Raw genomic sequence first — 63994 nt, 5'->3', positions numbered from 1 at the left:
GTTAAAAATGGGAAATAAACCAAGGAATTAGCAAATAATTTCCTGTGAATTAGATTTACTGTAAGAAAGAGAAAATTTTGGAATCTTTACCATTTGTAGTTAAAATCTTGAACAAGGAGAGAGAATTACTCATTAAGGATGTAAATCTGGTTTTTTTTACAATCCTTTAAAAAGCCAAATTCTTCTGCTAACTCTAAAAAGAAACAAAAGACATGCTACTTCAGACATTTGGCCTGCCTAGGTTTGTGTCCAATCTTAACATGCAAAAGCTAACTTGTCCTTCCAACAATACCCGCTACTTCCCCAATCTCCCCAGTTTCAATAAACACTGTCTCCATTTGCCCTATCGCTCAAGTCAGAAGCATGAGAATCATCCTTGGTCTTCTCTGTCACCAGCTCTTTGGGTTTGCCTGGGACAGAGGGGGCTCCCAGAGAGGAGAAGCTTTCAATGCTGAAATAGGAAAGTTCCAGGCAAACCAGGAGCAGTTTGTCACCTTACATGTCCCTCACAGTGTGTATACAAATCATCACCAGGTCTCGTCGACTCTGTTTCCAAAATATTTCTTGGATCTATCCACCCCTCCTTTCCTGTCGCCACTCTTCTAGGTCAAGCCACCACCATCTCTCATGCTGACTCCTGCCAGCGCTTTCCAATGGATCTGCTCATCCGTTCTCTCCAGAGCAGCCAGAATGACCTTTCAAAAATATTAAACAGGGCCAACCTGGTAGCGCAGCGGTTAAGTTCTCTCCTTCGGCTTCGGCGGGCGGGCCTTACCGGGCTTGGCCGGTTTGGATGCCGGGTGCGGACATATGCACCACTTACCAAAACATGCTGTGGCAGGCGTCCCACGTAAAATAGAGGAAGATGAGTACGGATGTTAGCTCAGGACCAGTCTTCCTCAGCAAGAAGAAGGTGGATTGAGGAGGATTGGCGGCAGATGTTAGCTTAGGGCTAATCTTCCTCGGAAAAAAAGAATATTAAACAGATCACATTCCTCCTCTATTTATGAAGCTTCAGTAGGTTCCCATTGCAATTTGGATAACATTTCAGATCCTAAAAATGGTGTGTGTTCAACGCCTGTGTGATTTGGCCAACCTCTCCAGGTGCCATTTCCCCACTGTCTCCCTTGCTCACTTCTGTTTGGGTCATGCTGACATTCTCTTAATTTTTCTAACTGCTCTGGTTCTTCCTGCTTTGGGAATTTCACACACTCTTTTCACTCTGCCTGAAATACCCTTTGCTTCACTCTTCCCCTGCCTATTCCCTACACTTCAAGTTTCATCCTAAATGCCACCTACTCACCCAAAGGATATCTATTCAGAGACACGTTTCCTAATCTCCCAGTTAAGGTTAATTCTCTCCTGTGGTTTTTCTCATGATGCTCTACCTTTTTCATATCTCTTAACAAAACTTGTGATTATGTACTTATTTGTGTTCTTTTTTTGTTTAAATGTCTGTCTCACCCACTAGACAGTGAACACTGTTCATAACACAGTGCCCAGAATAGGAAAGATGTTTGTTAAATAATTATTGAGAGAACAGATTTGTGGATGGTGGATGGTGTGATTTCATCATGCTTAAAGTGCAAATATTGTTTCCTAGTAGATTTGCTGCAGTCTTTCCTTTTTCTCAAACCACAGAACATTAAAAATGATCTAAACAAAGACGTTCCAAGCTTGAACAGTAAATCCCAGATCCAATCTGTACATTTAAAGAAGGAGAGAAAAGCTGGAATAATGGGCACAGAGGATGAGACCATCTGAAGAGCCTCAGAGTTGAAGGATCAGGAAGATGAGCAGATTATAAAGGAAAGAGGCAGAAACACAGGGGACTAATGCAGGGCACCTAATGAGAATTTTGCTCAGATTCTGCTTCAGATGGGTTTGTAATCAAGTTTTGATTTCTGGACATTATATGCCCTCCCTGTGGAAATGGAAAGTGTAACCCAGATCACCACTGAGAAAAGGTGGAGAAGTACAGCCCTGATCCTCTGTAGTTTGGTGAGATGTAAGAAGCGAGGTTGGGAAGCTTTGGTAGGAAGAAAGCCCATGCAGGAGTTTGAGGTGCAAAACAGTGATTACAATCCCCGTGCTATGGAACACAATTACAAGGATGCTTTCCACTGTCCTGAAGTAGTTTGTGGAATCAGACCTCTTGCAGGTAATGCCTGTCAGCTTGATCTATAAGATGTCAAGATGAAACTCTATCCTATCATGTATAAAAATTGTTGTTAAACCTAGTGGTCATTTCATAATTAATATCTTCATTTCTGAGCAGCCTTTGGCTCTGTCCACCACTTTTCTGCCTTTAAATAATTTCTTTAAATTTATCTTTACTTTTTAAAATTAAATTACCAAGTGGTACATACTCATGGTAAAGAAAAAAATTAAATCTTGGAAAAATGTTTAATATAGAAAATTTAAAACCTTCAGATAATAGCTGTTAACAACTGGCATACATCTTCAGGATGCTTATTTTTATATCAATCAAAGGCTTCCAGAAATAGCAAAAGGTTCACGTCATCTTCTTCCCAACACGTAAAAAATAAAGAAATGCCAAATAAGATTTGAACATATTGGGATATATTTAAAATTCTTCATCCATACACAATGGTGGTATGTATAATACATACATAGACTTATACATACATAGTACTCCTTTGAGGATAACTTAAAAAGTCTAAGTTTGGGGCCTTCATAAAATTGAGGCTGAGGGGCCTGCCCATTGGCTAGTGGTTAAGTTTGTATCTTTGCTTTGGCAGCCCAGGGTTCAGGAGTTTGGATCCCAGGCATGGACCTACACACCACTCATCAAGCCGTGCCGTGGCAGCATCCCACATACATGATAGAGGAAGATTAGCAATGGATGTTAGCTTAGGGCCAATCTCCTCACACACACACAAAAATAAAAATAAAAAGGAAAAGGAAAAATTGGGGCTGAAGCTAAATGGCTCTCACTAATATTAAATATCTAACCTCTCAGTCTATCACTTAAACAAAAATACTATATATACTGTTCTGCAACTTGCCTTTTTTTAAACTAAGTGGGAAAATATTTGTAAGTTACTACATGTAGATTTGTATTATTGTTATTAATGGTAACATACTACTCTAATGTTTTGTTTAATCATAAGTTATTTAACTAAGTATTCCATTTTGGTGGGCATCAGGTGGTTTCTAATGTTTAACTATTATAAGTAGTGCTCCAATGAACTATGCATAATATGTGTGTGTGTGTATTTTTTTCACACTAGTGGTGGCATTTCTCTAGCATAATTCTCTACTAGTAGGTTGACTATTGGGCTTAAGGAAAGGACGAAGGAAGCATATAAACTTTACACATTTTAATAGGTCTTACGCTATTGTTCTTCAGTTTGATTGGGCCAATTTACACCTGCACGGACAGTATTTCAGAAATCTGGAGTGGGAGCAGGGGAAGGAGAATGGTATGTTATTGTTTTAAATGGCACACCCTACAGATAAATTAGGTAGAGTATCTTCAAATACATTCATCAACCATTTGATTTTCTTCTGTGCATTGACCATATGTGTTTTTTGGTTATTTTTTTCCAACTGGGTTTTCTTTTCTTATTGAATATAATTTCATGTAATTAATTAGCTTATTATTTATTTTATTAGTAATAAAAACAACTACAATAATGTCAAGTGGCTTACACAGTGATTACTATTTGCAAGGCAATTTTCTAAGCATTTTACTGATATTAACTAATTTAATACTCACCACAAACTCAGGATTTAAAAAAAAAAAAACTACTAGGATTATTAACCCAAGAGATTTAATTGAACATATTCATTCTAGTTACCTTTATTCTGATGCTTAGATTTTGTGTTAAATCTAGAAGATTTCATCCATTCATTTAGTTATGTTGTTGGCGTACTCTTGCACTGGTGTAATAATATTACCAAAACAAGTATATATTTCCTGCCCTCTAGTTGGAGGGAGAATGGTCTAAACCAAACTTCAGTGAAACTCTTTCTGTGTTAGTGGCAGAAATTCTCCCCTCAAAGCTTCCTCTAGGACCAATTCTGAAGTTACTGGCGTGAAATGAGGTTGCCCTTGAGTCTCTGAAGAGCGAGTGTGAGTGGCACTGGATGATGAGAAGTGTAACAATATGCTCGCCCCATTCAAAGGAATAAATAAGACTGTTTAGTTTAGCATTGTGGACGAAGTACCCCTAATGGTTGTTTTGTGCTAACCGAAGACATTTTGAAATTCGGTGAATATGGGTGAGAGAGAAAAGAGTCCCTCCCAACAAAGTTGAGAACAGAGCTAAGAGGTTTGATAGGGAGCGAAAAAGCACCAACATTTTGGTAGAAAAGAAAGTTCCCCCTTCCAAAATTCTGCACTAAATATAAAAAAGCACACAAACTCTCACGAGCGAAGAGGCTTCCTGAGGGTCACATTACCACTGAGGTTCTCGGAGCCGGAAGGGACGTTAGGGGTTACCCAGTTCGGCTCCCAAAGTCAGGGTTGGAGTTAGTGATGTGGCTCGGGAAAGAGCCACAACCAGAATCCTGCACTCTGACTCCTGCATCGGGCCTTACCCACCCCACCCGCCCTGCCCAGTGCTGCCGATCTTGAGTTATGATACAAACGACTCCCCCTAAGGGCTTTTGCACTTCTCTACTTTTTTCCGAAACACATTCTCGCCCGTTGCTGATTTATCATAGACTGATCAATGCCAAGTCCTAGAGAGGGTAGCGAAAGAGAAATGAGAGCGTCTTCTGGCCGTCGGGCATATTACAAACGCAAACAGAAGGAATCGCAGAGTCAGGTTTCTGGTACCGCTCAGAAAGCAGGAATCCCAGACCTTTTGATCAAGAGGCAAGAAAATGAATTCCTCGAATGCGAACGCAGCTGCTGAGGGACTCTGTGGAGGTCGGAGAGTTTGTCTCCGAGGCACGCAGGGCTGCGGGCTGGAGCTGAGTCGGCGAGTCAGGGTTGACTGGCGTCTAATAATGTGTGCCAGGCCTGGTTCTACCTGTTATTAGGTATGAGCCAAATACTGCACCACTCTAAGCGTCGTCCATCAGTTTTGTGGTGGTGGTGAAATGCACTTTAAGACACCTGACTCAGACTGTGGTTGTGAAGATTAAGCCAGGGAAAAGGCAACGAGATACATTGCTACAAACTGTGTGGGAGTACTGCAGGGAGGAGGAAATTGAACGGCCGGTGCTTCTGCATGACGAGGTGGCCGAGTGGTTAAGGCGATGGACTGCTAATCCATTGTGCTCTGCACGCGTGGGTTCGAATCCCATCCTCGTCGGCTGGCTGAGCATTACAGTGGGAAAGCACCTCCTTTTGGTGAGTTAATTCCTTACTCACCACCCAGCTGAGTAATTTCCTCTAATCCTCCCTGTTCTCTGCTTTCTCAGTAGCGCTTTCCGTGGCTGTGAACTTAATTTATCAATTGATTTATTTGATTTATGTTTCATTCCCCTACCAAATTTTCATTCGAAGTTTTGCTTAGCAGAGACTCCCCATTGAGGACACAACTCACGAATTAATTGAGGACCATAAAGAAACATTGCCTAACAAATTTAAAGGAATTGATAAAGTTGTCCATAGAGTAATGCACATGAAATTATGTATACTGAACTATATGGTTATTTAAGCCGTTTTCAGGCTAATTTTATCTCTACTGCAATTTTTGTTATATCTTCAATGCTAACTTTAAAAGCAAACATTATTGTCTAAGGACCCCTGTCTTTGACAAGGAGGCATATGTGTCTCTTAGAGATACGACAAAACTAAAAAGTACATGCCATACAGTTCCAGTTAGGGCTAAGTATTTCTTCCTGAGAAAAGCAAAGAAAAATGTGGGTATTGTGTAGTTTCTACCTGTGACTTCCATCTTGGCAGACCTTTAGAAGGAAAAAAAAAGAATAACATATTTCTTCATTTTATTTATTTTATTATTTCCATTTCTTTGATATGTACTACATTGACATGATTCAAAAAGTATAAAAAGCTATACAGCAAAGTTTTGTCACCAATTATCCTTCCCACAGGTTGGGTCCTATTAGTGTCACGTATACCCTTTTGGATATGCCGTTTTGCATGTGTGTCTGTCTATATCTGAAATATAAATATCTAGAAGTAGATATGCTGTGTTCTATGATTTTTTTACTTTTAAGATAATGCCACATTTCCTCCATAGAGGTTGTATGATTTACACGCCCAATCAACAAGATGGAAAGGAGACCAGACCATAGCTGCTTAGGCAGCCCTATAATAGGGATTATTATTTCAACTAGCATTGTCACAGGCCATCTAAATGGAAGCACAAACACCCGCAGTGAAAAGGAAAAAATTAGGAATCCTGAGTTCTCATAAACTTGGTGGCCTTAATTTTACATATTGAATTACAAGTTTTCTATATAACCACCAGCAATTTATAAATTGGGCTGATTAAATATTTAAGATTTAATGGATTCTAGGGTTCGTGAGGTTGAGCCTTTGTGTGGTTTGAGGGTAGAACTCGTTTGTTTTATTAGAATGAAAATTTAAAATATCTAAATCAGAGGTCTGAAATTGGATCGCTGGATTCAAAGCATTAGCTCTTATGCAACAGATGAGATTACTCTAGTTTTCAAAAGTGGTTCTCAAAAGTGTGGTTCCCCCACACAATAGCATCATCATCGCCTGTAAACTTGATGGAAATACAGACTCCAAGGCGGGGGCCCAACAATTTATGCTTTAACAAGCTCTCCAGGTAATCCTGATTTGTGCTAAAGTTTGACACTGCTGCTCTAGTTTTGTTTTGTTTCAAAACACGGTTAACCTAGTTTCTGTCCATCTTAGTAACATCTTTTCTCCTTAAGACCGGCGTTTCTCCCATCTTTCCAACATCGGCATGAGTGTCTATGCTGAACTCTCTCAGCTCCTCCAGGATTACTCACTCTTACCCCTACTCTGTCCATGTCCCCAAAGCTAGAACCCACAGAGCAAACTAACGTGGTGTTAAAGACACCAGCCAAACACCGCCAGGAACAAACCTGTAGTCTGACAAAATCAGTTTATTGAATCAACGCAGGGACAGGATACTCCAGAGTAACCGGGAAGTGCCGCTCAACAAGAGGAATGAGAAGCGTCTTTGCTTAAGAATTGAGTTTCCGCTGAAGGGTTCTGAGGAGGCTCTAAGTGAAGCGGAGAGCTGGGTTGGCGGCTGTTGCAAAAGCAGGATGAGGAGAACCGGGGATTAACTAGGGATTGGGTATTGTCATGAAAAGAGGGCGGCTTTAGGTATCCCCAATAATAGGTGGGTGCATAAGGGCGCTTCTGGAGCGTTGTAAGGCGGTAATCATACTCTCAAGGAGGGGGCTGCTGTGGCGTTTTGCAGCCGCTGCGTGATCCGGGGCAAACTGTGTTCCTGTTAACTTTGCAGCTGCCTTTGCCGGTGTCTGTTTCCAGCCTGACAACAGCAGCGTTGCTTTTTTCTTTTTCAGTCAGAGCCAATTTCCTTCCTTTCCGTTTAGACAGATTTTTACTCTTCCAGTGGACATTTCCTGTCCGTGAGCCTCGGCTTCGGGGAATCATTCTCCGGTGCTGCGGCTGTGGGCGTTTGGGAGACTTTGGAGAGGACGCAGACTGAGGTTTCCTCCATTTTTCCCGGGTGCGGGGGCCCAGAAGCCCCGGCGCGGGAGCACGGACGACCGCAGGGGGCGTTCCACCTGTCTAGACGGGCCCCGCCCCTCCACCTCCCGGCCACGCCCCGCCTCCCGGCCCGGCCCGCCCCGCCGCCTACCGGCCCGGCCCGGTGAGGAGTTTTCCCGCCTCCGGGAGGATTGAGCGCTTGGACAGCCGGAACTTGATCTCCCCAATTCTCCGTCCTCTGCTGGTTTTCGAGGCGTTTCCAGCCTCGGGTTGGGGTTGGGGTGGGCGGTGAGGAAGGAAGAAGGCGGACTAGCGCGATTGCTGGGTGAATGAGGAGATCCCCTCCCCCAGAGGTGGGGAATGATCTGAACGCATGCCCCGCAGTGGAGAAAGCGCACCCGCCGCCGGCCGGAGGTCGGCGGTAAGGTTGACAGATAAAATACAGAACGCCCAGTTAAAATTGAATTTCAGATAAAGAACGAAGAATTTATGTACAAATCTGTCAAACCTAGCCGGTGGCTCCGCGCGTCGGTGAGCGGGCCTCGGGGCAGGGCGGGGGCGGGGAGAGGATCCTCCCTGGGAGGATCAGGAGGCCGGAGCCCTGCTCCCCGAGAAATGTTACCAACCCGCCCTTTCCGCCCGGCTCCCGGGGAGTCTGTAAACTTCCTAAGGGAAATGTCCATTTCTGAGTTCTCCAGCCCTCAGCCCGCTTTGGGTCACAGAAAAGAGGCATTAAATTTTGACTTGAGAACTCCTTCGCTGTGAAATACAACTTTCTCACCCCTTGAAGCTGAGCATATCATTAAGTCGGAAAGGAGTTTTACTCAAGAGAAGGGAGAAATGGGCTGCTCCAAGTCATTTACCAGAGAGGTAAATGCAAAACCGAACCCCAAGGCCGCAGGGAGATGTGAACTCGGATCGTGGGATTCAAAGTCCATAATGCTGACTGTTCCACAAGAGGACAGCTGCCTTGCGGTGTGTATCGTGATAAACTGAAATGAATCGGCAGCATCTTAAAGAGTTTCTGACGAAAACGGACGTTCTTATGACGTTTACCTCCAAGCTGTGCGGTGGCACCAGCTCCTGAGACTCTCAGAAGAGCTGGGTTTGGGTCAAGATAAAGGAAACTGGAGGGTAGGTCCCAAGTTCTGTTCCTGGCGGAGAAAACTGACCAAATGAACCGGGATTCGTCTGTAAAGTCGCTGTCGCACTCTTCTGGAGGGAGAGTAAAACGCCTTTCAGAGAGCAAATTGGCACATCATTTATCACCCTTTTAAAAGTAGACGTCAGACTTCAAAAACAGACTAGCACATTTACAGTCAACTGATTTTCATCAAAGGTGCCAAGGTAATTTAGTGAATCTAGAAGGAAAGGAGTCTTTTCAAGAAATGGTGCTGCAATAATTGGGCAGCAGCCATGGGAGGGAAAAGATGATGAATTTCCGTTCTTACTTCACACAATATTCAAAAATTACTCATAATGGCTAATAGACCTAAATAAAACCTAAAACTCTAAAATTTCTAAAAGAAAAGAGAAAATCTTTATGACTTTGAGTTAGGAAAATATTTTAAACTAGGACACAAAATGTAAAACATAAAAGAAAAATAGAAAAATTGGACTTTATCAAAATTTAAAACTTCTGTTCTTTGAAAAGCACTGTTAATAACAATGAAATGACAAGCCTCAGACTGGGAGAAAATTTTTGCAAAGCACATATCTGATAAAAAGACTTGTATCCAGATTATATAAAGAACTCTTACAACTTAACAATAGGAAAACAATCCCATCCCCCATTAAAATGGGGGAAAGATTTGAATTTAGACCTCAACAAAGAAAATATATAGACGGCAGATAAGCACATGAAAAGATCTCATTATCATTAGTCATGAAGGAAATTCAATTAAAACTGCAATAAAATACCATTACACAGGTATTAGAATGGCTAAAATTTAAAAAAATAATAAACCTAACAATGCTAAATGCTAACGAGGATGTGGAGCAGCTGGAACTCTCATACAGTGTCACTAGGAATACCAAATGGTACAACCACTTGGAAAGGCAGTTTGGCAGTTTCTTATGACATTAAACAAATACTCTATGACTCAACAATCCTGAGTATTTACTCAAGAGAAATGAAAACATATGTCCACCTGTGAGTGAATGTTTATAGCAGCGTTATTCATAATTGACAAAAACTGGAAACAACCCAAATGTCCATCACCTGGTGAATGGATAAGTGAATTGTGGTACATCAGTGCAATGGAATATTACTCAACAATGTAAAGAACAAACCACTGATACAGACAGCAACATAGCAGAATCTCAAAAGCAGTATGCTAAGTGAAAGAAACCAGAAACTAGACCCAAATCCTAATGTTATATGATTCCATCCCAGAGAAGGCAAAGAATATGAGTGAAAAATCAGATCAGTTGTTATCAGGGGCTGGGAGTGGAAGGGAAGACTGACTAAAAAGGAACAAGGGGAATATTGGAGGATGCTGGAAATGTACACCTTGATTGTAGCAGTCTTTACATGACAATAAGTGTTTGTCAAAATTCATCTAACTGTACACATAAAAAGGTGAATTTTACCATATGCAAGTTATGTCTTAATAAACCTAACTTTAAAAAAAATGGATATCACTCAGCAATTCCATTTCTAAAACTGTATCCTATAGAAATACTTGCATAAGTTCATCAAGGTATTTGTCACAGAATGATCAAAGTAGTAGTGTTGGTTACAAAGGATGGGACCTATAAAACAGATGGCAACTGACATAAAAAGTACCCTGCAGAACAGTAATGTATAGCAGTTTCTATTTTTGTAAATATAATTCTAGAAGTAGACATACAATTATATGTTCATTTATAAGTAGCTTGGAGGACTACACGTCGAACTGTTGGTGTGGATTTTTTTTTTAAGAATTGAATTGGGGGTCCAAGGGCTTTTCAATTACTATGGAATTTGCTGTTGCAATGTTTGAAGGGAGTGGTAGGTGGAGGAGCATATAAGCTTTTATCATTTTTCTTAAAGCACATCTGCATAAGACAATTAATGGCCAGTTACATAGGACTCAGGAGTCATTTTTATATTCGATGCTGACCCCCCACCGCGCTGAGCTCTGTGGTGGCAGTAGAGGGAAGAATATGAAAGCATTAAAAGGTAAAATCCCAGATTGCAAAAATGTGTTGTCTTTTCGGCTGGAGGAGATGGGGGGGGCGCTAAAACGCACAGGGGTGTGTGCATTTAATAGTGGCTGGGCAAGGAGAGGAGCCCCTCATCTTGGACCTACAGATTTTCAACCGTTTGGGGGTCACCCCTTTAAGAACCTTAGTAAAGACCCTCAAAATTCATGGCTTCGGGGATTTTCTGGCGACTATTCAGAAAACTCAAGGCAGGACCCTTACCTGGGGGGAGGGATAGGATGGAATCTCAGGGCAAAGAGCAATGGAGGAGTTGATCTCCAATCTTTGCTGGATGAGTTCCCAGGTCCTTCTAGGCTTAAAATGTTCTGAATCAGAAAGAACAAAATTTAGGAATCAGTGGAGTCCGAAGCAGCAAGAACGACACAGTGGGAAAGAAGAGCTGTTTAATAAACACTCCTCTGGCACCTCTTAGGCGTTGCGCGCTCTGAAGCAGGCGCTGGAGAGGGCTGGGAGCGCGAGGGAGGGGAACACTCGGGGCACAATCCTGAGGCCCCTGCTCTCCCACACCCCTCGAGAAATCCCGCGGCTGCGCCCTTTCACTCTGTCAGTCTCCTTTTTGCTCTAAGTCCAATTCCTTGGTTCCTTCCTTCTCTGGCACCTCCAGTTCCCGAGAACTTTCAAATGCCCTGGCTGAAACGGCTCGCGCTGCTGAAATGGTGTGAGTGAGGTGGCAGACGTGTGGCCCTCTCCGCTCCAGTTTCAACTCTGAGGTCCGCTTTTCTCTCAGGGACGAGTTCCTGCAACGCTCTCCGTCGCTGGTCACAGCCAGAAGTGTTTGTAACGGCAAATGCCGATGAAATTCTAAAACACCACTTTATTAAACGCTATGCAAAATAACTTAGAAACCTGGTTCAATGTATATATTTCCAGATAATATAACATACCAAAAGAACCTTAGAAGAAAGAAAATCCACACAGACCAGCTACAATTGAAGACATAAAAAGTTGTCAACAAACTACCTCCCTAAAAGCATCAGACATAGTTTCACAGGTGAATTCTAAGAAACCATTTACAGAACGGATAATTCCAATGCATTTAAAACTGTTCCAGAACAGAGAAAAAGAAAAGAATACTAGATTTTGGAGGGAAACAATCTGAATATTGATCTTGAAAGTCAAAATAGACTACCAACAAGAAAACCACATATTTTTATTCTCCTTATGCTGAATCTTAAGTAAAACAGTAGAAAACAGAATTCAGCAGCACATTAAAGGAACAAATAATTTACCATGACAAAATGGGGATGAGCAGAAAAATTGTTTAAGAAATCTTCAAACGTAATTCACCATATTAACATATCTAAGGAGAAACAGCATATAAACATTTAAACAGATGTTGGAAAGACATTTGCTTACATTAACATCCAGTTTTGACATTTAAAAAAATTTTAATAAAAAAGAACAGATGGTTCCTTACATAACATAATAAAACATACGTAACTTACATCAACCGTCATCATCCTGCTTTTCAGAGGAAACATTATATGCCTCCCCTTTGAAGTAAGCAACATGTTAGAAAGCTGTCCACTGTCATTACTATTGTTTTATATTATTCTGGAGGAACTAGACAATGTATTTAGCAAGGGAAATAAATACACTTGAAAGAAGGAGTAAAAATTATCATCATATTAGATATACAAAGGTACCCCAGGATTTGTTTATAAAATTAAATATATTTATAAAAATAAACAAGAGAAATCAATTGCCTTCCTACACACACACACACACACACACACACACAATGGACAAAAGACCCCATTTACAACAGCAGCAAAAGAGATAAAACATTGACAAACTAATTTGATGAAATTACAAGATCAATAATAAGAAAACTTTAAATGTTGTTGACTGACCCAAGATATGGAGAAAGAGACATATCAATTTTTTCTTACTAGTTACTCTAGGTATTTAATATAATGCCAATAAAAATTAAAATAGAATTTTGCTTTTGAACTGGGTAAATTGCTTCTAAAGTTTATGTGAAAAGTAAACAAGCATTAGCAGCCAGGAAAACTCAGAGAAGAATAATAACAAGGAAGACATAGGCCTTCCAGGTATTAAAACATCTTACAAGCCACTGTTAAGTTAATTAAATAAGGAGACCATTAGATTGAGGTGGCTCTAATGCCGTATGTAGCAGCCTATGTAAGCAAACCAAAATCTAAACCTGTAAATGCCTGAAGGTTATGAAATCAAAACCTAAGGACAGCCAGTCACAAACTAGGCTTTAAGCTATAGCCAATCAATAATTTCCTTGTTTTGTTTCCACCTTTTCTCTATAAAAGTTTTTCCAGAGCTCCTGCTGGTGGAGCACTCCTAACCACTTCTGGTTTGGCACTGCCCATTGGAATCAATTTTTGCTGAAATAAATTCTTAAAATTTGTACTATGCCTCAGTTTATCTTTTAGCATTACAGTGAATAAAACCTTGTAGTACAAACAAGATAGAAAATCTTGAAGTAGGCACAAATATTTAAGCACAAATATTATAAAGATGACATTTCAAGTCAGTGGAGAAAAGATGGATTATTCAATAAATGGTACTGGGCCATCTGGGTAGATATCTGAAAAAAAACAGAGTGTAATCCACACCTCACATCTTACAACTGGATAATTTCCAGGTGGTTCAAAAATTTAAATAGAAAAAAAATAAAACCATAAAAGTACTAGAAGAAATCATCTGAGAATTTTATTTTATAGTTTTAGCACAAGGGAGGCCTTTCTTAGTATCACAAAAACCATAAAATATTAGTAAATTTAACTACTTAAAAATTAAAAATTTCTTTGTAACTAAAACCACTACAAAGTAGAATAGAAAAATTCCAAATTATCACAAAAGGATAATTTCCTTAATATATGATGATCATACAAGTCAACAAGAGAAAGACCAAAAGGAAAAAGGGAAAGGATATGAACAGACTGTTCACAGAAAGAAAATGTACATGAATATTAATTTACTCAATCTTGTTCATATTTAAAGAAATGCTAATTAATGCTACAATGACTTACCATTTCTTATCTATCAGGTTGGCACAGATCAAAAAGTTTGGTGAGATTGGAGGCGATATCACTTTGGCAATTGTTAGAGAGCTGTAACTTTTTAAAACCACTTTGGAGGGCAATTTAGTAGCATATATCAATTTTACAAATGCATCTATTTTTTGACTCAGAATTTCTACTTCTAGGAATTTATCCTAGAGATAATCTCAGACATGTGTAAGATGATGTATGGATGAAACTATTTAGTTTAGCACTGTTTATAAATAGAAAACAATTGGAAATAGCCTCATTGCTCATCAACAGAGGACTGGCTAAATGAATCTGCATAATGGAATATTATGCAACTGTCAAAAATAGAGGTAGATCTATGTCTATGGCAATAGGAAAAACTCCAAGATTTATTATTCAATAAAACAAGCGAAATAGGGCACAATACGCATAATTTTCTACCATTTGTGCAAAATAATGCGGATGAATTATAAATAAATATTTGCTTCTACATGCATAAAATATCTCTGAAAAGCTACATAAGAAATCAATAGTTTTGGCTGTTTCCATAGAATGAAATCAGGTGAATGGGGGTAGGAGTAGGATAGAGATTTTTCTTTAAAAATGTTTTATTTTGAAAATGTTAGAGATCTAGTACATATCCAGAATTCCTTATCCACAGTTCTAAAATCCATAACATTCTGAAAATTATTTTTTTCCATAAATTTGGCACTAAAACTCACCTGGGACAAATCATGAAGTGAACTGAACTGAGATTCCTTATAATCAATCTGAATTCTGAAACACATCTTCTCCCAAAGGCTTATGTATAATGCATAATGAACATTCATATACTCACCTCGATTTCATAAGTGTTCACATTCTGCCACATTTGCTTTCTCTCTCTCTGCTGAAATATGTTAAACTATAGATGTCATGACATACCACCCTTGAATATTTCAGTAGCCATCTCTAAAAAATTAGGACATTTTCCTATGGAACTACAATATCATTCCCAAACCTAACAAAAGGAAAAATCAGAGAGAGATTTTTCAGTGTATGCCTTTTTGTGCATCTTGTATTTTGACTCTGTGGCTCTGTAACTTATTCGATAGACAATAAAATTTAAAATTAAAAATAAACTAAGGAACATTAATACTTAAAATTGATCAGAAAGCTATGGGATCTGCCCAAGGTATCATTAAGGAATAGGGAAGAAAGATTCACAAGAACCCAGCTGAAAGTAGACATTGAAAAAAACAAATCATCTCATTTTAACATCCAGCTAAACTGGGGCTGGTATGAGCAGGGCTTTTATCAAGTCAGTACTGACAGAAGCATGGTGGGTATGGAAAGCCAATCCAAATCCAAAACAAATACCTACTGCTTTCAAGAAAAGTTTTGCTCTCTCCATCAAGGAGAGAGTTCAGTGTAATCAACTTAGCACCAGATGACTGCCTGTCCCAGGATTGGCTGCGGCTCTTGCAAAGTGGACACTCAACAGTGATGGTATCTAGATTAGTCTTAGTGAAAGAAAGGCTTTTGAAAAAAATTTTTTGAGCCTATGCACATCCTCCATCCTGGCAGCCATGGTCGCTATGTTCAAAAGCTTCTTGAGCAAACAGAGTTGGCTGAACAAACAGCAGCTAACATCCATAGGGAAGATCAGCTTGCCCACTTGCTTATTGAAACCCTCTTACACAGCAGGTTAATGAAGATTCATATGGGCCACAAATATTTTTACACTTGGGTCTATCCACATACTAGCTAGTTCCCTCAATCTCTTTGTCACTAATCCTCCAAATCTTTTTTTTTCTTCTCCTCTCTCTCCCCCTTCCCTCCTCCTCCCTCTCTCTCTTCTTCTCCTCCCCTTCCCCCTCCTCCCCTGCTCCTTATGGTATAACCCACAGCAGAGTCAGTATCCCAATATGCATGCTTCCAGATTCAGATAACCCTCAATTCAGATAACTAATCTAGTTAGACTTGTAGTCAATATTTCTTCTTGTCTCTGAGCTGACTGGCAATTTAAATATTTTCAGTAAGAATTCCCAATTCTAAGTTAAAAATAATCCGTTCTGTCTCAGGATGCTTATCAAAGTACTGCTATAGGGAATCTTCTCCCAAACAGACAAGTAGGAGCCAGTCTTTCTCAGGGCCGTTTAACTACAGAGAAGTTCAATGCACTGTTCATTTGACCCTAGAGTGGAGGCTGCCTGAGTCTTATAGTTGACCTACTTAACAAACACACATAAACAAGTTAGCCTAACCAACTGTCAGTGAGACATTTGGGAGTTTCATACAAATACGAAAACTGTGATTACTTGTCACATATGGGCATCCATAACAGAAGAGAATAACATATTTAAACAACCTATTCAAGTCCAGGAGAAGGTGAGCATTTACTCATCATATGCTCTAAATCCAGTTAGTTAGGAAAGTTTGTACTGAGGGCTTTGCAAGTGAGGTACGATGTGGGAGAAAGTGATCAGGGTTTTGAACTGATTTTCTTCATGCTGGTGCTCTTAATGATTACACACTTTGGAAATCTGGAAGAAGCTGAAGTAAAGGATGAAGCTTGAGTTTATTTAATGCCCTCAGGTGGCTAGGTTGAGGAAAATAACTAAAGAAATTTACAGAGCTACAGTTTTGGAGTTTAAATGCATTACAAAACCTCCATTAACACACGAGATAGTTTCTGACTGCCGTGGTAAAATAATGAGGGTCTCTGAAAACAAAACAAAACATAGTTTAACCTAAGCTATACCAGCATTCTGGTTGACATAATAAAATTGATCACTGACTAACAGTACTTATAAACACGCTTGTTTGTTCCAGTAAAACTAATTTAATTGGTTTTGGACTGATTTTTTATTACTACTAAAATTCAGACAACTTTTGTAGCAAAAAAACAAAAGATAGGAAGGGAGGAAAGAAAGAGAGAGAGAGAAAGAGAGGGAAGTGGGACTAAGGGTGAGATCTCACCTTTTAATTTATTAATTTTGGCAGTCTGAGTTTTTTTTCTTTTTAAACCATAGGTAATGTATTACTTTTTAAATGTTTTAAAAATAAATTTTTCAATAGTCTATGCTTCATCTGTGTTTGCAGTTTAAACCTGTATGGGGCCCACACATGTATGAAATTCTGATCACGTGACTCACTGCTGAAAAAGAACTGGATACCCAGGAAATCGGGGGTTGATGCCCAGGTGAGGCAAGCGCCGGAGGTAGGAAACGAGACAGGGAATCCTAGACCGGCCGGAAGTGCCTCTGCTTGGTGGGCCCCGCGCGGTGGGCAGGCGTCTTCCGGGCGGGCCATTGTCCGGGCTGGGCGCTCGTTCCCACGCCCAGGCAATAGCGCCAGGCTCCCTTTTCGCCGTTTGCAGGTCTCGTGAGTCCGCCCCTGGAACCTACGGTCTGTTGGTGTGCCTGAGAAAGGGGTGTGGGCGGTGACCCTCAGCCCCGGGGAGGGCGGAGCAGAGGGAGGCTGTGGCCTGTGCTCGGCAGCTCCGGGCGCTCCCTGGACCAGGCTCCTCATCCCCGGCTGTGGGGACAGGGCACGGGAGAGGGCTGTGGGAGGCCTGCGAGGCTGAAGGGTCATGACCGTGAATAACCACAGCCGGATTAGGACTCAGAGTAGGAAACGCCTGGAGTCTGGGGACATACCTTCGGGGAGAGGAAGTCAAGAACAAATTAAAAATGACTGTGCAGCCTTCGCCATGGAGAGCCAGTATACCCTCTCAGACAGAACATTTTGGTTCTAAAAGCAGATGAAGGGGCGTTGAATGGACCGATTTTCATTGCAGAATGTGACACTTCCCGATTCCCTTTCCCATAGTTCATTGATTCTCAAACCGCAGAGTGCATGCAGATCCCTGGGGATCCTGTTAAAGATGCATATTCGGGGGCTCTCTTCCCCCGCCTCCCCTCCCTATCCCCGATTCTGATTCCTTAGATGTCTGTGGCAGGCCTGGTCAAGCTGGAATTCAGCTGCTGGGCTGCACTTCCTGAGGTTTTGGAGACACACGGGTCTCCTGGGTCTCAGGCACCGCCTGGGTATGAGCAGAAGACTTCCTTCCGGCTTCTGTGGATTCTTAGGATTGTCCTCACAAAGAATTTGATCTTAGGCTCCCTGCTAAACTTCCCCTGGCCTGCATTTCTTATGTAGTGACATAGTGATTGTGGTCATCAAACCTCAGAGGGTGATTGTGAGGATTAAATATGGTCCTGTGTAGAAAGCATGTTGTGACTGTTTGGCAGTGCTGACCATTACTCGCAGGCAGCAGCCGAGCAGGGCAGAAAGCTCACAGGACTTGGAATCTACCAAAATTTTCCTTTCTGTCAATTTAGTGAAAATGATACCAACTTTAAATGGTTGTTTTGAAGAGATTAATTTTAAAAACTCAAGATTTCAAAATAAAAGTGAGTTCACTCATTTAGTCAAAGACAGGAACAATATTTCCATTTATTTTTTCTCTGCTTTGGCTTTTATACAGTGGGGCTGAACTTTTTAACCATTCTGAGTGGTCTGTGTGGTCCCTAATTCTTCCATGAACTCCATAAGGTATTATTTGCTATTTCTTTTTCACATTAAGAAACTGGAGCGTGAAAGAAGCTAAGGAATTGGCACACAATTAGTAAATGTTAGAATCAGAATAAAACGTAGGTCTGGGTAGCTTGAAAGCCTGTGCTCATTATGCCTTATGTTTTCCATCATTCCCATCCTTTGGTCACCAAGTCACTTTACTTTCATTGAAGGGCTTTAGGGTCTAGGATAATTGCTTATATTATCAGTTGCTGTCTTCAGCTATTGCCTTTTTTCTATATAAATGATTTTTACTGCTTAGGAGGAAGCCTTCAGAGGTGGTTCTGAAACAAGCTCCAGGTGGAGGGTACTTTTTAAGTTATTCAAGGTCAAGATGAATACAGACTCAAAGGAGGTTTTATCCCTGGATGTTCAAGCTCCCGAAGTGAGGGAAGAACTTCTCAGAGTGAAAATGAAGACAGAAAGTCACCTCCAAATGCAGGAATCCAGACTGAAACGCAATAATCCACTGGCAAGGGAAATTTTCCGGAGGCGCTTTCGGCAGCTCTGCTACCTGGAGACCCCCGGACCCAGGGAGGCTCTTACCCGACTCCGGGAACTTTGCCACCAGTGGTTGAGGCCACATGTGAGCACTAAGGAGCAGATTTTGGAGCTGCTGGTGCTGGAGCAGTTCCTGTCCATCCTGCCGAAGGAGCTGCAGGGCTGGGTGAGGGAACACTGTCCGGAGAGTGGGGAAGAGGCTGTGACTTTGCTGGAGGATCTGGAGAGAGAGCTTGATGAACCACAGCATGAGGTAGGAAAAGTGATTTGCCAGGGAAGAAGTATGTGCTGGTTACCAAGGACCTTTGTATCCTCTGCTTTGTATCTCCTTGACTTTGGTGATAGAATTTCCCGCTTATTTTTGGGAAGCATTTCTATAGACAGTTGATTTCTTCAGAAGTCAAATCTTGTCTCTTTGTCCTCAGATGGTAGCCCACAGACGGGGACAAGAAGACCTCGTTAAAGAGACAGTGCCTCTTGGAGAGCAGACATCACTGAGCCTTGAGTCTGAGCCTAAGGAGCCCCAGCTCTTATGTGACCCTGCTCAGGAGCCCCGCTCTATTGGAGAGGCAGGTGAGGGACAGGGTTTATCTGATGTTGAACGTATCCCACCTGGTCAAGCAAAAACACAAAACCTAGAGCTGGGGAGACAGGCGATCAGAAGACTTTACCAGATGGCAACAGTGCTCAGTGCTTCTAAGCGTCTAGGGTGGTCATCTTTGTCCCCTCCCCCTGCATGCAGTCTTGCCCCTTGGTACCATCCTGGAAGCTCTCTGGTCTTCTGGCACGTGATACATTAGGAAGACTTTCAGAAATCGCTATGGAGAGCAGCTTTAGAGAATGGGCTTCGAGGCTTGACAGACATAGGTTACATCTTGGCTTGGCCTCTTGGAAGTTGCTTGTACTTGTGCAGGTTTCTTAACTACTTGATGTCAGTTCCCTCATCTGCCAAATGGGGTGGATAGTAGTATTGTCTTAGTCCGCCAAGGCTGCCGTAACAGAATACCACAGACTGGGGGGCTTAAACAACAGAAATGTATTTCCTCATAGTTCTGCGTGCTAGGGATCCAAGATCAAGTTGGTTTCTGGGGAGACCTCTCTTCCTAGCTTGTAGGAGGCCACCTTCTTGCTGTGTCTCACATGGACACTTCTCTGTGCACATGCGTGTGGAGAGAGAGAGCGCCAGCTTTTGTGTTTCTTCCTCTTCTTGTAAGGACATCAGTCCTACTGGATTAAGGCCCCACCCTTATGACCTCATTTAACCTTAATTACCTTCTTAAAGGCCCTGTGTGCAAAGAGAGTCTCTCAGAGGCTAGGCCTTCAACATATGAATTGGGGGCACACACAATTCAGACTGTAACAGGTATGTACCTCAGAAGGTTGTTGTGAGCGATGAATACAATTTATGAGGAGCACTTGGCATGCGTTATGCTTAGTACATAGTAGCTGTTCTTATCAGAAGTTGCCAGTGCCACCCTCGCTGACTGGGGTTTACACTCAGAGTAGAGAGGTGTGAGATATGCTCGGTAGGTGGCAGGTGGTTGGAGAATCTGGTGGAGTCAGACTTGCCATTTCCTTATATGTGATCTTAGTGGTGGCAGTACTGAGTACCAGTGGGGCAGAACTGGACACTTGGGTCTGAGTCAGCTGCCTTCCCTTTCTAGCCTTGCCTGCAGCCATTGGCTCCAGCTTCTGTCTAATTTCCCACACTTACCATCACAGCCTCTCACTGACTTTTTGTTACCTGACAATCAATCTACAGCAGAGTTCTGCTGTTTTCATTTTCACATTACCCCATATGTATCAGAGCCACACCTTCCGTTGCCTCTCTGTCTTCTGCTTCTATTTATTTCATCTACCCTAGCAATCATACTGTTATCACAGATTTCTGTCACTTGGAGCCCATCTCTTGATTTAAATTGAAATGTACTTGTTGAGTAAATTCTGTGCCCACTGTAGACTTTCCTTTGGCTCCCGTGATCTCATCAGATTAAAATTTCTTCTGGTTTTGTTTTCTTCCTTTAAGAGTATCTTTCCAGTCAGTTTCTTTGTTTCTTTCTTCTTCATCTCCTCATGAACTTGGACTTTTCGTTTTCTGGCCATCGTCTCCTTTCTTCTGCCTTCTAAACGGCATCCAGAATGTGGCTGAGAACCCCTCTTCCAAGAGGCACATCTAAGTAAGTTCATCCACACATCCATCCATCCATTTAGTCATTCATTCCTTCAGCAAATATTTATTAAGCATCTACTATGGCTACTGGAAAGTATCCAGAGGGCATCTACAGATGGGAGAGTTCTCCCTGTAGGACCATCAGTGCAGCTGTGTGTTATACTTTCAGGAAAAGCCAATTTTGTAAAGCAACATAGTGACAGAGGAAATGTTGGAGATTACAAGCACCAAATCCAAGTTCCAGCTCTTCTGTTTTTCAGCTAAGCAACATTTAAAGTTATTTCAGATCACTGAGTTTGAGTTTCTTTTTGAATTCATGCTGATTGTAAAAAATCCAAATAATAAAGGTTTATATAGTAAAAGTGGAGGTTGTCCTCCAAATTCACTCCCCAGGGATAACCACTCTTACCAAATTGCTGTGTATTTTCCAGACTTTTTTTCTAAATATATAGCTATATATGTCTACCTATATATTTATCTTTCTTTTTTTTCCCACTTCTTAAAGAGGTGGGATAATAACTTTAAAGGGTTTTGTGGTGAGTTAGTTTGATATGTCTGTGAAAGGACTTTGTAAGTCATGGAAGGCTGTGTAAATGGTAATTACCAAAAGGTGGGAAATGTCTTCGTTTTTATATTCTACCCAATTCCCTTGTACATTTCAGATATAAATGTGAAGTTTGGGCAAAAGGGTAGGACTGATCCCACTTGTGGCCCATTTCTTCTCTGCAGACACATTTCTGTTTTCCAAACCTGTTGTCATATCTCAGCTAAAAGAAGGAAGAGAGCCATGGTCTAACAACAGAGGAGTCCTAAGAGGTACCTATCCAGGAGCATGAGGGACAATGCAGTTTGATGTGAGAGGAAGAGCCAGATGTTTTGTAAAAAGAAGGGGTCGGGGGCTGTTTTCCTTGGGCTTTTCTGGGTTACAAGGTGGAGTCACACCCAGGGAACCTAAGACATCCTAAGGACACCACAGCAGCTGCACTCTAGTGTTTAGACAGTTTTTGTCTATTTATCTCCATTCTCACCTTCAACTCCTCCAAGTAAAGAGGGTCTGATTGAGTTGGTTGGACCCTGTCCAATATGGGCCAGTCCTATGGGGCCGCCTTTGGCTCAGGTGCCAGTCCCTGGGCCAGTCAGTTGAGGCCATAGTAATAAGGTTGATTTCAATACTTTCTTTTTCGTTCATGCAACAAATATTTATTGAGCAAGTACTATGTGCCAGGCATGATTCTCAGGGAATAAAACAGAAAGATACTGCTGTCATGGAGATTAGATTGTAGCAAGAGGAAGACAAAGAAAAAACATACAAATAAGGAGATGATATAGTATGTTAGAAGGTGGCACGTGCTTTGGAATAAAGCAGAAGTTAAACAGGATAAGGGAGATTATGAATGCTATGGATGGGGCAAACAGATTGCAGTATTAAATAAAAGAATTACGAAGGTGAGAGTTGAGCAAAACCTTGAAGGAAGTGAGAGAGTGAGCCTTGCTGTTATCTGAGGTGAGAGCTTTCCAGAAGAGAGAAATGCTAGAGCACACGCCTTGTACTGGGAATGCACCTAGGATGGCTGTGGATTTGAAAGTCATAAAGTACTTCCTGAAGCACCTAGAATAGTACAGGCTTAATACTTGTTCCATAAATGAATGAATGAATGAATGTATACATGAGGTAACTTTCCTTGGGAAGTTCAGGCTCCCTACTTCAAAATGAGGAGAGTGTTCTAAGGGAAAACTCCAGAGATGCCACCTGATTCTGACTCTTCTTTCCCTTGAGCAAGTATAAAAAATCTTTCCAGGCCCAGTCCACGTAAGGATGGACTGAGCTGCATTTTGCCAAAGAAGGCAGGCTTCTGTATTACCTGGAGGAAGGTGTTACCACCTGGCCCTTCTGTTTCTAACCTCCCTACTCTGATGTAGGGTTACATCAGGTTAGAAGCACCTTGTATTTCTGAGCACATAGTGACCCTCCCATAGACTCAGGGAACAAGTGATATTTACCTGGTCTTTTTTGTTTCAGATGAAATGACCAAGACTGAGGACAGAGAGTTGGTGCTAAGGAAAGACTGTCCTAAGGTAGTGGAGCCACATGGGAAAATATTTTATGGACGGATCTGGGAGGTATCACACCAGAATCCTCAACGTGGAGAAGTTGGTGAACACAAGGGTCGGATAGAAGGGCACTGGGGAAAGCCCTTAGGAGAAGGACAGCACAAATGTGATGAATGTGGGAAGAGCTTTGCTCAGAGCTCAGGTCTCATTCGACATCAGAGAGTTCACACTGGAGAAAGACCCTATGAATGTAATGAGTGTGGGAAAACCTTCAGTCGCAGTTCTGGCCTGTTTAATCACCGAGGAATCCACAATATACAGAAACGGTACCACTGTAAGGAGTGTGGGAAGGCCTTCAGTCAGAGTGCAGGTCTTATCCAGCACCAGAGAATCCACAAGGGAGAAAAGCCCCATCAGTGCAGCCAGTGCGGTAAGAGCTACAGTCGGCGTTCATTTCTCATCGAGCATCAGCGAAGCCACACCGGGGAGCGACCTCACCAGTGCAACGAATGTGGGAAAAGCTTTAATCGCCACTGCAATCTCATCCGCCATCAAAAGATCCACATGGTGGCTGAGCTGGTCTAAACCTTGCTATGTGCAAGTTTTCTGGATCGTTGGCCAAGTCATGTGGGGGTAGGTTAAGACTAGAAAATGCCTTTCTTCCTGTCTCCACTAAATGTGTTTTAGAACAAATGCTGACCTGTGGTCCAGGGGCATCTGAAGAGGAAGGTTTGGGTTTTTGAAGCTGCTGCTTTCCCTTTGGTTCCTTTACCCCTTCCCAGTTCTTACTACCCCCATCTCTTATTTATTCTCATTGAGGTGGCTGCTAAACCTTCCCAATAGTGTAATAAATGGTGCTGCTGTAGCCAACTTGCCTGAAAGGTCTGTATCTGTGTTTAATTCCTAAAGATCACATAGAGCCCTGCTGATGTTTTATGATAAATGGGTCTTTGGTGCTCCCATGGCCAGTACCGACATGGTAAACACCTTTTCTGCCTTACTGCTTCCCTCTGGCTCCTACATGACACTCCCTTGGAATAGGGACCAGCATTGGCTGGGTGTTTTGTTGTTTGCAGAGTTCTTCCCTTTACTTAACCACATTTGGTCCTTACAACAGCCACGCAGGAGAATGAGTATTATCATGATCTCATTTTACAGATAGGGAATCTGAGGCTCAGAAAATCCAAGCATCAGAGCCAGGGTTTAAACCCTGGACTTTTATTTTTAGTACGTTTTTATTTTTGGAATACTTTTAGACTTATAAAAAAGTGGCAAGAGTAGAGTTCTCATATATTCGTCACCCAGCTTCCCTTAATGTTAACATCTAACATCAGATCTTTTTAGTTAAACCCTTGACTTTTGACTCCAAATCCCTATCTGTTTATAGTGTCATGCTTCATATTGGTATTCTCACATTTCCTCACTTAAGCTGTCACCTGAAACTCCTTTAGTGCTTTTCCATCACGTCTTCGGCGTTAGAAAAAGTCCTCTGTATCCTGAGTACAAGGCCACATCAGAGAATTGGATCACCATCCAGATAAGATGCTTTAAAAACTGCTGTCTGAAATCTCCTGAATCTTTCCTTTCTGTTGCTTGGCTTAGGTCTGGAGAAAAATTTGCCTCCCTGTATGTTGTTGGGAAGTTTTCCTAGAGTTTGGATAATGGGTGAGAGAATGTTTTGGTAGCAGCTCAAAGAAGACTTATGTACCTTGTGTGTTCTGCACCCAAAGGAAGCTCTTCCCCAGGGAAGTTTCCTCATGGGGAGCAGGAATCCCCTCTTCTTGGGACTAAAACAGGCTTGAGGCTTGATCCGAAAGGCTCTCTTGGCTTCCCCTCCCTTGTTCCCTCTTATGATTTCTTCACCAAGGCTGCAGCTCCATCTTTTTCCTTTAATGTATTTGATGTTTGGAAGTTTCCCTAGAGATGGGAGTGAAGGCAGGAACATCCTGCAGTTTGCTCAGGATGGTCCCTGTGCATACACGATTTGAGCTTTGTGCCATTTTCAGTAACTCCAAAATGTGTTGCACGGGGCAGCCAACTCTTGAATTGGGGATTATATAATTTAACCCCTCTGGAAAATTTCAAACAAACAACAGTGGAATAGCATAGTGAACCCCCATGTACTCATCACCCACTTTCAACAGTTATCAACTCATGGCCCATTTGTTTCATTTATACCTTATATTATATCATATATTATGTTATATTATATATAACATGTATTATATTATTATGTATTTATTGTTTATTATATATATTATATTATACTCACTTCCTTTGGATAACTTTGAAGCAAATTTGAAATGTAAATGTTGATTCAAGTTGAGATCATTAAGCAGATGTGGTGACTGAGTCCTTTCTCGATCCCAGTCTCTATCTCCTTTTTTCTTGTTTCTCCACTGAGTGAGTGGCCTAGGAAGTTGGATTTTAAGTCAAAGCCCATATTAAGTTTCCCGTCACAGGGAGATAAATTACCTCATACACAGCATCACCTAAGAATTCCATAAAATGTCAGCTTAAACTAAGGCCTCTCTATCAGAGAAAAGTTCTACACTTTGGGGGGCAGCACATGTGAATTTCCACATCACAGCAGGTGTAAAGGATAAAGCTCTGGGATCATTTGATAGAAATGTTAAGTATAGAATACCTTCCCCTACCAAACAGAAATGGTCTGGGGATTAGCTATCAGTGGTTACAGTAATTGTCATGGATAGAGTCCCCTGTCTTGAGTGAGTTAAGGGTCAAAAGTTCAAAGATTGAAGTAGCCTCTTCTCATCCTTTGTTGTGTCTCCATACCACATGGTATAGTGAAAAAGGGGGCCAGGAGTCAGGTCCCAGGGATAGAGTCCATGTGCAGTGAGTTCTAGAGTGTGGACCTCACTTGGTTGGGTTTCCAAGAAGCAGAACCTAGGCAGGGATTCAGGTCCAGGGGAATTACTGAGGAGAAATAAGCTGCAGGGAAAAAAAACGCAAGGCAGTGAGGGAAGCAGGATATGGGAGAGGAAAGGGCTGAGCAAGATGTGGTCTCAGTTAAAGTTTAGCCCTAGCCTGATTTGGAAGAAGGGCCTCGAATAAAACTTGCCCTTGAGGCGAGGGCCAGCCTTTTGTACCCTCAGTGAGTCACTCATTGACTGAAGGCTGCCCTGAGAGAGGAGAGCAGCCCCTTTGTCCAAGGGTAATTCTTCAGAGAAGGGGCGGATTTGAGCCGTTAGCCGCCAACTCTCAGCAATCAAAGGGTGGGTGCATTGCAATCAGGAAATGGGTGTACTGACTGGGTGAAGGGCACCCCGGCAGGACACCACTGGCATCTATTACTGTACTTAACCTCTCAAGGCCCCAGTTTCTTCGCCTATCTTCTTACTTTGCAAGATTGTTGTGAGGAACAGCAAATAGCCATTATGTGAAAGGACACTGTAATCTATAAATGCTACATTTAACAAATAGAAGGTGATATTACTAAGTTTGAAAATGATATATCAAGGAAAAAGGATCATCTGACATAGCAGTGAGAGACTTCTCTTGTAAGTTAAAGTTTTTTGTGGGACTTTTTCTTTTACCTCAGATTTTTAAAAAAGTGTATTATAGACTGCACTCACTTGGATTTTAAAAGTAAATTAATATTAAAAAGTAAAGGCTTGGGGCTGGTCCGGTGGCGCAGCGGTTAAGTGCGCACGTTCCACTTCTCGGCGGCTCGGGGTTTGCCAGTTCGGATCCCAGGTTTGGACATGGCACCGATTGGCAAAACTGATGCTGTGGTAGGCATCCCACATATAAAGTAGAGGAAGATGGGCATGGATGTTAGCTCAGGGCCAGTCTTCCTCAGCAAAAAGAGGAGGATTGGCAGATATTAGCTCTGGGCAAATCTTCCTCAAAAAAAGAAAAAAGTAAAGCCTTGTGTATTGCATGAAATTGTCTGTTTCCATATATGTTTATCCTGAACTAATCATTTAGTGTATGTGCAATGTAAATGTGTTCCACAACAGTCTCTCAGCTAAATCAATCTAAAAGTCCTCCCATCCCAACTTCTTTCCTTCCCTGCTCATCTCACCCCATCTGCCTTAGTCTGCTTGGGCTACCATAACAGAATACCATAGGCTGGGTGGCTTACACAACAGAAATTTGCTTCTCACGGTTCTGGAGGCTAGGAAGTCCAAGGGGGGAGGAGGGTCAAGCTCTCTGGTGTCTCTTCTTAAAAGGGCACTGATCCCATCATGAGGGCCCCACCCTCATGACCTCATCTAACCCTAATTACTTCCCACAGGTCCCATCTCCAGATACCATCACATTGAGGGTCAAAGCATCAACACATGAATTTGGGCATACACAAATATTCAGTCCATAATACCACCCCACTACCTCCAGTGACTGCTCTCAACACGCTTCCCCCATTGTTTCTTCATCTTTTCTTGAGAACCAAACATAACTGTATTTTTATACAATCATATTATGAATAAGGAGAGTTTTCTTTCTTCCTTTGCTTTCTTCTCTTTCTTATCTTGATGCACTAGTCATCTGTTCAGCACAATGTTGAGGAGAAGTCATAGTAATAGTCATCCTTATCTTATTTCTAATTTTGAGTGGATACATCTGCAAATAGCATATTTGCTTTGCGTTTCTGATTATTATCCTCATAACATTAGGAACATTCCCATCTAGTCCTCATGTACTAGAAGTCTTCATCATGAATGGGTCTTGAATGTCATCAAATAATGTTTCTGCTTATGTTAAAATGGTAATATATTTTTTCTTTTGATCTATTAATGTGGAGAATTATGTTAACAGATTTTCTATTGTGAAAATATTAGTTTCTCAGTTTGTTAATTGTATTGTTCAAATTCTTTTACATCCTTACTAAGTTTTTGTCTATTTGATCTATTGATTACTGGGAGAGGTTTGTTAATACTATGCTGTGGGAGGGGACTTGTCCATTTCTCCTAGTATTCTGTTGGTTTTGCTTTATAGATTCCAAGGATATGATTTTAGGTATACAGAGGTTCAGCAATTATATGTCTTTTTGTGGAATTATTCCTTTAATCATAAAGTCTTTATATCTAACGATGCTTATGTTGTTGATATTAATGTAGCTAGTACAAAATCTTTTAGAAAATATTAGCCTAGTATACCTTTCCTATCCTTTATTTAAGAAATAATTTCCTCTGGACATCAAGTGCACAGAATTAGATTAATTATAATCCTTGATATGATTCATGACACACTGTCATCATTGGTCCATGAATGCCCGCGTTTTTTGTGTGTGTGTGAGGAAGAATGGTCCCCAGCTAACATCTGTTGCCAATCTTCCTCTTTTTGCTTGAGGAATATTGTCACTGAGCTAATATTTGTCCCAGTCTTCCTCTGTTTTGTGTGGGATGCCATCACAGCATGGTTTGACAAGTGGTGCTAGGTCCACGCCCGGGTTCCAAACCTATGAACCCCAGGCTGCTGAAGTGGAGTGTGCAAACTTAACCACTATGCCACTGGGCCAGCCCCATGAATGCCATGCTTTTGATTATTAGTTTGGAAATTTAGGTAGTTAATTTTAATAATTAGCACTTGTTAATGTGCCATCCAAAACACAAGTAAGACCTTGAAAAACCTCTATATATCTAATCATTTGGTGCTGCTCATCTCAGCCATCTGATTTCTCCCAATTAAAGGAACGTCATTCTGAATCCTGATTTTATAATTTCTTGCTTTCCTATTTATATACTTTGATTGCATATATATGCATTCCTAAGAGCTGTAATTTTTATTTTAATTGATTTTAATAACCCTTTATAAAACTTTCTATGTTCAATCTTGTCTTTTGACTCATCAGTTTAATCCAGTTATGTTTATTATGATTATTGGTTTATGTCTGGTACCTGACTGTCTTTTCTATTTTCCATGATCTTTCTTTGAGTTTTTTTCCTCTGTTCCTGTCTTATGTTGATTAATTTATATTTTCTTCCTTTTCTCCCATTTGCATGTTTGAAAATTATACACTTTTTTTTACTGGTTACACGTAAAATTTAAATATGCCACATGACTTGTGAGATTATGAAACTCATCTCCATCCCTGCCCTTCTCCATGATACTGTACAAAACTTGGATGCCTCTGTCAACCTCCTCTAATATTACACAACATTGTTCATTAGTATTTTAGTTCCACTTGTTTTTAAGATACTCTGACCCCAAATTGACATTGTCATTATAATTACTGTTTTTACTGGGTTTTTATAATCAATGATTGATTATATTTTCATATGTGTGTTTTAACAAATTAGTTTTACCCACTGGGTAGTATCTTGAAGATTCATTTTTCTTCTCACTGAAGTGCATCTTGCAGTGGTTTCTTTAGCAATGGCAACTTCTGTTAATGTGAACATGTTTTTATTTCATTTTCACCCTTGAATATTAGTTTCCATGTGTTTGTAGTGAGAGAGCCCTCATTAACTCAGTCTCCTTAGAAGGTGGACAGTTCTTTGAAGATTTTAAAATGCTATTTTCCAGCACACAATAAGAAAGACACTACTTTCAATTTATTTGTTATTCCATTGTAGGTAATCTCTCTCTCTTTTTCTTCTTTTAAGCTTTTTTTCCTCTTGCCTGAAGCTTTACTACAATGCATCTAGGTTTATTTTTATATAACTTGCTCCAGACTTGGTGTGCTTCTTCCAACTTGAGATTTGTATCTTCCATCACTTCTGGCAATTCTCAGTCAATGTCTCTTTCAAAATTCTCTTTGAAGAATATAATTTTTCCTGGTTCTCCTGTTACCTATATGTATTGGACTTTCTTCCGAGTCTCTTCATCTCTATTGTGTTTTGCTGGTCTTTATCTCTCTGTGATATGTATCTGCAGATCAATCTTATAGTTTACTAATTCTCTATTAGCTATATTTAATATGTTAATGCATGAGATTTTCATTTCAATGCCTATCTATTTCATTTCTTTTTTTTTTAATTTTTTTTTTTTTGAGGAAGATTAGCCCTAAACTAACATCTGCCACCAATCCTCCTCTTTTTGCTGAGGAAGATTGGCCCTGAGCTAAGATCTGTGCCCATCTTCCTCTATTTTATATGTGGGACGCCTGCTACAGCATGGCTTGACAAGTGGTGCATAGGTCCGCACCTGGGATCCAAACTAGCGAACCCTGGGCCACTGAAGCGGAACGTGCGAACTTAACCACTGCACCACGGGGCCAGGCCCTCATTTCTTAATTTTTTATTTGGTTCTTTTTCAAATCTGTCTGCTCTTTTCACTTTATGTCCTGTTCTCCCATTGTGATTTCTAGATCTCTAAAAAAATCTTTAAATGTTCTAAATACAGTTTATAATTTTCTTCAGATTATTGTATTATTTGACGTTCCTAAGGAGCCAAGTCTGCTGTTCATTTCTACTGATTCCTTTTCCAGGGTAAATGCTTCCTTCTGTAGTTTTTGATTTTCTGTCACATGCTAATTTTCAAGAGGGATTATTTTTTATCTGTGGTAGTCCACTGTATCCTGTGGCAGGTTATGGAAGGGTCCTTACAGAGTTGTTTTGCATTTCCTTCTAGTGAAACTAAATAATCCAAGGGTTTCCTGGACCCAAGACCATATGTGTTAATTTTTAAAATGTGTTATTTTTTTGACTTTCAGATTCCTACAAAATGTAGGTACTGTGAATTCTGGTTTCCCTTTCTTACCTCCCACCCCCTCCTCCAATGGTAGAATCTTGGGTTTTAATTTCCACCCAGAGGCTTAGGAAGAGACAAGTCATCTTCTTGAATTAGTGTGTAGAGTTTTTTATATAGTCCTAGTGTTCTTGCTTTATGTAGGGAATCTAATTTCTAGTTCTCTTCCTCATGCTAAGTTAAGGCCGCCTCCCTATATCTTTTTATTGTGGATTTAAAATGTATCTACAAATTCCCTAATGATTCTCCCTTTTAAGGGTAGAGTCTAATTCCATTCCCCTGAAATGTGAGCTGACTTTATCCTCTAGCTCAGAGATCCTTTCCTCAGTCATGTCCAGTCTACTAATAAGCCCATCACAGCCATTCTTCATTTCTCTTACTAAGTTTTTTATCTCTAGCATTTCTTTTTGTTTTTTTTCTTAGGATTTCCATCTCTCTGCTTACATTGTCCATCTTTCTTGCATGCTGTCTACTTTATCCATTAGAACTGTTCGTATATTTATTATAGTTGTTTTAAATTCCTGGTCTGATAATTCCAACTTCCCACCATGTATGGTTCTGATGCTTGCTCTGTCTCTTCAAATTGTGTTTTCTGCCTTTTGGTGTGCCTTGTAATTTTTTCTTGATAGCTGGACAAGATGTACTGGGTAAAAGAAACTGCTGTAAATAGGCCTTTAGTAATGTGATGGTAAGGGTAAGAGAAGTGTTCTATAGTCCTTTGTTTATGTCCCAGTCTTTTAGGGAGCCTGTGTCTCTGGATTGTTTCTTAGGTTTTTCCTTCCCTCATAGATGGGACAGGGTCGCTAGAGTCGGTTATTTCCCTTCTCCCACAAGGAAGGCTAGAGGTGGCTGGAATTGGGTATTTCTCTTCCCCCAGGTCAGTTATGTTCTGATAATACTTCAGTTGGCTAGACTCTGGTTAACTAGTTTCCCCTGTGGGCAGGCCTTATTAAAAAGAACAGAGTGCCTGGTTTATTTCAAAATGATTCTTTTTCCCCTCCTCTCTGCTGCAAGCAGAAGGGGATTTTTGTCTGACATTTATTGAGGGATCCTGGTCGAGCTCCTGGAGGTAAATCTCACAATATTGTGCAGGCTTCCTTATGACTGGGTCCCCCTGGAGTTATTAACTCTCAGAGTTGTCCACACTGAACCCCCAGCAATGCATCAATTGAAGTTCAGGGTTTCCTACCCCGGTGCCGGCCTCACAGCCGTTTCTGCTCGAGTCTCTGCTTCAGTAAGCCTTGCCTCCCTGTGTTTGCCTGTCTGTCTCTCCAGTCTTGGGGGCAGCAGTTTGCCCTGTGTCCTCCCCTCTTTTATGGATCCAAGAAGAGTTAATTTTTCAATGTCTTCGGCTCTTTACTTGTTGTTAGCAGTGAGTGGTAACTTCCAAACTTCTTAACATGTGAAACCAGAAACTGGACAATATGTGTGAGCTAAATTTGATTACCCACATCTAACAAATAGAATGTGGTGGGAGCTGCATGTCATCTGAGGCTAGATCATAGAAGAATGCAGCTTCCACTCTTCTCTTTCTCTCTCGGATTGTTCGCTCTGGAGGAAGCGAGCCACCACGTCATTACACTCAAGTAGCCCTGTGGAGAGCCCATGTAGAGAGAACTGAGGCCTCCTGCCAACAACCAGCAGTGATTTACTAGCCATGTGAGTAAGCCATCTTCGAAGGAAATCCTCCAGTCTCAGTCAAGGATGACAGCAGCTTTGGCTGACGTCTTGACTGCAACCTCATGGAAGACGCTGAGCTAGAATCACCCACCTAATCTATTCCTGACCTATAAAAATTATGACATATAATAAGTGCTGTTGTTTCAAGCCACTGAGTATTGAGGTAATGTGTTATACAGAAATAGTTAATACACTGCCTTCCTAATGGCCAGTATCCAGGTAAATATCTCTGAGAGTTTCTTTAGCACCAGTTCACAAGCTTGTCACAATATGTACCATCAAATTCTCTCCTCATTACTGGCATTTGGGAAGTTTCCCTTTCATTCTTTTGAGCTCAGCTATGTACATAAATGTTCTTTTATTATACTTTATATTTACCTGTGTCACTTGGCCATATTAACATATGATAATTTTCCATAAAATTATAAATTATTACAATTAACTTCAGAAAAGATAGAGAATTTAAGGAAACTACATATTTCTTAGAATCAAGTTTAACTGAATATGATGAAACATTCTAAGTACTAGTGGCTTAACTAAAGGAAAACTTCATTTATCTCTTTTATAAAAGAAGTGTAGAGACAGAGAGTTTAGGGCTGATATGGCAGCTCCATGATGTCATATAGAGATATAGGATATATAGGAGATATATAGGCTCATACATTTCTGCTAAACCACCTTGGTGTCTGGTGACATTCTTCAAGATCAACTTAGCATCCAACAAGGCTGCTAGAGCTCCAGCCCTCACATCTGCAGTGTGGGAATAAAGGAGTGAGAAAAGCAAAATGAAAAATAAAAGTCCAGCCCTAGCTGAATCAACTCCCTTTAGACACTTCTCTGAAAGTCCCACAGGATACATCCACAAACGTCTCATTGACTTGAACATAGTCTCAAGACCATAAGTAGTTGCAATGGAGACTGAAAAATGTCCTTTATTCCAGTGGCAATGTATCCAGCTAAAATCAGGATTATTTCTGTGAGAAGGAAAGAAAAAATGGATCTTGGGTGGACAATGAGCAATTTCTGCTACAGACTAATAACCTGAGAAGAAACAGAAAAATTGTCAAAGATTTACGCCCAAAACAACACCAGGTCCAGAGAATTTCACAAGTAAAATTTATAAAAACTCTAAGGAATATAAAGATACTTTCATTTAAACTTTTCTGGAGTATAGAGAAAAAAAGGAAATGATTCCAAGTTCTTTTTATAAAGTAAATATCACATTGATATTAAAACCTCTCAGGGGCCAGCCTCGTGGCGGAGTGGTTAAGTTCGCACGCTCTGCTGAGGCGGCCTAGGGTTTTGCTGGTTTGGATCCTGGGCACAGACATGGCACAACTCGTCAGGCCACAGTGAGGCGGCATCCCACATACCACCACTAGAAGGACTCACAACTAAAATATACAACTAGCTACTGGGAGGATTTTGGGAGAAAAAGCAGAAAGAAAAAAAACCTGTCAAAACCAGCATAAAGAGAAAACTACCAACCAAATTTACTTGTAAATATTAATGCAAAAATCCTAAATAAATATTAGCAAAAAAAATCCTAGCACATTAAGGAAGAATGGATTATGATAACACTCATTATTAATTAAACTAGAAATAGATAATAAAAAAGATATATCTTAGAAACAACGTTTTTTAAATTTTGTTGAGGTCATATTGGTTTATAACATTGTGTAACTTCAAGTGTACATTCTTATTTATCAGTTTCTGTATAGACTGCATCATGCTCACCACCAATAGTCTTGTTTTTGTCTATCACCATAGAGATGTGCCCCTTTGTGCCTTTTGCCCACCTCCCCCACCCTCTTCCCCTCTGGTAACCACTAATCTGTTCTCTTTATCTCTGTGTTTTTTATCTTCCACATATGAGTGAAATCATATGGTGTTTGTCTTTCTCTGTCTGGCTTATTTCACTTAACATCATACCCTCAAGGTCCATCCATGTTGTTGCAAATGGGATGATTTTGTCTTTTTTTATGGCTAAGTAGTATTCCATTGTATATATATACACCACATCTTTATCCATTCATCAGTTGATGGTAACTTGGGTTACTTCCATGTGTTGGCTATTGTGAATAATGCTGCAATGACGTAGGGAGGCATAGATCTCTTTGTATTGTTGATTTGATGTTCTTTGGATAAATACCCAGTAGTGGGATAGCTGGATTAGATGGTATTTCTATTTTTAATTTTTTGAGAAATCTCCATACTGTTTTACATAGTGGCTGCACCAGTTTGTAATCCCACCAGCAGTGTCTGAGGTTTCCCTTTTCTCCACATCGTCTCCAACATTAGTTATTTTTGTCTTGGTAATTAGAGCCATTCTGACAGGTGTGAGGTGATATCTCATTGTAGTTTTGATTTGCATTTCCCTAATAATTAGTGATGTTAAACCTCTTTTCATGTGCCTGTTAGCCAGCTGTATATTTTCTTTGGAAAAATGTCTGTTCATAACCTCTCCCATTTTTTTCATTGGGTTGGTTGTTTTTTTGTTGTTGAGTTGTATGAGTTCTTTATATATTTTGGAAATTAGCCTCTTGTCATTTACATGATTTGCAAAAATTTTCTCCCAGTTGGTGTGCTGTCTGTTCATTTTTTTTCCTTTACCTTGCAGAAGGTTTTTAGTCTAATGTAGTCCAATTTGTTTATTTTTTCTTTTGATTTCCTTGCCTGTGTAGACATGGTTTTCAAAAGATACTGGATGTCAAAGAGTGTACTGCCTATATTTTCTTCTAGGAGTTTTATGGTTTCAGGTCTTATATTCAATTTTTTAATACATTTTGAGTTAATTTTTGTGTATGGTATAAGATAATGGTCTACTTTCATTCTTTTTCGCATGGGCGTCCAGTTTTCCCAATACCATTTATTAAAGAGACTTTCCTTTCTCCATTGTATGTTCTTGGTTCCTTTGTTGAAGATTAGCTATCCATAGATGTATGGTTTTATTACTGGGCTTTCAATTCTGTTCCATTGATCTGTGTGTCTCTTTTTCTGCCAGTACCATGCTGTCTTGAATATTACATCTTTGTAGTATATTTTGAAGTCAGAGATTGTGACGCCTACAGCTTTGTTCTTTTTTCTCAGGATTACTTTGACTATTTGGGATCTTTTGTTCCCCATATGAATTTTAGGAGTCTTTGTTCTATTTTCACAAAGAATGTCATTGGGATTCTGATGGGATTGCATTGAATCTGTAGATTGCTTTAGGTAATATGGACATTTTAACTATGTTTATTCTTCCAATCCGTGAGCATGGAATATCTTTCCATTTCTTTATGTCTTCTTCAATTTGTTTCAATAATGTCTTATAATTTTCAGTGTATAGATCTTGCACTTCCTTGGTTAAATTTACTCCTAGGTATTTTATTCTTTTTGTTGTGATTGTAAATGAGATTGTATTCTTGACTTCTTTGTCTGCTAGTTCATTATTATTTACAGAAATGCAACTGATTTTTGTCAGTTGATTTTGTACTCTGCAATGTTGCTGTAGTTGTTATTTCTGATTGATTCTTTATGGTTTTCCAAAAATAGAATCATGTTGTCCACAAACAGTGAGAGTTTTACTTCTTCCTTTCCAATTTGGATACCTTTTATTTCTTTTTCTTGCCTAATTGCTCTGGCCAAAACTGCCAGTACTATGTTGAATAGGAGTGGCAAGAGTGGGCACCCTTGTCTTGTTCCTGTTCTTAGAGGGATGGCTTTCAGATTTTCACTGTTAAGTAGATGTTGGCTGTGGGTATGTCATGTATGGCCTTTATTATGCTGAGGTACTTTCCTTCTATACCCATTTTATTGACTTTTTATCATAAATGGATGTTAGATCTTGTCAAATGCTTTCTCTGCATCTTTTGAGATGATCATGTCATTTTTATTCCTCATTTTGTTCATGTGCTATATCACATTGATTGATTTGCAGATGTTGAACCATCCCTGCATCCCTGGTAGAAATCCCACTTGATCATGGTGTATGATCCTTTCATGTATTGCTGTATTCAATATGCCAATATTCTGTTAGGGATTTTAGCATCTATGTTCATCAGCAATATTGGCCTGTAATTTTCCCTCTTTGTGTTGTCCTTGTTGGGTTTTGGTATTACAGTGATGTTGGCCTTTATAGAATGAGTTAGGAAGTGTTCCATCTTCTTCAATTTTTTGGAATAGTTTGAGAAGGATAGGTATTAAATCTCCTTTGAATGTTTGGTAGAATTCTCCAGAGAAGCCATCTGGTCCTGAACTTTTGTTTTTTGGGAGGTTTTTGATTACTGTTTCAATCTCTTTACTTGTGCTTGTTCTATTCAGATCCTCTATTTCTTCTTGATTCAGTTTTGGGAGGTTGTATGAGTCTAAGAATTTATCCATTTCTTCTAGATTGTCCAATTTGTGGGTATATAGTTTTTCATAGTATTCTCTTATAATCCTTTGTATTTCAGTCATATCCATTATAATTTCTCCTCTTTCATTTTTAATTTTATTTATTTAAACTTCTCTCTCTCGGTGAGTCTGGCTAAGGGTTTGTCAATCTTGTTTATCTTCTCAATAACCAGCTTTTAGTTTCTTTTTTTTTTAAGATTTAAAAAAAATTTTTTCCTTTTTCTCCCAAAGCCCCCTAGTACATAGTTGTGTATTTTTAATTGTGGGTCCTTCTAGTTGTGGCATGTGGGATGCCACCTCAGCATAGCCTGATGAGTGGCGCCATGTCCGTGCCCAGGATTCGAACCAGCAAAACCCCGGGTTGCCAGAGCGGAGCTTGTGAACTTAACCACTTAGCCATGGGGCCAGCCCCCCAGCTTTTAGTTTCATTGATCCTTTCTATTGTCATTTTAGTCTCTATTTCATTTATTTCTGCTCTAATTTTTATTATTTCCCTCCTTCTTCTGATTTTGGGCTTTGTTTGTTCTTCTTTTTCTAGTTCTGTTAGGTGTAGTTTAAGATTACTTATGTGCAATTTTTCTTGTTTGTTGAGGTAGGCCAGTATTGCTATAAATTTCCCTCTTAGCACTGCTTTTGCTGCATCCCATAAGAGTTGATATGTTCTGTTTTCATTTTCATTTGTCTCCAGGTAATTTTTTACCTGGAGACAATCTTGAAGGCAGCAAAAGACCACATATAGTGAAACTCTATTAATTTCCTAGGGCTGCTGTAACAAATTAGCACAAATTTGGCATCTTAAAACAATAGAAACTGATTCTCTCACAGTTCAGGAGGCCCAAATTCCAAAATCAAGGTGTGGCAGAGTTGGTTCATTATGGTGGCTCTGAGGGAGAATCCATTCCTGGCCTGCTGACAATCCTTGGATTCCTTAGCTTGTATCCACATCACTCCACTTCTGCCTCTTTCACATTGTCTACTCTTCTGTGTGTCAATATCTTCTTGTCTTCCTTCTGTCTCAAATCTCCCTCTGTCTTTCTTTTATGAGGATATATTGTTGGGTTAGGGTCCACCCAGGTAATTCAGGATGATCCCCTCATCTCAATATTCTTAACTTAATTGCATCTGCAAAGACCCTTTTTCCAAATAAGCAAATGTTCACAGGTTCTGGAAATTAGGACATGGACATATCTTTTGGGGAGCTACCATTTAACTCACTGTAAACCCCAATAAGATTAAAAGATTATAAATACCTTTGTATATATATTTCACAAAATTGTTTAAAAATTTAAAAAACATAAATATGTTTATTATATGAATTATTACATTATGTGTCACTAGTATATGAAAAAATAGACCAATAGAATAGAATAGAAAGTCCAGAAATAGACCAGATACCTAAAATAATTTAGTAAATGATGAGGCTGCTGTATCAAATCAGTAGGAAAAATAGGAACCATCAAAAGTGATGTTGGGACTATTGGGTCACCATCTTTTTTTAAAAAGTTGGATCCTTACCTCTACATCAGAATAAACTCTTAATTTATCAAAAATTTAAATATAAGAGAATGAAACCATAAACTGCTAGAAATAAACATGGAACAATGCCTTTATAATCTTGAAGGGGGACAAAGCTTTTTAAATATTAGTATTGAAAATCCAGAAACCATAAAAGAAAAGACTCATAAATTTAATTGCATTGAAAAAACTTCTGCATGGCAAAAAATGTGCACAAACACACAATATAGAAAAACATTTGCTACTTATATATAAATAGTCCCTAGAAGTCAAGAAGAAAAAGACTATAATCTCAAAAGAAAATGGACACAGAATTCAAACAGTTCAAAGGAAATAAAATGCAAAAGGCTCTTCCATACATGTAATGATGCTCATTCTCATTTATAATAAGAGAAATGCAAATAACACTACACTGAGCTGTCATTTTTCATGTATCAGATTGGCATCAATTCAAACAAATCCACATTTTTTATATAAGCTGTTGGAAGATAGGTACTCTTATTCATTGCTGGTGGATGTGTTTGACAAAAATACCCATGGAAGGCAATATGGGAATATCTACCAAGATTATGCATATACCCTTTGACCTGGCAATCCTACTTCCCACTGGCAATTTACCCTACAGATACACATGTGCAATATGATGGATGTACAAGATGACCTATTGCAGCATTGTTTGGCAATAGCAAATACTAGAAACAGCATAAGTGTATCAAAAGGAGATTTGTTAAATATTTAAGGTACATCCATACAATGGAATACTAAGAGGCTAAAAGGAAGCTCTCTATATCCTGATATGAAAAGATCTCCAAGATACATTAAGAGGAAAAAAGCAAGATGCAGAACAGTGGGAATAATAGACTACTTTTTGTGTAAAAAAGGAAGGAAATTGAGAATAGACATTCATGTTTGCATAAAGAAACTCTGAAATGATATAACAGAAAAATTTTACAGAGGTTATCAGGATAAAAACTGGAAATATGGGGGACAGAGAGAGGTTTTTAACATATATATATAAAATATATAAAATATATGGTATGATAGATAATATATTGATTTTTGAAATTTGTGAATGTATCATCAATGCAACATTTTTTAAAAATTAAAAAATAAATGTAGAGGGCCAGCCTGGTGGTGTAGTGGTTAAGTTTGTGGGCTCTGCTTTGGTGGCCCAGGGTTCACAGGTTTGGATCCTGGGTACAGAACTACACACCCCTCATCAAACCATGCTGTGGCGGCATCCCACATACAAAATAGAAGAAGATTGGCACAGATGTTAGCTCAGTGACAATCTTCCTCAAGCAGAAAGAGGAAGATTGGCAACAGATGTTAGCTCAGGGCCAATCTTCCTCAAGCAGAAAGAGGAAGATTGGCAACAGATGTTAGCTCAGGGCCAATCTTCCTCACCAAAAAAAATTAGAAAAAAAAATTAAAAACCTATATAAGAATGTAAAAAAAAATCTAATGAATGAACTTTTAAAGAGAAAACAATTAACAAGATAAAGGAAACAATATACTGGGAGTAAATCTAAAACATAGGGATAAACACACACATCTTCGATATAGGTAAGAAAAAGATCAACAACCACATTAAAAAAATTAAGCATAGGACATACACACACAGTTCACAAAAAAGAAATAATTAAAAAAATTTAAAGATATAAAACTATGCTCAAACTCATTTGTAGATAAGAAATTCTAATTAAAACTTCAATTGATTGACTAGGCAATGAGTAAAAGCTTGACAGCACCCTGTTGGCAAGGCTGTGGGGGAAACAGGCAGCCTCACACAATGTTATACTGAGATAAGTGGAGCCATGGTAGAGAGCAATGGTTTGGGAGCCATTTTGAATGCTGGGTTTGAATGCTGGATGTATACATTCTGGCAAGTAATTTACCTTTCTATGCTCCAGTTTTATCATTTGTAAAAGATGGATTATAGTATAACTACCTCATAAGGTTGTTGAGAGGATTTAAAAATGTAATCCAGATAAAGCTTAGACAGCACCTGACAGACTTAGCACTCAATAAATATTCACTATTTGTATTACAACCAACATGCAAGGCATTTTGGCAATGGCTGTCAAATATTTTTTTTTTTTTTTTAAAGATTTTATTTTTTCCTTTTTCTCCCCAAAGCCCCCCGGTACATAGTTGTGTATTCTTCGTTGTGGGTTCTTCTAGTTGTGGCATGTGGGACGCTGCCTCAGCGTGGTCTGATGAGCAGTGCCATGTCCGCGCCCAGGATTCGAACTAACGAAACACTGGGCCGCCTGCAGCGGAGCACGCGAACCTAACCACTCGGCCACGGGGCCAGCCCGGCTGTCAAATATTTTAAGTGCACATTTCCTTCAACCCAGCCTTTACATGTCTAGACATTATGCAGAGAAAAGGAAAAGATCAGAGCATGGTTGAAGCCTTCAACTGGAAAATAAAAGTGTTTCCCGTTGGTACTCTACTTGGTTCAGACCATTCAATAAATCAGTAAAACATCTACAACTTGGCAAGGTCAACATCAATTGCCATTTAAAAGATAAGAAACAGAACCTCAGAGAATGTGTATTAATTATCTATTGATGTGTACAAAATTATGTCAAAATTTAGTAGGTAATTTATTATTCCTTATCTATTCTGTGGGTCTTAGCTGAGTGATTCTGGCATGAGATCTCTTACGAGGCTGCAGCCAAGATGTTGGTTGAGGCAGCAGTTTTCACTGACATGGCTGTTGGCAGGAAGCCTCAATTCCTCCTCTCAACAGGCAGCTTGAGTGTCCTCAGACATGGTGGCTGTCTTCCTCAAGAGTGAGCAATTCAAGAGTGAGAGAGAGCCAGGAAGAAGTGATCCTTCTCATGACTCAGTCTTGTAAATCACCTAGCCTCACTTTTGCCATGTTTCCTTTGTCAGAAACCATCACAAAGTCTGCCTACATTCAAGAGGAGAGGCGTTCAATTCCACCTTATAGAAGAGGAATGTGAAATACTTTACAGGTACATTTTTAAACCACCACAGACGATACCTGTCCCAAGTTTACACAGTTGCTGAATGGCAAAGAAGGTGGTAACAAACAAGCTCTAAATCTCAAAGGCTTACAACAATAAATATTTATTTCTCACTCATGGATGTGCAGGTTGCTTTGCCTCCACTAAGCTTTCCTGGGCTCAACTGGGCTTGTTCCCAAGCTATAGCTTGGGTTCAGATCTGCCCTACTGGTTTTCTCATTCAGGGATGCATTCTAGAGGATCAGCATGACCTGGGGCAGTTTATTCCCCTGGTAGAGAGAAGAAACTGAAGGAGGCAAGTGGAAACATAATGCCTTGTAAAGTTTGCTCAGAACTAGCACACTGTCACTTCTGCTCACATGCCATTGACTAAAGTAGGTCACAAGACCAAGCTTAAAGTCAATGGGACATGGATACGCCTATTCCTCCAGGAAGCAGGCAGGACACATGGCAAACACCTGGAAACACAATCCTGTTATTGTGGAGAGAGGGAGAGAGTGGTTATGACAATAATACAATTGACCAAAACTACACTGGAAAACCAGAGGTTAGAGGAAATTGAGGCTTGATATAGTAAGAGAGTTTCTAGTGATGTGTTCTGCAGTTATTTGATGTTAAGCCTGATCACAGTCTGTGAAAACAAAAAAAAGCACTGCTACATTCATTCATTTATTCAACAAATATTTATTAAGCACCCACCATGTGGCAGGAAATATTTTAAGTGCTTGGGATACGTCAATGAACAAGACACAAATACTCCTGCCTTTCTGGAGCTTATCTTTCTAGTTGAGGAAGTCAGACAATGAAGCTAATAAATAAGTAAATCAGAGAGTCTGTTAGAAGGTGATGAAATGATAACTTAAAAAACAGCGGGCTATAGGGAGGATGAGGAGTATTAGCTTGTGGTTTAGTATTAAACAAAGTAGTTGAAGTAAGCCTTATTGAAAGGATGGCGTTTGAGTGGAATTAAAAGAGGTAGGTGAGGAAGTTAGCTAACTGGATTATTCTAGGAAGAGGAAATAGCTAGAGCAGAGGCCTTAAGTGGGTGTTTGCTTGTGTGATCAGGAAACAAGGAGGCCAGTGTGGTTGGAGCTGGGTGAGTGAGGGGGGAGGGTGGGCGATGAGGTCAGAGAGGTAGTAGGGAATCAGATTGTGAAGAGCCTTTCTGATCTCTGTAAGGGCTTGGGCTGTTAATTTGGACAAAAATGGAAACCATTGCAGGGTGTTGAGGGGAAGAATGCTGTGTGTGATCTGACTTAGATGTTTAAATAATTGCTCTGAGTGATATGTTGAGAAGAGCCTAAAGGGAGGAGAGCAGAAGCACAGAGACTCATTTGCAGGCTATTGTAGTAACCTTGGGAGAGGAATAGTGGCTCAGCCAGGATGGCGGCATTGGAGGTGGTGAGAAATGATCAGCTGCTAAATCTGCTTCAAGAGTAGAGCCACACATGAAAACTTAGCATGAAAGAACAGAGAGTAGCTCTCAGGCTCTTCAAGGGCAGGGGCAATGTCTCAGTCATCTTTAACTCCTTAGTGTCTGAGCACAGGCATGACATAAACAGTCAGGTTTGCTGAATGAATGGTTGTGAAAAACCTGTTTAGAGGGCAGGCCCGGTGGCATAGCACTTAGGTTCATCTGTTCCACTTCACTGGCCCGGGTTCACTGGTCCAGATCCTGGGTGTGGAGCTACACACTGCTCATCAAGCCATGCTGTGGCAGCATCCCACATAGAAGAACTAGAAGAACATACAGCTAGGATACACAACTATGTACTGGGGCTTTAGAGAGGGGATAAAAAGAAAGAGGAAGATTGGCAACAGGTTAGCTCAGGGCCAATCCTCCTCACCAAAAAAAAGCATACCTAAAAAACTTGTTTAGAAATAGGGAAAGAAGACTGTTACTTCTGGAAGTGGGAATGTACTTGCTTTGGGTTCTAGCAGTAGGTGGCAAGGAATCTTGATTTAATAGTACAAAAGAACGAGTTGAATCAATCAATTTCCAGATTCATTCATTTAATAGGAACTCTGCTAGGTGCTGAGGATACATGGGCGAGCTGGTCATTTATCTCATGTCTCAGCCCTTCTATACCCTGAGCTGTTAGTGGGTCTGCAAGGCTACAGATTCCATTTCCCAGGCTCCTAATGCCAATGGGTAGAGCTGGCGGGAGAGCAGAAGGGAGAAAATGGTTAAGTTTCAATGCTTTAGCTAATAACTGAAGTACAGTTATTTTCTGACAGCATGGAAATCATGCAACACGTTATCTGTTTAAGAATTCACTCAGACGAAAGGAATAACCACATGGTTTATTACGTTTATACAAATGAGTTACATAAGGATTGTTCAGATTTTGAAAATCTTGAACAACCTTAAAAATTGGAATAAAAACAGGGATTCGCAAAGGTGTGCAGAGGATTTCACATGATGACCCAATTCCCATAAACAAAATACATGGAACAGGCAGGAATATATCATAGAGTTCAGCTATTAATTGGGAAAGGAGAGCAGGAAATCGTGATATGTTCACATTCCAAGGTCTTAGTTTGATGTAAGTAGAGAGGGATCGCTAATGCCAGAAACCAAGTGAGAAATGTGAGTAGATGCAGAAATGAAAGGCTATTTCGACAATACAAGTGATGTGTTAACAAAAAAGTCCACAGGAAAGTAGTCATCCTGAAATAGTTCCTTAGTAACAATTCCATTTGAAATGTACAAAATAGATGCTACGTATACAAAGCTAGCTAAGAAAAGTTTCCTTATTTGAATCTGTCAGACCCAATTTCAGCTGTTGTCAGGAAAGACAAAAGATAGACTAAAAACGGTTTAGAGAAAAGTAGATAATTGAGTTTACTTAGTTGTTAAAGTTCTCATTACGAATAACTGAGATGGAACCACACAGATGATTTGGGACATCGTTACAAGATAAGAAGATCAACACTGTCATGTAGTTACAGGACACTTTTTTAGATAGTCTTTATTATTAAACAATTTTCATTCCAATATATAGAGGTTTCAGCTAATAAAATGTTTAATCTCAATTTCTCTACCAATGTCAACATCTTCAGGTTATTTACAAAGCACTTCTTATTAGTATCAGCAGATCCTTCAACCCTGTGAGGTAAGCTGTCACTCCTACTATTTTTTTTTTTTTCCCACTAAAGGAAAAGGCAGAGAAACAGAATCTTTTCCAGGGTTATACTGTTTACCAAAATTAAGAACACATCTAGGAGAACTATTCATCAAAACTCTTTTCATTGTAACTATTCATTCTACCCAAGTAGAAAAAAAATGCTATAACCAGCTACTTATTCACACAAAGGAAGAAAAAAGAAAATGGAGAATTTCTGCATTGCTTTTGGTTGGAGAATTGAAGTAGAATGGCTGACTAATCAACACTAAAACTCCTAAAAACAATTTTGAAAAACAGCATTTTATTCCACTTCATATACTGCTTATATCTTTAAGCAGCTTATTTTACTGGACCTGATTTTATCTGAAAATAATATGTTTTTACTATCCTTTTAAATAGGCTAGAATTAAACTCATTTTATAATTCACTTATTTATAAACACACCTTTGTTTTATACAAAAGTGAAGTGTCTTATTATAAATAGACTATCTGCAAAATAATTTTTAAATTTGAAATTACACCATACTTCCAGTTAGTTTTGCAGATAATATTTTGACCATAAAAATGTCAGGGGCTCTCTGGTACTTAGTGAATAAAATTTAAACTCCTTGCTCTGGCACTGAAGGCCCCTATAAGGTATCCGCCTCTTCAAACTTGCCTTATTTACTAAATTTGACAAACTCTGTTAGTCTTTTCAGCTCTCAAACAGGTCACCTTGTCCGTGTAATAACAGCAGCACACAGCCGGAAGTAACTTTTCCCTCCTCAGAACATCCACAGCCTTCAGCTGACCACTCATGAGGCATTTACCATGGCTCTGCCTCATTTACGGGCAAGTGTTACCAATTCGGTTATAGCCTAAGCCCAAGTATGTACGTGCGTGTGCGTGTATGCGTTATCCCTTTCATTATCAGGCACTCCGAAGTATTTTTCTACAATATTTCCCTCCTCTACAGAGAAGTCTTTCAGGCTCAGAAGGAGTAGAGTGAAAGGAGGCACAGTGGTCCTTTGTCAATCTCAGTAAGTTATACGTGTATAATGCTTCTGGTTTGTAAAAGGCTTTCACGTGTATCTCTTCACATGACATAAGAAACAATTAAATACCAAAGAAAAATGAACAGCCTCTAAGATCAAGGCTACTAGCAAATATTTAGGAAAAATAAAGATAAGAAGAGAAAAGGAAATGGCTAGCTTTGTGAAAGTAACAAAAATAAGGTTAATTTAAAAGGAAATTTTAAAAAGCTAGAAAAGATTAACTGGAGAAAGTCTACAGGATTTTGGAAAGCTACAGAAGTTTTAAATTAGACTGCAAGGAGGGGATCGTGAATGCAATGGAAGGTTGTAGGGAAGTGATAAAGGGAGAGCTCTATGGTTTGCAAAGTCCCTAGTCGGCTGTGGTACTTCAGAGCAGGAATCCAGAAAGGTATTTGGGAACAGAAGAGAACACTATGCTGGTGACTGAACAAAACATGGTTATGGATTCCATCAGAAGCAGAATCCATTCTCGGCACAGGCTGGTAAAGCTGGAAGCTGGCGAGATACACTTAGGCATCTAGGAAGAAGATAGCCTCTGAAGAACTCAGTAGAAGGTGATTTGGGTGAAAACACGAGCTATCACAAAATTCTTATTGTGATTAACTCACAACATAGAGCCTTGTCTTCTTATGTTGATACTTAGGATATTGTGGAATCATCTTGGTCAGATACTCAGGATTCCCAATGTATTTCTGAAAAGAAACATTTTTTTCCTACCGCCCATACTCAGGTTCCTATCCTCATTGGTTGCCTCTGACCCCATCTTCCTATTCCCAACCCATAGGGCAGTTTTGAAAACATGAATGATACTTGTTATAAATATTTGGTGTTAATCCTCTGATCTAGAGGAAGTTCAAGCTTAGTTGGCATAAGCCTTGACACACAGTTGACTCTAAGTTGGGAAAGAAAGATAAAGATGGTGTCTTGGCATTTGGTTAGGCCCAAGATAACTAAGAAACAAGCTGCTGAGCATCATAGAATTTATATCACAATTCATAATCATTTTGAGCTGACTTGATAAATTGATTTTTATTTACCTGAATGTGAAAGGTTTCCCCTTAAACGATAGCAAAATTAATGTGAACTAACGTGATTAATGTTGAGTAAAGAATGGAGTGGTAAGGATGGAGCAGTCTCGATGTCTTAATGATAAAGAAGCTGTTTAAGGCATTCTTACCATAAGTACTATGCTGGTGAAGAAATATGGACTCCTCCACCCAACTCTGACTATCTTATGTACTTGGCAATAAATACATTAGATTCACCAAGAATGTAGAACTCAGAGAATTAGACACAAACACAATGGCCTTAGTTAGAAAGTCCTCAGAAATCTAGACAACGTTAGATTTTCAGAGCTATGAAGGTCATTTCACTGGTCTGTTTAATAAATGTTTATAGCACCTATATGCAAGGCACAATGGGGGGTATAAGACATCATCGATCCAACCAACTGGTGAGGGACTCAATATAGGCAAAATGAATAGTCAGAGCAGCCGTCTCCAAATCAGAGCCTCCCACCCAGGAGACATCATGAAGTGCTGGCTGAGGGTGAGGAGCCAGTCTGGACGCCTTTGAAGTCCAGTAGGTAGGAAGAAACTATTTCAGGTCCTACCTCTTCCAGACAACTCTCCCACAGCGTCCTATCAAACAAGGCTTTTTTCCAGTCACCTTATAGCACGTAGAAGATAGTTCATCTCAGCCAGACTCTATCTTTTTCAAACAAACACCCGATGACGTGTAGTGGTAAATTAAGCCCCAGCCCACAATTTCTGCAGTCAGAAGGGCTCCAGGGTGGCTTCAGTTCGGTAGGAATGAGCACCAACTTTGGCATGTTAAGACAATGAGTCACTGTGACAGAATTTTTTTCCCAACATGACTTCTCTGATGTTGAACAAGGTACGAAGTTCGGGTGAAGCCTTTTCCACATGCATCACACTGAAAGGGTTTCTCACCAGTGTGGATTTTTTGATGTTCAATAAGGCTTCTATTTCTAGTGAAACTTCTCTCACACTCATTACATTTATAAGACACGGGAGCCTCAATATGTCCCTCCTGGCTTTCCATCCTAGCCTGACTCTCCCAGCTCTCTCCATGGTCAGGATCCTGAACGTTGTTATCCCCATGGATCCTCTGGTGTCTCAGGAGATGTGAATTCCGCCTAAAGGCCTTGCCACACATGTTGCACTGGTACGGCTTCTCCCCGGTGTGGATTCTGTGGTGTTCAAGGAGGCTGCAGCTCTGGCTGAAAGTCTTCCCACAGTCATCACACTCGTAGGGCTTCTCCCCAGTGTGAGTTCTCTGGTGTTTGATAAGGTTTGAACTGTGACTAAAGACCTTGCCACAGTCTTCACACTCATATGGCTTCTCACCAGTGTGGACCCTCTGATGAATGACAAGGGCAGAGCTCCCGATGAAGGTCTTGCCACAGTCTTCACATTCGTAGGGTTTCTCCCCAGTGTGGATTCTCCTGTGTTTAGTCAGGCCTGAACTCTGAGCAAAACTCTTTCCACATTCATGACAATAGTGCCGCCTACTCCCAGTGGCATTTTTCTGTTTTCTTTGTAACCTGCCCTCCTGTTCACCAGGTTCTACACGTGTAGGAGTCTGGCCAACAGCTTCACCCAGGTGGGATGGTATTTTCCCAGGTTCCTCTTCTGGATGTTCCTCATCTGGAGGCAAGTCCCTGATCTTAGTCTGTATTTCACCACCTGAAATAACAAATGGCCAGCAACTGTCAATTATGCTCTGCCAAGGAGGAAAGCTCTGTGATGAGTCCCAGGGAGGCAAGAATTACAGAGGTCTATATAGGCCATGGGTGAAGAGTGAGGTGCAAGAATAAGGATGGAAATAAAGAGGGAGAACAGGGGTGCTGGGGAGGAGGGAGACCTGAGAATGAGAATGGGGCCACTGGAAGACGGGTACAAACTGGGAATGGAGGGAAGGTGGTGATGACTGAGGACGGTGCTGGGGATACATGGAGAGGCTCCAAGTTCTAAGGATAGTAAAGCAGGGCCATGCATCTAAGACTAGATACTAAAAGAGCTGAGCAGAAGGTGACAGTAAACAAGACAAGTGAAAGGACTTCTGAAGCCTTCTGTAAGAAACAGGGAAAGTGGGGACTCAGAAATTAGTCCCTAACCAATGAAAAGTGCAGTCATCTCTCACTGTGCATCAGGCAGAGGCAGTCCCCCAAATTAAATTGGCTTCTGTGCTGGGAAATCTGAGTTGGAGCCCCCACTGTGCCACTAATGAGCTATGTGAACTCAGACAAGTCAGGCAGTCTTGTCAGGCACCCTCATCTCTAATGTCAGGCTCTGTAGTCAATCTCTAGGTCACTGCTAGCCCTCACATCTACGGTCCCATGGCCCATTTCCTGAAGAGACCCCTCAGGCCTCCTCTTCTGTCAGGGCTAGCAACATTTACTAAGCATCTACTATGAGCCAGACCTGTACTAAGAGTTATACCTACCTGATCCCACTTAAACTGACTAGAATACTGGCAGGGCAGAGAAGAAAGCAAGGTCAGGATTAAGGAGCTAGTCACACAGCTGGTTAGGAGCTGGGGTTCAGAAGCGGTGGTTCTGAATCCAAACATAATTCAAACAGCTGCTAACAGCCCAGGAGGTTCTCATACACATAGGAAGCCAAGAAACCTGATGAGAAATCAGTGCCCATCAGTCTTACCCAGGGAGATCAGGCCGCCACAGTTCTGCCTTTCATCTCTGAAGAAGTTCACCTGAGGTGAATCCAACTGAGTCCACCCAGGAGTGAGGGTCAGGGCCACATCTTCCATTTTCAGCAGCCCCTGAAACAATAAGTAATCATACCTAGTTCCTCTGGCCCAAAATCATTCCCAAAGCTGGGTACATGCAATGAAGGAACACCCTCTATAAAGGGGCTCTTTAAAAAAGAGCAAGAGTGGCACCCTTATTCCTGTCTCTAAGAATACCTTTGTCCAAAAAGTAAATATCAAAGGAAAGAAATATTACACACATTAGGATAAGTACTTTCATATAAATATCTAAACAGTCCAGAAAGTGAAAAGATTTGGAAAACAAGGACCAATGCAGTGAAAGGAGTGGAACCACATCCAAACCTTCCAAAAGATTTGTGGTGTGCTTTGGCAAAGTGGTAGTGGGGGTTCATTTATATTAATGATTTTTAAAATACAATGAAATCTAGGTCTGAGGTGAAAATAACCAGGGAAAACATAAATACTACAGAGCCTCAAACACTGAAATCTTCAAGCAGGACATAAAAGACTGGATAAGAAATTAAAATCCAAGTTAAGTAAAGATTGTTCAGGTTGTAATATTAATCCTCAGACCCAAAGAACATGCCAGATCTCTTCCTCCGAGTAAGTTCCTAAAGGGCAGAGGGCACATCTTATATCCCTCACTACAGCACAGTTTATGACACTTCAAAAAAAACAAAACTAAATCACTATCACAACAAAATCTTCAGTTGGTATTTGCTAAATTGCCCTTGTTGAAGAAGAAAATCCTGTTGATGAAGGCGCTGACCAAACAGATGGGGTAAAGACTATCAGGGAAGCACAGACTACCCCCCACCCCCTCAAGCCACAGGTAAAACAGGAAAATCCTCTTAACTGGGCACCAAATAAAGGCCAACAATAACAAGCCTTGGGATTGATGAGAAAACTGAAACTCCATATGTATCTAGGATGAAGGGGGAGGAGTGGGGAGAAAGGAATCCAACAGAAGCAAAAAGGCTGAGTGCTAGGGGAGGGAGAGGGGCTCCAGCTCACCTGGGACTCTGGGGAGAGCCTGGCAGCTCCGGCTGCATCTTCTCTGCAGCGCCCTCCCGCGGCAAGCCCAGGAACCTGGAGAACTAAGAAGGAAAGCAGTTCTGGATGAGATCTACCCTGGCATTCGGCCTCCCTGCCCTGTGGAACCCAAGTTCAAACACTGCATTGATGAATTCCTGCCAAGAAGTTTATAGAGTATGCTCCCTTCTAAACGTCCTGATCCCTACCAGTTCAAATCCTAGGGCCTAAGAGATGTGCTGTGCTCCTGCAGATACACAAAATCGATGGGCAGGATCCTCAGCAGGAAGAATGAAATGAAAGCAACATAAAAACAAAACAAAGCTTCCCATTTGAAAATCCCTTATTCTTGAATTTTGCTAAGAGAGGGGACAAGAGGATTTTTGTTGTTATTGTTAAAATCTCCTGAGTAGCTCTTAGGGTGCTTTCTGCTTTAGTTTTAAGAAAGTAAGAGGAGTCAGAAGAAGCTGGGTCCAGAAAGGAAGAAATGGAAGTCTGCTTATACAGAACTTGCTCGAATTCGAGAGAAGTAAAGGGGAACTTCAGGTTTTCCTATAAGAGGTGAACTTTGCAAAGGACAGAAAACAAGTTAGTTTAGGCTGCTGAGAAATAAAGATGGCATGTTGGCTGGTGTGTCCCAGTGCTGCGTGTCTTGGGAATCTGCCCAAATGTTCACAGCACATGGAGAACACCCTGGAACATATTCCTACTGAGCAATTTTCACCCTGTTCTACTCACACACTGAGGGTTAAGATCTATACTCTGATGTGCAGCAGTCCCACAGTCTCTGGAATATTCTGGCTGGCTTTACATATTTTGCCTTATAGTCTTCATAGCACTTACCAATATCTAAAATTGTATTATTAATTTATCTACTATCTTCCCTACTAGACTAGATGGAACAAGAAATCCATCTTACTGACAACTCGATCCCTGGTGCCTACAACACTGGCTATCATATAGGGGCCTCCATAAATATATGTTAAATGAATGGAGATCACTTTGATGTTGAAAAATCAATTCTTTCAAATCACCAATTTTAGTAATGTCTTATTTACTATCTCCAGCTTTTGCTGGGAAAGCTCTCCACAGGCTTTCCCTGAGGGAGTATCTCTTTCCTGTTTCCCTCATCCTAGCTCGCTGACCCCCACTTCTAGTGTTTTCAAAGTCATCTCTTCTACTTGGACTGTCCTCATTCTTCTACTCTGAATCTAGAGTTCCTCTGTGGTCTATTGGTAACTCCCAACAAACAAACCAAGAGCCCAGGGATCAGGCAGCTCCCATTTAGCTGGTAAGGAGATTGCCTCCTAAGGTGAGTGCTGGCTGTTTCATGCTGACCCAAGACCAACACAGGTCACACACAGGAAGTGGAGGAGGCACGGATGCTGGTGCTGCCTGGCTCGTCCCTTGGTCACACCAACGCCAGCACTGACAGATAATGCCCATTCCCATGGACCTGGCTAGTGGGCACAGCTCCTTCATACCTAGAGGTGAAATCCAAGAGCGTAAAGAACATAAGTGTGGAGTAAGAAGACCAGGCTCGGGTCCCAGCTTTGCCAAAGAGGAATGAATAAAATACTAGGAGAACCCAGGTTCCATCCAGGTTCCCCAAAGAAAGGCCCCGGATCCTGCCTCTGTGGCCTGCCAGGCCTCTTTCTTCCCCTGCAGCCTTTAGCTCTTCATAGCATCCACTCTGTACCTCAGCTCTCTCTCCAGAGTCCCTCAAATCTCCTTCCCTCTGCCCCAAAGATGATATTCTTAGGAAAACACTGAGGTTTCAGCTCTATCTTTCCCCTTCCCATGCACTCCAGACCTGAAAGCTATGGTTGCCTGGCTGGGGGCTTTATTTTGTCTGGCTACCACCCCTCCCTACTTCTCAGGCACGCGTGGGAAAGAGCATAGCCGAAGCAAGGATTCCCTGGCTAGCACCCTGGGGAGTCCTTTGCTCTCCAGGGAGGGTCCCTGTGGGCTCCACCTGTCCAGCTGGCCCCACTGCTGGGGACAGGCAGCTGGGACCCGTACTGCAGGCGAAGAGGCTGTGGTTGTCTGAAATTTCCCTTTTAGTCGCAGTCTCAAAGTCAAGTAGATCTGTGATGGGCATATACAGGACGTGTCAACAGATCTGTCTTTCAGGTGATCCTTCAATTAAACTAGATGAAGTCTGCAGAATTCACACTGCCCAGAAGATAATACTCACCCCTGTCTGGTAAGGACTGGGATCCCAGAGACTCATGCTTGTGCAGAGCCTTCATCGGCTGGAACTGGGTACTTCGTGACCTCTGAGTTGGTGTCAACACTGCCATCTTGCAACAGAGCAGTTCTTGCCCCTGGTCACCACCTGGGACCTAGAAGTCATTCATTTATTTGTTCATCAAACACTTCTATCATGCTCTTGATGTGCTAGTACTTTCTATTTTCCAGGCACTATTTCTAACAGCTTTACAAATATTAACTCACTTAATGCTTATAACAACAACTCTACGAGCTAGGGACTACTATTATCTGAATTTTTGTAACGGGGAAACTGAGGGACAGAGTTTAAGCAACTTGCCCAAGGTCAGCCAGCTAATAAGTGGCAATGCTAGGATGGGAGCTTAGGCAGAATGACTCCAGAGCCCATGCTCTTAAGCATTACTCTGTGCTCCCTCATTAAATATATTTGTGCTTTTATGAAAACTCTTTAGGAATTGGTGCTAAGTTCTTATATAATACTAATATCTCTTCTTATCTGAAAAATGAGGATAATAGTTTCCAGCTTACAGGGTTTGGGGAACCAGTATATAAGATCACAGTATGTGAAATCACCTAACGCAGGGCTTAGCATATGGTGCGTCCTCATTAAATACAGGTTTCCTTCTGAATATTTGTAACTAATTAGTTTTCAAGTCATTTTCATGATCATTAGCTCACCTGCAGCTGAGAACGTCCCACATCCTCTATAAAGAATGAAGAGCCTGAAGCTAAGAGACTTGAAATGATTTTTCACTGTCACAGGTCTAGGGGGCACTAATGTCAACTCAAGAACCTTGGGCTCCTGGTTATGGGGTTAGAAGCCTTTACTGTGGTCATGTATCCCCTGAAAAGAAGGCACAAGGACACAGGATAACGCAAAGGGAAAACAGTCTCATACAACAAGCAGGAAGATGCAGATAAAAATGACCCAGGGGTTCCTACCCTGTGGTCGGTGGACTCCCTCTCAAGAGTTCCATGAAAGGGAATAGGAAAAATATTATTTTTACTAGCCTTTAAGCAAAATTTAGCTTCCTTTATGAATTTCCTTCAGTTATGAATGGAAGCAACAAACCACGGTATTAGAAACAGTACACAGGAATCTGTCACCAATAGAAACTGCAGACGTTTTCACATCACGTTACAACCAGGTAAATAGTGTTAAAGTCATTCATGCCTGTCAAAGTCATTCATCACCACTTTAAAATTGTACCAGAGTTATTGGGCCTGTCCCTAGATATTACTATTTAATGCATTAATTTTTAAAAACACATAACTTTATCATAAATTTGTTTAATGCCTTGCTAACTGTATTTCAATATAGTTGAGTACTTTTGTAATCCTTTATATTTTCCTTATGTATTTCAAAATATTATTATCCCTGGACTTCACCTTACTGCCAAAGAGGTTCATGACACAAAAAGAGATTGAGAACTTCTGATCTTAAAGAAATGCCTCTCGCTTGGATCTTGAGATTTCAGCAAGAAACAGACCACACCTCTCAGATACTAAACCTGTTCTCTCTACCTGCGACATCGGCTCATCCAGCTGCCTCTCCAAATACTCCAACAGCACTACCACCTCCTCCCCGCTCTCGGGATGCTGCTCCCGCACCCAGGTCTGGAGGTCCCCCGGCAGGATGGTCAGGAACTGCTCCAGCACCAGCAGCTCCAGGATCTGCTCCTTGCTGTGCATCTCGGGCCGCAGCCACAGTCGGCAGAGCTCCCGGAGCCGGCTCAGCGCCTCGCGGGGCCCCTCAGCCTCGGGGTAGCGGAAGCCCCGGAAGCGCTGGCGCAAGCGCTCGGGGCCCGGAGCGGGGCTGCCGGGTGCGCCCACCTCTGCGGCCAAGGCGGAGGCTTCCTCCTTCTCCACTTTCACCGTTAAGATCCCTGTTAAGTCCTCTGCAGATTGGGGGTCCAAGGCTGCGCTTTCCTTCGATTCTCTGGCCATCCTGGGCCAAGGCAGTTCTTGGGCCTCACTTTAGCTGGGAGCTGTATTTCTCGAGAAAATTCTTGAACGGTGGGAAATCAGTGTTAGCCAGTAAAACTGCAAGTGGTCCCCTTCCCCGTGCCCAGGACACCCCTGGGGCGCAGCTGCACAGATTTCTCCTTGCAGTCCTTGCCTTTGCAGCGTCCTTCTCTGCACCCCACGCCGAAATCCACAATAAGTATCCTCAAAGGATGTCCTAGTGAAGAGTGAATACCCACCAAATGCGGGAGAAAAATTGAGGTTGGGGCACAGGAAGCCTCGGTGGGAATCAGTGCCACTTCCTGGGCTCTCTAGGAATCGCCTCTCGGTGGTTGTCCCCGAGTTAACACGTTAGCAACCACGTCTTTGCCTCCGCTCGTGGGAGGCGGATAAGGGAAGGACAAAGAAAGGACGACAGGCTCTGCATCATAAGAAATAAGAAGAGACTAAGAACTAAGGCTAAATCTTTAAATCCCGTAGGATGCTGGTACTGCATCAATGCTCTGATGTGCTAAACAGCTGGCATAAAATTGACATTAAAATTTAGAAGAAAGCAGGGCTTTCTCAGAGCCCTTAGAGCTCTGGGCAGGAGGACCTTCAGTTTCTCTCAGAAACATCAAAAAGCAGAACGTAGCCTGGGCACTTGGTTGGAGAAAGCAGCGGCTGCCCCTGGTCCTTGCCTGGCTCCAACTGCCTGCACTCTCTTTCCTCCCCTTCAAGGCCAAACTTCTTGAAAGAAAACCCGCCTATCTCTGACTCTAGTCCTCACCTCCCACTCATGCTTAACACATTGTAGGCGGCAAACTGACAACAAAGCCATTGAGATTGCTCCTGCAAAAGCAGCTGGAGATTCCCCCTCCTGCAGTGCGCCCCACCAGCTACCGTTTTCCATTTTCCGTGGCCTCTCAGGCAACCAGGCTTATGCTGTTCCCCATTTCCAGACACCCTCTAGTCCCTGGCTTCAGGGACTCTATTCTCCCTGGCTTTCCTTCTTTTTGTTTCCTCCCAGCCCTCATTCACAGTCTCTCATAGTGGTTAGATCCACAGACTCTCCATCCAGGTTACTTGGGTTCATAATCCTGGTTTTACCACTTACTAGTGGGGTGACCTTGGTAAGTTACTTAACCTCTCTGTGTCTGACTTTCCCAATCTATAAACAGAGATAGTAATGGTAGATAGGGATGTTGTGAGCATTAGCTGTGTTTTTTGTGCTTAGAACAATGCCTGGCCTGTAATAAGCTAGGCCTGCCCCAAATGGAAGGAAGACTGGAGATTCCTTTAAACCAGAGACAGGAGGAGATTTTAAGTGACTGCAAAGTTATTTTGCTGGCCTGAGATGTCAGTAAGTCCCATTTCTACCCTGTGGAATGGAGAGCCTAGAAAATGCAAGTTTGGTAGAAGTTTACCAAGTGGAAAAATACCATGCTGGTACCTGCCTGAGTTTTTAACCCCTCAGTGTATCCCTCTGCAGTTGAAAGGATAATAAGGAATGGATAGAACTTAAGAAATGAGAAGTCCCAAAGGCTGCTACAAAAGAAAATTACTAGAGAATAGTTTTTTCTCTTGATGAGCTGCCACAGGAGGGACCGGGCACTGCCAGGAAGTATTGTTGGCAAAGTAAGTGAATCCGAATCTAGTTAAATTTCTAGATCCTAATACTCGTGTATAGGTGAGATACAGAAGCCAATTAAGGTATCAGTTTTTAAACTCTGCAGCACATTAAAATCATTGGGGAGGTTATAAAACATCCCGATACCTTGGATGCAACCAAGATCAATCAAATCAGAATGTCAGAGGGTGGGACTCAGGCATGAATAACTTAAAAAATTTCCTAGATGATTCCAATATGCAGGTGAGTTTGAGAATTAATGAATTAAGTGATACTTAAAAGATGCAATCAATGAAATCCAGAATGTGGGACATTATACAGAACAGAAGATCCAGATTTTTCAACAAATAAATGGCATTTTTTGAAAAGACAGAGGAGAAAGGGGAACTGTCATAGATTAAAACAGACTGAATAGATAAATTACCCAAGTGATTGTAAACCTTATTAGGACCCTGATCAGAACAAAACAACGATAAAAATACGTATTTGAGACAACTGGGAAAACTAGAACACAGTGACATTAAGGAATTACTATCAATTTAGTTGCCCCAATGATATTATGGTTATGTTAGGAAAAAAGTCCTCAGTGGCTAGAAATTTATACTGCTGTGCTTCTACTTGTAGGTGAACTGATATGTCTGGATTTGCTTTAACATATTCAGAGAGAAATAGAGAAAGAAACAAAGAAAATAGCAGAAAGATGATAGTTGTTGAAGCTGGGTGAGAAGCATATGGGGGTTCGCTGTAATAGTCTCTTTACACTTATGCATGTTTGAAATTCTCCATAGTAATTTTCTTTGAAATTAAACAAAATCCCACCTTCCTTCCTGAATAATTCAGTCCAAAAGCCTTTAGGTGGGGCCAAAGGAAGTGGAAGAGGAGGTGGCAGCCCAACCCACAGTGAGTCTGGAGTCCAAGTGGAGTGAGGAGAGTGTTCACACTGGTGAGGGGAGGGCGCTGTAGCAGGAAAATTGACACTGATACATTACTACCATCTATTCCACAGACCCCATTCAAATTTCAGCAACCTTAAGACTTGAGGTCTGAGCCCAACTGAGAGGAGCGAGAAGACATGAGCAAGAAGACACTCAGGAAGGATTAATACAAGTAAATATATTTAAGATATTGCGAGCCAGGTTTCTCAGGTCAGAGACGGAGTTACAAACATGGAAAAGCGAAAGGCCAAAATGAGTCTTGTAGTGTTGGATTGGAACCGAAGGTGCCAGCATGAACTCAATGTCCCCTAATCTATAGTTACTTATAGACATAAATATAAATGTAGGCATGTAGATGTATACTTGATAAATGGTGCTGTAATATTTTGATGTCCAATTTGGGAAAAAATTTGGTTTACACATGCACAAAAATTAATTCCAGTAGTTTAAAGACTTAAAAGTCAAAAAGCATAACTTTCACATTTTTAGAAGAAAATCAGGAAAAGTTCATGATGCTCTTGAGTAAAGCAGGATTTCTTTTAAAATCCACAACCTGCACAAAATGTGTAGGAAAAAATTAGTAAATTTGACATCACTAAAATTTAAAACTACATCAAAATATACTAGAAACAAGTAGAAATGACAAACAAAAGACTGACAGAAGATATTTACAACCCATATAATCAACAAAGATCAATACCCAGAACATACAATGAACTTCTACAAATAAACAAGAAAAAAGCCAATAAACGGGAAAATTGACAAGGAATACTCACAGGGAATTCACAGATGAGGAATTAGGAACAGCCAATAAACATAAGCAAACATCCTTAACCTCATTAGTAATTAGGAAAAGGCAAATTTTAAGTCATTTCATACCTACACCTCAGCAAAATGTTACAGTGTTTCAATAGTATTTGCTGGCAAGAATGTGAGAAATTGTGAACTCTCATCCACTGCTGATGGGTGTATAAGCAGGTACAGTCATCTTAAGAAGCAATTTCAAAATATATACTAAAGTTGATAATAATATACATATGCACTCAATAGCTTTAAATTATCTAACTTATAGGAGCTCTTGTACAAGAACAAGAATGTTAATTGAGTCACTATTCTGAGCCAGAAACTGTTTTAGGTGTTCAGGATACAACAGAGACAAAAAGACAAAGATCTCTGCCCTCATAGAGTTTATATTCCAGTGAGGGCTGACACACAAAAAAATAAACTATGAGCAGAATAAATACACAAATTTCAATAGAAAGTTATGAGCACAATGATTAAAATAAAAGAATACAATAAAATCAGGATACAAGACCCTGAGCATTTTTACCCCCAGCCTATTCCTCAGGATTGTTTATGCAGCTGGTAATCTTGCAAGATGAGATAACGCATCCCCGTGGATGATTAACAGGCTTGCTTAACTGCTTGTTATAAAAGCTGCAGATCCCCTAAATTCAGGCTTCCCTGGATGCAACACAGACACACTTGTAGGTACAGCATCCATCTGTGCCTGTCATGTCACCTCCTGCGGACTTGGGGGCAAGAGCAGTGGGTGCAAATATGATGACGCTCATGCTTTTTGCTATCTATGAGTAATAAATATTAGGCTTGCTATCTATGAAAAATAGGCTGGCAAAAATAAAGTGATCAAGGCCTTGTATCCTTGATACAAGTAACAAGATACATCAGAGCACAGACAGCCCAAGGAGAACTGTCTCTCCTAATAAGGTTTTTGGGAATTGAGAAAGAGTAACAATTACAATGACTTTGAAATAGTGTGGCTAAGTAGGGGGACCATTGATGCATTGGAGAAAGGCAGTGAAATTCTGAAGGCAAAGCATGAAAAGCATAGGGCCTCCCTGGAATCATATAAAGTCCATTGTTTCTGACCCAGGAAACTCATATTTTATGCCATATGCCATGAAACAATAACAAGCTAAGTTAATTAGCTTGTTAGTAGAGTACAATCAAATCCTAGACCCAAAAAATCTGAGAAAATATACCCAAAACCCCTTGTCAATGCCCCTTTTGGTCTTATCTGTTCTTCGGTCCATGACTTTGATTACGCATACTGATACATCTCATGGTTTGGAGAATCTTCTTTAGACTTACATATTCCCTTTCAGTGTTATGGTGATAAAGCTTCGCATGCATAACTATTTTTTAATAATTCCAATTCATTCAAGACATATACATATGTTGGCATAGTAGGCCAGTACTCACTATAGACGTATTTAAACTCCTGCACTGCTTTTACTTCTTGAAGAGAAGTCACCTTACTGTCAGACAAAATTAAAGACATGATATTATGACTAATTTGTAGACCCTCTAAAAATATTTCAGTTTGTGAACTCCTCCCTATGATCACTTTTAAAGACTCCTAAAAGACTCACTTCTCTGCTGAAGCACAGAGAAACTTAGGGACTGCTCAAGTTCCCCATCTAATTAGTAGCAAGGTTAGCAGTAGAAGCTTTGTTATCCAGAGCTTCGGTTATCCAGTAAGACTTTTACCCACTCATATTCTGTGTCGTGAACGGTGCCCCTCACCTGTACTATTCATCAGCCATTGTATAGGTAACAAGGGTGACTCTCCTGGCTTGGGGAGTTTATAGTCCCATCAGTGAGACGGCAATTTCAGTCATACCCAAGGAAAGAGATTCAGGAAAGTAAATAATGGGATTTGAGGAAGTTGGAAAGTGGTAAATGACACCAAGCACTTGGATAGGTATTACCACTGCAAAGGGCTACAGCATGAGCTGTGACGAAAACCAGCCTCTGATGTGACCTCCAAGAGAAGCCTAGTATATTCCTTCTCTCTCCATTTCTTCACCTTGCTCCAAGGGGGTAGGGACAAACCTGGAAACATTGCCCTAGATACCTGCATTTTATCTCTGAGTGGGTTAAAGAAAGATTCCTAAGGGTGAATAGAATGTAGAAGACATCTAGAATTTCCAGAAGTGTAGGGTGAGTTCTAAGTTAACTTCTTGCTATATGAGCTTCAGAGACTCTCCTGGTAACATACTTCTTGTAGCTCATCTGATATTAATTCCTTTGTATTAAATAATTATTTCTATACCTTAAAAGTACCCCTGAAACACTGGCCTCTGCTGCATTTGGTATCATCTTGTTGATTACTCAAGGATAGGATAACTAGCAACTGGTCTGAATGTGAGGACATCAGCCAGCATGCAGAAAGGAGGTAGTGATTGTTCTGAAGGATCTGGAGAGAGAACTTGATGAGCCAGGATAGCAGATGAGAAGACTGATGTAGGACTCTGTGTGTGTGTTTCACACAAAATGAAAGTGAGTGAGTGAGGGTTCTTTCTGAATAGGCTTCACCACAACTGATTCTTTCTTTCCATCTTGTCCTTCCACCACTCCTAGATCAGTGGTTCTTAACCTTGTTTAGCTCTCAGATCCATTTGAAAATATGATAGACACATGGGTTCATAGTGTATTAAAATTTACCATTACCACAGTGATAGCATTTTGAGTCTAAATGTTCTTAATAATTCTTAGGTCACAGCTGATCTTCTTGGGCAGGAAGGGCAAAAAACAGTTTTGAACTGTTGTCTCCGAACAGTTCAGAAATCCCTGAAGTTTCAACTCTAGACCCATGAACCCCACTTCCTTTAAGAGGCTAGTGAGGCCACAGGCTGCCTCTGGGAGCTCACATCTTCTAGAAAGCCTCAGCTGATCTCAGTTGGAGTTGAGCTACTCTGCAGATGTGAGTCAAATAGAAAGGTATGACTTTTTATTCTTTTAACACATTTTTTCTGTTTACACGTATTTGTTAAAAAATTGATTGTGTTCTTAAATTTGTAATTACTCCTTACTTTATAAGGACATAGAGAACAGAATCACATGGTACAAGTATCTTCTGAATTGATTCTTTTTAAACAGCTGTAATTTAAAAAAATCTTGACTCCATTTTTGATGCTCGATCCCTGACATTTTTCAGCCTCCATCTTCCCCTTCCTTTCTGCTCCACATCTGGGAAAGCTCATAAGAAAGCCAAGTGCTTCCTTACTTGGCATCTGAAGGAAGTTCAAGCCGTGCAAGCCCTGGCCTAGCTGTGCCTGAGAACTATTCTCTGGACCCATCATCTAAGCACAATGAAAACCAGGACAACTAGCTCTCACTCCCTCTTAAGCTACTCAAGAGATTCTGGACCAGCTTGGGTGCTGCCCTGCTATCCCAAGAAAATTTCATGATGTGAGTAATAAATTTTTCATACACATTTGTGTACGTGCATGGCATCATCCCTAGCAATTGGGAGGTGGGGGTCCATATTGCCTCTGCAGGATAAGCACATTCACAGCTCACAGGTATATAACACGGAAAGTGAAAAGGCCATATAATCCCCCATCCACTACAGATACCATGCTAACTGTTGCATAATTCCCCTACACTGTTAAATCTTGACACATCCATAACCATACTGTACCATTCTGGATATGTCCCTATGCCCATCTTCATTCTTTTTGCTGACTGATGCCCACTCTCTGAAACTTTTCTTCTTTATCCTACATAAACGTTCTCTGACTTTCTGGCTACGAAATCTTCTTTGGGCCCCTGGCACCACAGATTTCACCTCCTCATATTATGGCTTCTTCATATACTTTTCAGACATATAAAACTTCATACTCTTGCATTTCATCAGGAAGATTTTTATCTCTTATGAAAGGTCCATTCTTTTCACTGGATCATTGTTTCAGATGGAAATGTCAGGACTGATAAAAGGACAGCAGCTCCAAAGGAGGATGTTACAGAAAATATAGAGTTATATGGGGAGGGATGTGGAACACTAAATGGGAGCATTCACTAGGATCCTGAGTGTGAAAAACAATGCACTTGAGATCAGATTAGAATATCAGCAGATGACTCCTCCAGGAGAAAAATGACATAAATGTGATGATTGTGGGAAAAGCTTCATCCAGAATGCAAACCCCATCAGCACCAGAGAATCCACATGGGAGAGAAGCTTCTTAAAAACAAAGTGTACAGAGAAGCTTTCTCTCCATGATTGGGCCTCTGTCATCATCAGAAAATCACTCCGAAGTGAGGCCTTATAAATGTGGTCACTGCGGACATCCTTCAGTGGGATTCAACATCAGAGACGCCACAGTGGAGAGAAAATTTATGACTGCAACAGAATGGAGAAAGGCCTTCATTAAAAAGTCAAGCCTGGCTCACCATAAAAAAGTTGATGGAGAACACTCTGTTTTGGATGTCTTCTATCAAAATTTAGGTGTCAAAACACTAAAAAAGACAGGAGATGAGCTAATATCAGAGGCTCCAAAATATGCCCAATATAGCTTACTCCTTACGAGGAGAGTTAAAGTCCATACCACTGAGGGAGTTTTCTGGGAATCAAAGTTTCTAGAAAACCTATTTCATCCCATACTTAAACCTGCTAGCGAGCCAACTGTTCACTGGTGGTGCCTAACTCCTAAATGACTGATTATGGATGTAAAAGCTTCTGCTTTTTCCCAAAGCTTCTCATCTTTTCTTCACCCATATTTTCTCCCATTTATAATTAATGAAATTCTTCATTACATTGAAAACTATAAATAGGGATCTTTGATTATATTCTGAGGTCTCTAAAAGTCCCTCGAGTGGTACATTTCTTCTGCAGTTTCTATTGATGACAGATTCCTGTGACAGTGAAAAGTCATTTCAAGTCTCTTAGCTTCAGGCTCTTCATTCTTTATAGAGGATGTGGGACGTTCTCAGCTGCAGGTGAGCTAATGATCATGAAAATGACTTGAAAACTAATTAGTTACAAATATTCAGAAGGAAACCTGTATTTAATGAGGACGCACCATATGCTAAGCCCTGCGTTAGGTGATTTCACATACTGTGATCTTATATACTGGTTCCCCAAACCCTGTAAGCTGGAAACTATTATCCTCATTTTTCAGATAAGAAGAGATATTAGTATTATATAAGAACTTAGCACCAATTCCTAAAGAGTTTTCATAAAAGCACAAATATATTTAATGAGGGAGCACAGAGTAATGCTTAAGAGCATGGGCTCTGGAGTCATTCTGCCTAAGCTCCCATCCTAGCATTGCCACTTATTAGCTGGCTGACCTTGGGCAAGTTGCTTAAACTCTGTCCCTCAGTTTCCCCGTTACAAAAATTCAGATAATAGTAGTCCCTAGCTCGTAGAGTTGTTGTTATAAGCATTAAGTGAGTTAATATTTGTAAAGCTGTTAGAAATAGTGCCTGGAAAATAGAAAGTACTAGCACATCAAGAGCATGATAGAAGTGTTTGATGAACAAGTAAATGAATGACTTCTAGGCGCATGTTTAACTAATAGTCTTGTTTCCACAGTGAGAGGGTCCCCAATTAATTTGCACATGACCATTCATCCATGTTTATTTATTTCACACCAGATACAAATTAGAGTTGGGGAGAAATCACAAAAGATATGGAAAATGTAGTCCTTGACCTTGTGATACCTAGAAATTTATCAGGGAAAAATTAAAAGGCAAGACCTAAAAATACAGAAACTAACACCACAAAATGGCAGTGTGCGGAGAAGTATTTGAATGCAACTTTAAAACGGCTGTACTTCAGTTAGTCCCATTAAATCTACCTTTATCAGGGTGGAGGTGGTAAGAGAACACAGGTCTTAGAGTCATAATACAAGTTTTTGTCTCTTCTTCTCAACAGAAATGTAGGCAATCCTGGGCATATCCAATGAGAAAATCTTTGTGAAAAACACTTTGTAAAATTTAAATCAGAGCACTGTACAAATATTAGTTATTTTTACCTAATACCCAAATCATAAACTAGACTATGTGAAAAAGGAAGGAATTTTATGTGGTAGAGTTCATGACCTTCCTGAATAAGTTTGTGGCTTTTCAACCAAAGTCATTAACCAGAGTTACTACAGTACCAGTGACTCTAAGATTCTAGGTGGAAGCCCTGAAGCTTATGAATGGTCCTAGTAA

General features: G+C 40.6%; 2 protein-coding genes and 1 non-coding gene across 9 annotated transcripts; 2 read left to right on the top strand and 1 right to left on the bottom strand.

The window, feature by feature from the left end:
* Positions 1–5206: 5206 nt before the first annotated feature.
* Positions 5207–5288, top strand: TRNAS-GCU (transfer RNA serine (anticodon GCU)). Its single transcript has one exon. It is a non-coding gene; the product is annotated as a tRNA-Ser (tRNA).
* An 11799-nt stretch (positions 5289–17087) lies between these two features.
* Positions 17088–41459, top strand: ZSCAN9 (zinc finger and SCAN domain containing 9). Of its 5 annotated transcripts, none has more exons than XM_070515433.1 (6): positions 17088–17223; positions 18656–19147; positions 19320–19467; positions 21794–21880; positions 23085–23749; positions 41249–41383. In XM_070515433.1, exons 2-5 carry the CDS (start codon positions 18728–18730, stop codon positions 23699–23701), a joined length of 1272 nt encoding a protein of 423 aa, XP_070371534.1. In that variant the 5' UTR covers positions 17088–17223; positions 18656–18727; the 3' UTR covers positions 23702–23749; positions 41249–41383. The 5 variants fall into 5 exon arrangements, with proteins under 5 accessions (XP_070371534.1, XP_070371536.1, XP_014684145.1 ...); XM_014828660.3 differs by lacking the exon at positions 41249–41383 and adding an exon at positions 18305–18372 and having other exon boundaries at positions 17119–17223; positions 23085–23994; XM_070515435.1 differs by lacking the exon at positions 21794–21880 and having other exon boundaries at positions 41249–41459.
* Positions 41460–43628: 2169 nt separating this feature from the next.
* Positions 43629–54784, bottom strand: ZKSCAN4 (zinc finger with KRAB and SCAN domains 4). Of its 3 annotated transcripts, none has more exons than XM_014828650.3 (5): positions 54047–54784; positions 52488–52635; positions 50273–50355; positions 49189–49309; positions 43629–48213 (listed from the first exon to the last, which is right to left on the bottom strand). In XM_014828650.3, the coding sequence occupies exons 1-5, from the start codon at positions 54467–54469 to the stop codon at positions 47351–47353; spliced, it is 1638 nt and encodes a 545-aa protein (XP_014684136.3). In that variant the 5' UTR covers positions 54470–54784; the 3' UTR covers positions 43629–47350. The 3 variants fall into 3 exon arrangements, with proteins under 3 accessions (XP_014684136.3, XP_070371532.1, XP_070371531.1); XM_070515431.1 differs by having other exon boundaries at positions 46869–48213; positions 54034–54165; XM_070515430.1 differs by lacking the exon at positions 54047–54784 and adding an exon at positions 53201–53327 and having other exon boundaries at positions 46869–48213.
* Positions 54785–63994: the final 9210 nt, after the last annotated feature.

Source organism: Equus asinus, chromosome 8 (genome assembly GCF_041296235.1).
Source record: "Equus asinus isolate D_3611 breed Donkey chromosome 8, EquAss-T2T_v2, whole genome shotgun sequence".
Lineage (NCBI taxonomy): Eukaryota > Metazoa > Chordata > Mammalia > Perissodactyla > Equidae > Equus > Equus asinus.
The sequence above is the reverse complement of the archived record's forward strand: the minus strand, read 5'-3'. Positions and strand labels throughout refer to the sequence as shown.

Excerpts from the sequence above, each read along its gene's own strand:
- ZSCAN9 (XM_070515433.1), top strand. The coding sequence starts at position 18,728 with ATGAATACAGACTCAAAGGAGGTTTTATCCCTGGATGTTCAAGCTCCC. Across the intron at positions 19,468-21,793 it reads CCGCTCTATTGGAGAGGCAG|ACACATTTCTGTTTTCCAAA; the intron begins GTGAGGGACAGG and ends TCTTCTCTGCAG. Across the intron at positions 21,881-23,084 it reads CAACAGAGGAGTCCTAAGAG|ATGAAATGACCAAGACTGAG; the intron begins GTACCTATCCAG and ends TTTTTGTTTCAG.
- ZKSCAN4 (XM_014828650.3), bottom strand. The coding sequence starts at position 54,469 with ATGGCCAGAGAATCGAAGGAAAGCGCAGCCTTGGACCCCCAATCTGCA. Across the intron at positions 50,356-52,487 it reads CCAGTCCTTACCAGACAGGG|TTCTCCAGGTTCCTGGGCTT; the intron begins GTGAGTATTATC and ends TTTCCTTCTTAG. Across the intron at positions 48,214-49,188 it reads TGGCGGCCTGATCTCCCTGG|GTGGTGAAATACAGACTAAG; the intron begins GTAAGACTGATG and ends TTGTTATTTCAG.